This window comes from Brachycentrus maculatus, unplaced genomic scaffold (assembly GCF_059751285.1).
Source record: "Brachycentrus maculatus isolate JH-2025_06_01 unplaced genomic scaffold, ASM5975128v1 h1tg000543l, whole genome shotgun sequence".
NCBI classification, from domain to species: Eukaryota; Metazoa; Arthropoda; class Insecta; order Trichoptera; family Brachycentridae; genus Brachycentrus; species Brachycentrus maculatus.
Window position 1 is genome coordinate 650,351 of NW_028281287.1, and position 72,089 is coordinate 722,439.

At 33.7% G+C, this 72,089-nt stretch overlaps 4 protein-coding genes across 4 annotated transcripts in view; 2 read left to right on the forward strand and 2 right to left on the reverse strand.

Annotated features, from left to right (window-relative positions):
* Nucleotides 1-2,414, reverse strand: part of LOC148301556 (uncharacterized) — a 14,823-nt gene extending 12,409 nt beyond the window's left edge. The window contains exons 1-2 of the mRNA XM_088273084.1: nucleotides 2,135-2,414; nucleotides 689-857 (exon numbers count right to left, since the gene is read on the reverse strand). Of these exons, the coding sequence (XP_088129210.1) occupies nucleotides 689-857; nucleotides 2,135-2,254 (289 nt within the window). The 5' untranslated portion in view covers nucleotides 2,255-2,414. The remainder of the gene's footprint in view (nucleotides 1-688; nucleotides 858-2,134) is intronic.
* A 1,646-nt stretch (nucleotides 2,415-4,060) lies between these two features.
* LOC148301557 (uncharacterized) lies at nucleotides 4,061-20,525 on the forward strand. The gene is made up of 14 exons (XM_088273072.1): nucleotides 4,061-4,452; nucleotides 4,944-5,146; nucleotides 6,507-6,709; nucleotides 7,463-7,796; nucleotides 8,660-8,804; nucleotides 12,208-12,396; nucleotides 14,319-14,446; nucleotides 15,573-15,622; nucleotides 15,693-15,720; nucleotides 16,219-16,403; nucleotides 17,563-17,647; nucleotides 18,254-18,389; nucleotides 19,373-19,585; nucleotides 20,296-20,525. The coding sequence occupies exons 1-14, from the start codon at nucleotides 4,152-4,154 to the stop codon at nucleotides 20,523-20,525; spliced, it is 2,430 nt and encodes an 809-aa protein (XP_088129198.1). The 5' UTR covers nucleotides 4,061-4,151.
* Nucleotides 20,526-21,314: 789 nt separating this feature from the next.
* Csl4 (exosome component 1 Csl4) lies at nucleotides 21,315-26,201 on the reverse strand. The gene is made up of 4 exons (XM_088273075.1): nucleotides 25,918-26,201; nucleotides 24,345-24,587; nucleotides 22,757-22,918; nucleotides 21,315-21,528 (listed from the first exon to the last, which is right to left on the reverse strand). The coding sequence occupies exons 1-4, from the start codon at nucleotides 26,095-26,097 to the stop codon at nucleotides 21,451-21,453; spliced, it is 663 nt and encodes a 220-aa protein (XP_088129201.1). The 5' UTR covers nucleotides 26,098-26,201; the 3' UTR covers nucleotides 21,315-21,450.
* A 1,180-nt stretch (nucleotides 26,202-27,381) lies between these two features.
* Nucleotides 27,382-51,467, forward strand: srl (PGC-1 family member spargel). Its single transcript, XM_088273080.1, has 10 exons — nucleotides 27,382-27,643; nucleotides 36,074-36,188; nucleotides 39,174-39,273; nucleotides 39,357-41,156; nucleotides 41,588-45,036; nucleotides 45,122-45,241; nucleotides 46,104-46,241; nucleotides 47,293-47,438; nucleotides 48,938-49,142; nucleotides 50,387-51,467. Exons 2-9 carry the CDS (start codon nucleotides 36,085-36,087, stop codon nucleotides 49,096-49,098), a joined length of 6,018 nt encoding a protein of 2,005 aa, XP_088129206.1. The 5' UTR covers nucleotides 27,382-27,643; nucleotides 36,074-36,084; the 3' UTR covers nucleotides 49,099-49,142; nucleotides 50,387-51,467.
* The last annotated feature ends 20,622 nt before the right edge of the window (nucleotides 51,468-72,089 follow it).

The following is a 72,089-nucleotide window of genomic DNA, read 5'->3' on the forward strand; positions in this document are numbered from 1 at the left end:
AAAATGTACTATATCCCAGCAAAAGAGGCATATTTTTAACTTAATATTTACCCGCTACAGGGCAGAAAGTGTTGTTTTTGCATTTTGAAGAAAAGGTATTGTTTAATTGTTTTTTTAAATATACTAAATATTTTTCAAATTAAGAAAAAACCTTCAGGTTATGCCTAAAAAGATCTGTTGCACAGTAAAAAGTTCAATAAGTGGCTTGATATTTATTTTCAATACATTATATTAAATTTTTAAATTTTAAAAACGTTCTGCTGAAAAATCAAGTTTTTTTATTTATGACGTTCTTGAAAGGAGTGAGTGATGTGTTTGACCATTAGCCACTTATGGAATTGAGGCTAGAGCACATATGTAAAACACTGTATTACGGTATTTCTTACTTTTTTTTTTAAAGCAAAAAATGTTAAAAAAATTTTCACAAAATGATGAATAAAATACCTTTTTTGGAAGGCGTGGATGCTTTTGCATTGGACTTTTGAAACTCCTGAAGATGTTGAGTATCAAACATATGAGTATGGAAAGTAAAATGAAGATATACAAAACATGTGTTAGACCAATAGCCACTTATGGAATTGAGGCTAGAGCAGATACTTGTGTAAAACACCGTAATACGGTATTTCTTACTTTTTTTTTAACTCAAAAAATGTTACAAAAATTGTTCGCAAATTGATTAATAAAATACCTTTTTTGGAGGGCGTGGAGGTTTCTGCATTGGACTTTTGGAACTCCTGAAGACATTCTCGCAGGGTGTCGTGGGAAGATATACACTGCTGCTTGAACTGGTATGCTGACATCAACCGATCCACGCATGTCAGGCAGATATTCGACGGCAACGGCTCTGTCTCGGTTACCTAAATCAAACGCCACATCAATCCAATCATCGGGTATTTTTTTATTTATCAAAACTATGTATGATAGATGTTCAAGTGGTGAAATAAGAAAAAATGAGTTACTAACTAACTAACCACCACGCCCCTTTTCGAAGATTAGTCGAAATACAATCTCTCAAAAGAATGTGCAACAAAACGATGTATGATAGATGTTCGAATAGTGAAATAAGGAAGGAATGCAAAGCTGAGACAAGCATTATCGATAAAATTAAGAAAGGTGTGTTGAGACCGTTTGGACATGTAGAACGAATGAGTGAGGAAATAACGGTAAAACAAATTTACGAGGCGAATGTAATTGGAAAAAGGAGCAGAGGAAGACCAAAAAAAAATTGTCACGATCAAGTATGCCAAATACTTGAAAGTGGTATCGACTCAAACCAAATAGGTTAGGAGTCGAAACAATCGGCGGGTATGTATGAGGAGATGCATGAACGTGGAAGAGGCGAAGAATGTTTGCAAGGACAGAGTGGTGTGGCGTTCTATTCTCTCTGCTTACCCCTGCTGCGGGGAAACGGCGTGATGGTTAGTTAGTTAGAGTAGATAGTGAGATTTTAAAAAATACATATATATTTATTTATCTCAAATTTCCAATAAATTGTTTTCAATACGCATATCTATTTGTTTAATATTACCCTGGGCTAGTAACTGAAGTGCAGGACTCATCACCTTGCTGTCATATGATAAATGGTCAAATTAACAACGCGTCAATTTGAGGGTTATATATTGTTTATTGAGAAGCATATTATATTGATTTACTACATATAACTACTGTAGATTAAAAGAAAAAATATATACGAGACCTACCTTTATTTTCCGAATTTTTATGGGTAAATTCCGTATTTGGAAGAATCAAATTTCATTTTCTACAATCATTTTCATTTTGAAAAAATAAAGATATCAAAAATAGAAATATTTACGTACGTGTTTTTAACATTTTTCATAATTTAAGAGCACACGCGTTTCATGTAATGAAGTAGTACTATTTGCATACAAATACAAATATTTTAATCAATTCGGCTGCATCTCTGTCTGGGTCACTCCGATAACGCGAGTATCACTGCATATGTCGCGTGATTTTAAAAAAAAAAGCACGAACGAATTAAAAAGTATATTATGCACTTGCACCCAAACATCTGACAGCCAATATGAAAAATGTAGCAACATAAAAAAAATCAAGGCGTGGGGTAGCCATGTACAAACATTTGGCATTTTTCGACCACATTTTATTTTCCACTCACCTGGATCGAGCTGCAGAACATGTACTTGTCGCTGAGCAGTTCGTTGTTTTCGTCACAATCAAATAGCGATACCATGTCGCCGCCCTGAAGGCACACGCGACATATCATTTCCCACTCCATGTTAATTTGACGCTTATCCCACCGCTCAAAGATTCGTTACCATTGACAGGCGGTTATCGAAAATTAGAAATAGGAAATTATAACCAAGCATAAAATACCGACCGCCAGAGTTGCCAACAGAGAAATTGAGCGTCGGTCTCTTTCGCAATATGGCCACACTACAGGAACGAAATGTTCGATGACTTGCAGTCGAAAGCGGCTCGTAATTTTTTTAAATGTCCTTAAATATTAATACTTAATTCATTTAGCTTGGTGGATTTAAATAAATAAACACTTGTGTAAGATCACTTATGACTTAATTTAAGTAGACATTACGAATTTCGAGAATTACCTGTGTTCTAACCTGTTGATTAGAATATAATATATCATATATGTATAAATATGTAGTTCTCAAAACAAATACATGATCTTCATAAACTCGAAAGTGCTATTATGAGGAAAAAAATAAGTATGGATTTTATGTTATAATCTTTAATTTCTATGTACTCTGGTGCCTAATTCATTAATGAACGGAAATTGGTAACAGACGGGGTTAATCGAACGAATTGAATAATAGAAAATGGAAACAAACAATCGAAACATTATCGAGAAGACAAATTATTTTGTACTGATAACATTCATTTGAAATTGGTCAGAGTGGTATATAAATTGTTTAACTTTTCTGAACGAATCGTAAAATTTATTCCATCGGATTTTTATAACCGCTTCGAATCGACTGTTTCAATTATATTTTCTAGACGTTATATGGAATTCTGTTTTTTCAATTCCAAACGCATGTCGCCTACGAAAGTCAAAATAACTCAAAACAAAATTGTAATAAATAATATAAATTCAAATGTCGAATAATCCAGTAACTCGCTTCTTCAGTTATTAAGTTAACCTATTAGCAATAAGTCCTCAACATGCTTTGGGTTTTTAAGTTCCATTTTCGTGTAAAGATAAAAATTCATTGATAAAAACTAGTAAATATTACCAAAAAACAGTAATTAAAAAGAATAATTTTACTGCAATTTTTTTTTATTTCTATTTAAAACTAAAATATTTCTATATGAAAATTCAATAAAGAATATACAAAACGTGTTTTGATTTGCTGGATGTTTTTATGATAATATTCGGATTGCTTAAAAACAAAATATAATTTTTTATAATAGAAGAAAACGAACGTAACAAAAAGACTTGTGATGGATTTATATATTTTTGCTTTATTTGAGAATACATATCGAAAAAAAATTACAATGGCCCGCATTCTACTCGGCATTATAATTTTCATACCAATTTTTAAAAAACTATGTAGAATAATATATTTTTGTGAAAATACGCCCGCCACTGGACCGCAAACGACGGTCATATCCGCGGGCGCTATTATCGTCCTGGCGCTAATTTATGAATTCGCTGGACGAATATTTTTGACAAATAAGTCATTTAATTTTCTATGATTAACCACGCTCCAGTTTCTTGGATATAGGATTATGTTTAATTGCTGTAGATGATGTAGCTGAACGAGCTCAGGGCGAAGGAAATGACTACTATATGGGGAAAAAAAGAAAAGGAATTAAAAATCATCTGTATTCCATCAAAAATTCTCATGAATTTAGGAAGCAGGACTGATTACCTTATGCTCGTGTAATTAACGATAGTTAACATCGCGTTGTTCTGATGCGGTGCCCTATGCGCCATCTGGGCGTAGGAAGAAAAGCAGAAAAATGTTTTGTCATATCAATATTTTAATTCAGCTACCTACCCATTCAAATAACACCATATTGTTAAATTCCAAAATCAAACAAATTTCTTTAAGAACTTTTGAATACAAAAGTAAAAATGTCAGATTGATTAGGTATCCAAAAATTTGTGTGTCAATCAACTCCTAAATTTTAAGTGGTATAGTAAAAAATAAATTATGAGTTCTACTTTAGCTGGCGAGAGACTGTCAGAAACATTCAACACCCGTAAAACCTATCTGAAAGATAATTTGATTCCCACTCACAAAGAAATCCACAAGAACTTGGGAGATAATTTGGCTGATTATTATTTTTCATCCATGCCTAAACGGTCAAGAGTTATTATAGGATTAGAGCCCCCTTTGGAAGGTCCTGGAGATCAGCTATGGGTCTATCCGACGGATGAGTTGAACGAAGAACCGAGATTGAAACCGGTGACGACAAAAGAAATCAAAGCTCTTACGCATGAAGGGATTTTAGGTAGGTACCGTAGAACGGGGCTACTTGAACTTTGATGTGAGCCCAGTACAAAAAAGTGATTTAAATCTGTATTAGGTCTACAATAATGAACTTATCGTGACAATAAGTGTCACCTGTCAGGGAAACAATGAATCATGTCGATACGTTCATTATTGTAGACCAAATATAGAATTAAATCTTTTTTTGGACTGGGCTCAAGAAACGAACGCTCAAGGAACAATCAGGTATGCCAAATACTTGAAAGTGGTTAGGTTAGGAGTCGTAACAATCGGCGGGTATGTATGAGGAGATGCATGAACGTGGAAGAGGCGAAGAATGTTTGCAAAGACAGAGTGGTGTGGCGTTCTATTCTCTCTGCCTGTTAGTTAGTTTGTTTTAGGTTCAAGTAACACATCAAAGTTCAAGTAGCCCCGTTCTACGGTACCATAAGTGTATAATCAAACAATATGAATTTTCAACGTAGTTGAACAACAAATAAATCTGATTTTTAGAAATTGGTGACAAGACACTGAAGAAAGCCGAGTTTGAGAAAGAGGAGGATATAAGGAAAGCTATAGCAGAGAACGATGAAGTATGGAAATGGCTTGCCAAGGAACATTGTAGGAGGTGTGTGAAGAAGGCCGTTAGAAAGGAAAGAGATATACAAGACGGTGATGCCAAGAGAATGATCAATGTCTATAATGATAGTTATAAGGTAACATTTTTAATATTATGACCATTCATACTACCCCAATAAATAATCCCATACTGTAGAATAGACTGACAAAGCATATTTAGATGAAATAATACATTTATGTTAATGTTATTAGGTTATAACTATATGTTAAAACAATCCTTCCATACGCATTTAAGAATTACTCTCACAACACAAGAAAACGCCTCCCAACAAAGCACATAAATCACAATAACCATACTTAATGGAAACGTATATAGAACTAATAGATTCATAACGCAGAAACATATCGTAGTCGTACAGGAGAAAGTGACTAACTAACAAAACATAAATGTTCAGGAGGGCCATTTAAGTCACTTTTGCTTGGCAAGAAAATAAACATCAATGCAGTTAATCATTTTTAAGAAGTCAATATCTTATACTTCCAAGTTTAAATTAGTTTTGGGATTTTTTGAGGGCCATATTAAGCTAGTAAGATATCAAATGGTCAATAGTAACGTTTTTGTAAAAAATACACTTGGTCACTTTCTCCTGTATGACTACGATATCAAACAAAAACTTACACAAATCTCTTTTAGTTAAAAGAGCTTTGATTATTATGCAATAAAGTCGTACAACCTGCTTCCATCATCGTTAATGTCATTGAATAACGAAACAAATTATAAAAGAGCTATTCATAAATGGATAATGGAGGTTGGTAGATCTGAAATAGATTGCATCATTTGGCCATGCTGTATTTGAATTCATGTCATTATAATTTTCTTTTCATATAATTTTATAAATAAGTATTGTAAAATGTGCCTTCGTCATGGCAAACCCAGTGAGGGCATATTACTGTAAATTCTTCTTTTTCTTCTAGGCTTGTTTTTAAAAGGGATTAGCCTCCTGCTATGTCAATTCCCAGCTGCCAATCTATCTCTTTGGGGGGCTGCCCGTGAGTTGTCTTAGGGTTAGGGTTAGCCGTGCAGTGCATTGTGGGGGAGTCTGGATGGTTCCATCCTCCTCACATGTGCAAATCATTGTCTTAATTATGTTATAAATTGTAACTTGCAATTGCGTATATGATGAGAAATTAATAAATAAAAAATATGGACAGATCTGGTAGTTCACAAACGGTCCATGTTTAGTTTGGAGATATTTCACATTGATCTGATGTTGTAGCATTGTATGTCGTGTAATTTTATGTTCGCGAGTTCAGTTAGATCACAAAATAAATTCAAGACTAATTTATTTTTAATTGGTCTGGGTGTTTGTGATGTGTTTTTCACATTTACCTTCCCTATCCTTACTATCCTACCGGTAGACAAGCCTCTAAAAGAAGAGGTTATTCCTTAACAAAAACATAATAAAGCATGTATGTATATGCAAATAAATTTTCCAGGTGGCTGTTAGAAATGCGGAACACCAGTATCATCTGCTCATGGAAGACAGACTCGAAGAGATGAAGGCCAAGCTGGCCAATATGTACCGTCTGCAGAGAGAAGTGGCGCTCATGGATATGGCCAAAAAGCTGGAAGAAGAATTTGAGGGCAAAATCAGAGAAGAAACTACTCGGCTCAGGGGACACTTTGATGAAGTAATGATGTGAGTGGATTGAAAAAAGTTTTTTATATTGATTTTTCTGCAAAGCTTCCCATCTTTGAGATCTTTATCAAGGACTCATACAAATTACACAATAAATGTATTGAGTATAAATCCATTAATAATATTTTTTTATTTTAAAGTTTATTTTATTTTATTTGTATTAATTCTTTTTATTAAATAACATGTACAAAATGCATTTAATTTAATTTTATATCTTAATAATTTTAATTTCTTAATTTTTTTATATCTGTATGGAGGTTATTGAAATATTTAGTTCCCAAATATTTGAAGTTTATATTTATAAGAAAAAGTATGTAAAATACTTAAAAGCGGTCAGATCAGGAGTCGAAATAATTCCCGGGTATGTATGAGGAGATACATGAATGTGGAAGAGATTAAGAATGTTTGCAAAAAGACAGATTAGTGTGGCGTTATATTCTCTCTGCCTACCGCCGTGATGGTTAGTTAGTTTTTAGTTAGTTCTTACATATATATATATATATATATATATATATATATATATATATATATATATATATATATATATATATATATATATATATATATATATATATATATATATATATATATATATATATATATATATATATATATATACATATATATATATATATATATATATATATATATATATATATATATATATATATATATATATATATATATATATATATAAATATATATATAAATATATATATAAATATATATGTGTGTGTTTGTTAATTTTTGCAGGTTGGAACAAGCGCGGTTCATTCATGAACTAAACGAGAGAATGCGCGTTCTCCGGCACCAGCTAGAATGCCGAGGAGTGGTCGACGTTCTGTACACCGCGTGCGCCGAGAGACATCACTACCTCATCAAGCAGGCCGCCATGGAGGAGGACTACGGCCGGCAGATTGCGAAGCTGAAGAGCGACCTGGAGGCGTGCAGGAAGCGGCTGGAAGACACTGCGGACCAACTGCAACACACGGAGTGCGTCGACGGAAAGCTGCAGCAAAACATGAGAAGCCTGTGCAAGGAGTTCAGGAAACTTTTCTCGTATCATACCAACCTTCCTCCAGCTCAGGTGGGATACTGCTTGGAGCCTTCCCTGCAAACGTATTAGTCTACAACATTTTGAGTGTGTCCAAATACACAGAGTCTGGATTATCTCCAATTACAGGAGTTATTTTTACATTATTTTTTGACATCTCATCAAAGATGAAGAAGAATATGGAAGTCTGGGCATTTACGGGGCTGACGACCGTCATAGGCTGGTTTAAGTGATCACTTTACACACGTGTAACATTTATCAAATCTACCCATTATTGACAACCACACTACTCAAATTCTTGGAAGTTCTATATATATGTACCAATTTAGAAACCTTGTTCTTGAATCACTAGAACTTCACTACAGACATCTATTGGTGAGATGTAAATTATTACTTCCATATTCTTCTTCATCTTTGATGAGATGTCAAAAAATAAATGTATTAGTCCTTGTATTATGGGTATAATCCTTGGCTCTACTTGACCGAGTTTATCCAGGGTATGCTTGGCTACAATAGTTTAGAGACTAGAAGGAATATGTATTTGATTATGCATTTTTATCGATTATTGCACGGTATGATCGATAATCCTGAAACTATCCAGAGCATTGGTATGTATGTTCTTGATAGTTATCTAAGACAGCGTCAGCATAGATTTTTTAACATTCCTATATACAGGACCAACCTGCCGATGGTTATGCCTTTGGGAAGAGATATTGAATATAATCATTCCTTAACCTCGATTGTATTTTTAATCAAATTATACCAACCATCTTTATTTGATTGGATACATTGAAACTATGCCCGTAGATGGAGTTTGAACTTTTTTTACTTAGTCAATTTTACTAGCATGCTTCATTTGCAATATTAAATATAAATATAACGCCATTCATTTCCAGCTTGGATTCTTACCAAATTTAGAAGAAATATTCATTGAGAGTGCGCAATGTGTAGTTCAGAAAAATAAAGAACCAAGCTACATGTCAATTGAAAAACATTCAGTGGTCTATGAAGAAGATGAGGAGGAAATGAAATCCGAAAACGGTGAGTGACAATTTCCCCTAGTGAAATATTTTTTCATAAAATTATTTAAAAAAATTGTCAATAAGTAAAGATCATCCTCAAATAAGATCTACTAGAAATTATCTATTCAACCACCAATGAAAGATCGACGTGCCCTACGTAAAGTGCTCTAACTACATTTTTGTCAATTTTGAGATATTTGGTGTATGTTATCAACTGACCGTTATCTACAAATAAAACAAACAAAAAAAACATATGAAATAAATTCCGCCTAGTTTTCAGGCGTATGAGACGCTATCTACATCGAATTTTCAAAATGAACTGAACTCCTAAAACGCTAACTTCTTAATTTTGACAAAGCATAAAGTTTTAAAACGATTTAATACATTTTTTATCGTGTATTCGAATGTATAATACTAGTTTAGAATTTCAGATGGACTGTTAATTAATTTTAAAAAAATTGTAAAATTCTTCTAAGCTCTCTCCTGTAAAGTAACAGATTTGCAGATAGAGTACTTTACGTAGGGGCCTTCGAGATATTAGTGTAATCACAATCACTCTATATAAAGTGAAGACGAAGATAAACATAGCCTGCCTTTTCTACCTTAGCCTCACCTAACTTACCTCTTACCTTAGCCTCATTACTACAGTGCCTTGTAAAGGTTTATGGCCAGACTGGTGAACTCTTTCCCTGGCCTTCTAAGACATCAATCATGGAGCCTTTGGAAGCCATAGCAGGATGAATACATTCCCCAATTCACAACCATTAGACCAAATTATTAAGACTTGGCTTTACCGTTTAAAAAAAAAATCTTTAATCAAAATTAATTACTGTATTGGAAGATGTTATAATTTTTACAAATGGCGTTGCACGTCAATCATATTTTGATATTTATGAACTAGACAGCAGTATACAAACAGATTGATAAAACGCGCACAAATATGGATCAATACTGGCGGCAGCAGCATGACGGACATCATCTTTTTCACTTTACAAAAAAAATTGTTAAGGTTAATTGTAAAGATTTCCGTCACACAAAATATTTTTTTTTATGTATTAAAAAAGTTATTCAAAAACGAAATTGCATGATTGATTTCGCAAAAACCTGAAGCGGTTTGTATACTACAGCTATCCAGTTCACAAATCGCTCACTCCTTTCAAGAACGTCATAAATCAAAAAACTTGATTTTTCAGGTGAACGTTCTTAAAGTTTAAAAATATAATACAATGTTTTAAAAATAAATATCAAGCCACTTATTGAACTTTTTACTGTGCAACAGATCTTTTAAGGTAAAACCTCAAGGTTTTTCCTAAAAAAAACGAACTAACTAACCATCACGCCGCTTCCCCGCAGGGGTAGGCAGAGAGAATCGAACGCCAAACCACTCGGTCTTTGCAAACATTCTTTGCCTCTTCTACATTCATGCATCTCCTCATACATACCCGACGATTATTACGACTCCTGACCCGGCCGCTTTCAAGTATTTGACATACCTGATTGTGCCAAGTTTTCCTCCATTTGAAAATTATTTAGTATATTTAAAAAAATAATTAAACAATACGTTTTCTTCAAAATGCAAAATCAACATTTTCTGCCCTGTAGCGGGTAAATATTATGTTAAAAATATGCCTCTTTTGCTGGGATTAAGTACATTTTCTGGGCATTCCGAATATATGCACAACTGAAAATTGACGATTTTTGGTTTATGACGTTCTTGAAAGGAGTGAGCGAAATGTCAAGTATGATTGACGTACAACGCCATTTGCAAAAATTATAGCAGTTTCCGATAGGGTGATTAATTTTGTGCCACCTTGTATACATTTGTGTTTGTGTATGCGTAAGCAGATGATTAGCCCTGCGCTTCAGGTAATATTATAATGAAAAATCAATAAATATTATTTCGACTCCCTTGGGATTCAAACCCGGGACTTCTAGCACAGTAGCAAACGCGCTGATCATGTTTAAAAATAAAAATAGTTCACTATTATTTCTTTGAATCATTCCTGTTACGTTCCTATTTTTATTTTTTCAATGTATTTTATATGATATTTATGCCAAATGAGGCTTGTAAGCGACGTCATCGCACACCCCGTACTGCGGCCCAGAAAAGGAACTCTGGGCGTCCGGCGGGCGAGGCGATTGCCCGTCGGGCCGCGGCCCGAAGAAGGGCTTTTGGAAATGTAGATGTATCGTATGGCTTCGGCACTGTATTTGTATGTTTAGGATAAGGAAAATATATTAGCTTAGGGACCTCGGTATGTGTACGCAATGTACTGCCCAATAAAGACTATAATGTGTCGCTTTCGGGGGTGGTCTTTACCCATACCGAGGAGTATATAGCTCTAGGCTAGGTTAAGTTACATTAAGGAATAGTTAAAAAATATAATCCATTGTTTTGTGAATCACCGGTACGGTATAGAAATAGAGCCCGTCCGGTGCCCCTTAGAGGGAGACAGCAATATGGCTCTATGTCTCTTTCCCCCGGCCGCTGATTGGCCGTGCATTCCCACTGTCGGGCGGCACGCGATCACGGCCAGGTATATAGAGGGCGCACCCTTTCACAATAAAGTAGTTCAGTTTAGTTTCAAACACCGAAACTTGTATTCATTTCTCCGCTCCCGATCTCCGAAACCTCGCCGCGCCGCCAGCTTGAACCGCTTCGCCTCTTTGCACCGATTCACGGACCTGTTTCGGAAAGCCCTTTTCAGGGCTATAGAGGTTGACTTGTCGGTGCAGCGCTTTGTACCCAGCTTACAACTGGGTACAGCAAGTGAGCAGAAAGTGACGCGTCATCAAGCGGTGTTTACGCCACCGCCAAACCGCCGGGACTTGCCCCTTCTTGCGCCGCAGAGGAGACCAGAAATAATACAGTCTTGTGCGGACGGAAGACGTCTCATACAAGGCTTGTACCTTTCACTTCGACTATAAATAATTTATATTTTTATTTTTCAAAACATATTACATACACAAGTCATATATATATAATATTCCCGATGAGTAATTCCTATTTCTCATTTTGGGACATGGGATTAAGGTTAACAAGACTGGAACACAAATATAATAATAAAGTTACAAAAAAGTTTTTTTTTAAATAACCAAAACTAATACATGGCAAAATATAAAAACAATAAACAGGTATAATAAATAGGCAAAAGAAGCATATTTAAAATAAACAATGAGAAAATATAACAAATGCGAAAATATAGAAAATCATAAGGTAAAAACAAAATAAGAAAATATGACTTGACACTACATATAATATATCTTTCCATAAAATATTTTTTCAGATCATTTATTTTGGATCCCCGAATGGGTTCTATTTTATTTGTCAGGCAGCTGGTTAATTTAGGTATGGGCAATTTATTTTAAGGACCTTAAATTGATCCCAAACAATTGATGACATAACACAAATTCTTTTCTAGGCACTCCAGCAAACAGCATCGGTGACATTCAATTCTTGAACTCTGATGAATGTACGAATGTTAAACCAGGGTCTGCTCCAACCAAACCATTTATCATTTATGGTGACATGAAGGACAAAGTGGAGATATCCAAAGCTGTCTACGGCTGTGCCGATGTATTGGATTCAGAGACATATCTGCCCAAATGGCGTAAGTTAAACACATACCTTGTATCTCGAGCACTTTGTTTCCATTTGTTTGCGTTACATAAGATAAACAACACAACTGAACTCGCCTGTTGCCACGTGATGCTTGTAGAGGTTTATGCAAATCGTTTCTTCTGTTTTAACGCATTATAAAACTTTTTAATATCCGCTATCTTAATATCGGCTACCACTTTTAATGTTTTTAATTACATTAACCCAATTGTGTCTGGTAGTGGTCCCGTGGTTAGTGTCGCGGACTCTTGATTCAGAGTTTCCCGGTTCGAACCCATTCTACCACAATTTGATACCTATTTCTAATAATGAGCCGATTAGACTCACAGAAATATTATGAAATTGAAATATATTTGTAAATAATACGCTTTTTTTTTAAACAAAAAAATATACATATTATATTATAGATATTTTATGTTAGACTTGTTTTAAATTTTATAAAACAAGGATAAGTTATTTTACATTTTCATTTGTTTCTGTTTTTTATTATTTTTTTTTATCTGGATAACCTTTAAATTATCTAAACTTTTTGAATAAAAAATCAAATAAACTGATATTTCTAGTTCTATTTTTTTGGAAAAAAAAATACTAGCATGAAATAGTTGATATCTTATGGTGACTGAAATTGTGTCACTCTTATTAAAATTTCAAATAAGACAGTGTTAGTGCCTTATATATCATTGAGTGTAGATAAAAGATAAAAGAATAATATAAAATGTGAAATGCATAAGGAATGTACTTACAACATTTTGAGTGTGTCCAAATACTTGTCCACAAAATCTGGATTATCTCCAATTACAGTTACATTATCTCCGTTACATAAGATAAACAACACAACTGAACTCGCCTGTTGCCACGTGATGCTTGTAGAGGTTTATGCAAATCGTTTCTTCTGTTTTAACGTATTATAAAACTTTTTAATACAACATTTTGAGTGTGTCCAAATACTTGTCCACAAAATCTGGATTATCTCCAATTACAGGAGTTATTTTCATATTATTTTTTGACATCTCATCAAAGATGAAGAAGAATATGGAAGTCTGGGCATTTACGGGGCTTACGACCGTCATAGGCTGGTTTAAGTGATCACTTTACACACGTGTAACATTCACCAATTCTACCCATTATTGACAACCACACTACTCAAATTCTTGGAAGTTCTATATATATGAACCAATATAGAAACCTTGTTCATGAATCACTAGAACCTCACTAGAGACATCTATTGGTGAGATGTAAAAAAGCTTTTTATTAAGCAGAAACTCTTATATTAGTATGTGAGATCCGAATCCTGGATTATAATCACACACATGAGAAACGCCAGAAAATACCTTTTTCATTTTTATTGTGTAAAGTGATCACTTAAACCAGCCTATGACGGTCGTAAGCCCCGTAAATGCCCAGACTTCCATATTCTTCTTCATCTTTGATGAGATGTAAAAAAATAATAGGAATGTACTTAGTCGTAATAATCGTCGGGTATGTATGAGGAGATGCATGAATGTAGAAGAGGCAAAGAATGTTTGCAATGACAGAGTGGTGTGGCGTTCGATTCTCTCTGCCTACCCCTGCGGTGAAGCGGCGTGATGGTTAGTTAGTTAGTTAGTTTATGTACTTAGAACTCTGTGTTTAATAATAATAACAAAAAAGCATTACATAAACAGAGATCTTTAATAAAAAGGCGTTTGTTACGTTGAATTAGAGCTGTATTGATTTAAATTTATTGAAAAAATGTACTAACTTTTTTTTTTATAAAATCGGAATGAAAAAAAAATTTTAAATTATTTTTTTTAGCATCTCCAGTACTTAATATTTATTTTGTGGTGCACTAAGTTTTGGTTTGACACAAGATATGAGACATATATAGTTTTATGACATTTTTACAATCATCAAGCAATGCTAAATTTGTTTTAGTTCTCAATGGTGTCGGAAGAAAAGCGGCACGGGATTCGGTAAATAAGTCCTCTGAAATGCAGAAAAGAGAATCTTCTGGTTCCAACAAACACCGGTCTTCAGCACCCGAATTTAGAAGACGATCTTCCGTAAGTATAGCGATGAATTAAATAAGGACTTCTTTAAAATAAGTAGTAACTTAACACCGCACTCTGTCCGCCTCCGTAGTGTAATGGTCAGCACGCTCGGCTACCGTTCTGGAGGTCCCGGGTTTGATTCCCAGGAGGGGTCAAATAAATATAAGTGATTTTTTCACTGTAAATTTATTCAATATTACCCTGGACTGGTACCTGAAGCGGAGGGCTGATCACCTTTCCTTCGTGTGTTAATGATCAAGATCCCACTGTGTTTATATAATGCAGTGGCCTATGCACCACTGGGGTGCGGATAAGGGTTTTGAATTGAAAGTTACTTGACACACTTGAGACGGGAAGGGTATTTCTACCCGTTCGGTCAATTGATGCTTAAGGACGGGAAGGGTATTTTTACTATCTGCGCCGGCCTTATTTGATTGGCAGAGAAGAAGGAATCATCCAATGATTTTATATGAATATTACGTACCAATCTCTTTGTTAAGGTCTTAACTATATTTAAATCATTTTTAAATCCTGTCACCAGGGGTCCACAGGCGTAAAAAATACCCGTCCGAAATGTGTTTAATATGGTTCTTGAATTAAATTTTTTAAAGCTGATCATGATAATCAGCAGTGGAGTACACAGAATTTCTAATAAGAGTAGGCAGTAGGGTTGGGTAAGGATTAGGCATAGTACTCACTGTTCGTGTTTCTATATGGAACGCGTGTAATCCAGGATGGGCACTGTTTTTCTGCCTAAATAGAATGCATGCCTCTGCCAATCAGTGCACAAATTTGGTTGTGTATTGCGTATTTCTAGCTCCTAACATATTTAACAATTTGCGGTAACCTAACTGGAAAGAAATAAAACTGAGAAAAAGTAATGCATACCATCTGGTAACTGAATAAGTAACAGTTACACATTGGTCTCTACATACATGCATATGTTACGTCAAAAGGTTGAAACCTGTATTTATTTAGATAGATAAAAACAAGGTGTATTCTAATGCAATGTTCTGTTAAAATTTCAGAGAAGGGAAGAGATATCGGTGAATAATTTGGAGATTTTAGATTCTGAACAAACGGACATTTACATTTTTATCTTTATGGTTTTTTTTATCTGTGTTTATTTTGTTTTTAGTGTTCCTCTGGTACTCAGTTCTCCAGTATGGATATGGAATATCTAGAAGGGTGAGTGATTTCTTTTATTTGGTCAAATAGTTATAAGTTTTATTTTTACTAATTAATTTATTTATTTCAGTGCATTCCGGACCAGCATTCTAAAGAAGGTAAGAAAGATGGTCAGCAAGTAGATTTTCCAAGTTTTATTTAGTCCTCCTTTTCTTCTATTATCAACCACATTTGCCTCATTTGTTTTACTATTCTTTCTTTACTGATTCACATGCCTAAACCATCTTAACACATCCTTCTTCATTTTTGCTCATTTATATGAGTGATTGCATTTTTACTGCACTAAGTCTACTTTCATCCGTTTTTTCAGTTTCAAGCTTTACTTCCATGCATTAGGATTGGGTTAGGTTAGGTCTACATTCATCATTATTTTCCCAACACTACGCTTTACTTCCATGCATTAGGGTTGGGTTAGGTTTGCTTTCATCATTCTTTTGCCCACTTCATGCTTAACTTTCCTACATTAGGGTTGGGATAAGTCTACTTTCATCCTTGTATTTTGCTTGGATTTTGCCAACTCCAAGCTTCACTAGTTTAGTTTTTGCTGGGCTTGAATGAAGAATGTCTTTGTGTAAAAAATTCATTTGTTTTTTTAGACATCTAATATCACATCTACCCCAGCCAACAAAGAAAATCAGAGTATCACTGTTGCATCCGAAGATTTACCAACTCGAGGAAGCCTCACTCAGGAAGAGTCACTCACTATTCAAGAACCAACCAGTCAAGAAAGTTCCATTCAAGATAGAGTTATTCAGGGAATTTCCACTGAAGATAATCTTAGGTATAAAGCATTATACGTTACAAGGGCCCAGAGTAGCTGTGTACTTAGCTTTGAGAATAGGTGTCTGCGAAGAATTTAAGGCGTGCGGTGGTTTGACTTTGTGAGGTATGAAGAGATAAGGCGTAGGACGCAGCAAATCTTCACACGGTCACAACTGTCGTCAAGAAAAGGATTTGACTTGAGAGTAATTGTCCTTGTCTTGAGCAGCTCTAAACAGTGCCTCGACGGATATGATCTTTAAATATATTTCCTCAAACCCTCATCCGCACCCGATGATGCATTGAGGACTGCATCATTTAAACGCAGTTATCTTGATCGTTAACATGTTAAGGAAAGGTGATCAGCCCTCCGCTTCAGGTATCAGTCCAGGGTAATATTGAATAAATTTTAGAGTGAAAAAACACTTAAATTTATTTGACCCCACCCCTCTGGGAATCGAACCTGGGACCTTCAGAACCTTAAATGATAAATTTATAATATTGTAATTATTTCTCCATTCATACTGCAACTCGTTATACAGTAAACCTCCCTACAACGTTGACATAGGTACCTCTTTATCTTAGGGAATTTTATAAGGGGTAATATTTTAAATTATATTTTTATATATTCACGAAAGGAAATAACTGTGATGAGTTATTTAAATTGAAATACAATTTAAAAACATAAACTTCATTATAATATCCCTTCCAATAATGCAGTACATATATGTATGAGGATTTACTGTTTATGTATTTTTTTCATTTTATCTTTGTGCAAGCACTATCTGTCCACCAATTTTGAAACATGTGTATAGGTTACAAACTTTGACCTATATGACTAGTGTGTCGTTGGTTGGTTGGAAGACGTTCCTTCTTAGCAATCAGATTGCCAATGTATATTTATCCTGTTAAGTTTAATAAATATTTTCATTTTTAATTAATGTTTTACTTAGTAAATACCACTATTTCTTAAAATCTACTGTGTTACGTGTTTCGATGCATTCTGCATCATTTTCAAACACATACGGTGTTTGAAAATGATGCGGAATGCATCGAAACACGTGTCACAGTGGATTTTAAGAAATAGTGGTATTTACTGAGTAAAACATTAATTAAAAATGTATACATTTTACCACAAAGTGACTGCCGAATCAATTAATGAAAATATTTTTATATTGCAGTGTGCACCGTGACAGCCTTATACTAATTAAGGAGTCCTTTACCAGGGACTCAACCGTGAAACATTCTGTTTTGGACATCTTCAAGGTAAATAAAGTAGTACAGTAGACACTCTCTCAACCAGCGCCTCTCCTAGGAATGCCTCACGCCCAAAACACACGCAGGATTCTTTTGGAGTAGATAAAATGTTCATAAAAAAATAGTGTGACTACTTTTAAAAGTCCATTCAACACAAGAAGCAGCAGAAAATAACACATTTTTTTAATCCATAGTAATTTAAAAAAAGGAGTAATGTGTGGCTTTTTCCAATACATATTTTTTACAGTTTGTGAAATGTTCAATTTTTATGTGAGTTTCTAAAACAGAATAAAATTTCTGTTTTCTTAATATTTTTAATATTGTGTTTGTTTTCCTTCCTTGCGAATGTGTTTATTTAAATGTGATTTCACTGCCTTCTGTCCCTCTATAGGAAGGATCGGCATTTTGTGTCCTAGCTTGATTTATGGCGCCAATGTCCTTCACCATTTTTATCAAGTATGATACCACCTCTAGTGAGAGTTCCTTATGAACTAAAGCGGATCCGATGTCGGATAGGTCCTCACCCAGGCTCCTGCAACGCGCCTCCAACTGCTATCTTTACCCAAGCCTATGTTGTTCCAAGGTTGCCAAGTAATATTATGTTGATTTTTCTAGGAATGTCCCGTGTCTACTTGCAAGTTCAAGAGTATACTGGGATATGATATGCCTCCTCACCTACTCCACTTAGCCTTGGCAAGCTACGATGAAGCTCAGTCTTTCAGCTATCAAAACTACGAAAAGTGCACAAAAGGTAAACAGAAATAAATATATATATATATATATATATTTATTGTATAATATAATATATATATATATATATATATATATATATATATATATATATATATATATATATATATATATATATATATATATATATATATATATATATATATATATATATATATATATATATATATATATATATATATATATATATATATATATATTGTATGTAACCAATATTTTCTATTTTGTTTTACATTTTTCAATTCCGATCCTTACAACGTTTTTTGGTGTCTTGAGCTCTACCAAAAGCAAGCAAATATAAGCGTCAGGCGCGGTCGGTCCATACATGCTGTGGATGCTCCGCATCCGTTGCATTTTAGAGTAAAGAGATTTGGACTTCTATCCGTAAACAGCAATTACTAATATTTTTCGTTTATGCGAATAACACATTTAAGATATGTTGTATCTGTAATTATTGAGTTATAGAGCTTAATGGATTCATGGAGATAATTTTATATTTATGTAAGTACGAGTATAAACATTTGGTGTCCAGTATCCCTTCTATAAAAAGTCACCGACCGCCACTGATAAGCGTCTCCCGCTCTCTACGGACTGTATGTTTGTATGAGACTTTTAAGTGTTTCCGCAAACAATGTGTTAATTAATTCACCAATTGCTTTGAAACTTTGATGCAAGGTTGCATTTGGATATGTGCGTGTTTTTACATGTATACACCTGTGACCTTTCCTTTTTTTTACTACAATGGCAGCGCCATTTGTTGAACGTAACAGCAACACACTCAATTCTAAACATTGCTCACGGCAGACAGCTTGCTTCTTGATATCCGCTATCACTTTCAATGTTTTCGATTGCATTGTTGTTTAATAGGTTGTGATATTCGACTCTAGAAATGGGTCCTTTCTTTTCCATCTAGCCACTAATACTGAATAAATTATAAGATACTGTATTTTCGCATAAATTATGCTAACATGGATTATTTTACAGAGGAATTATCGGAGCTGGCGCAAATATTCAAAAATTCCAAAGAGATATCAGATAAGCTGGACGAAGAAGAGAATTTACATCCGGAAGAGGGTGAATTTTCTAGCCATAGCCAGAATATTCCGGAATTGAAAACGGGCAGTCAGACTGAAGACGGGAAGTGTAACTGTAATGCAAATCTCAAATGTATTCCTAGTAAAGGAATATTGAGTACTGGTGAGTGTATTAGTAGAATATTATTTGAATTGGGTAATACTATTTGTTTAAGACACGTTGTCTGCACAAAAGTGAGTGAATTTTTTTTTTTCAATTCAATCTGATTCAGTTTGTTTATTCAATAAATAATACATAAATAACAGACATATCGCTCACTCCTTTCAAGAACGTCATAAATCAAAAATCGTCAATTTTCAGTTGTGCTTGTTTTCGGAATGTCCAGAAAATGTACTATATCCCAGCAAAAGTGGCATATTTTTAACTTAATATTTACCCGCTACAGGGCAGAAAGTGTTATTTTTTGCATTTTGAAGAAAAGGTATTATTTAATTTTTTTTTTAAAAATACTAAATATTTTTCAAATGGAGAAAAAACATTCAGGCTTTACCTAAAAAGATATGCACAGTAAAAAGTCAAAAAGTGGCTTGATATTTATTTTTAATACATTTTATTATATTTTTAAACTTTAAAAACGATCTCCTGAAAAATTAAGTTTTTTGATTTATGACGTTGAAAGGGTGAGCGACAAAGTATACATAATTAATTATAAAAATTAAAAAGTTGAATATTAATAGTTTTGAAATGAACAGTACAAATAATCTTTGCTAAAAGGACTCATATATGTTAATTCATTTATCTATATCTGCTCCCTGCGTGGAGCATATGGGGTCTACAAACTATGTACTTGACAGTATATTTTCTTATTTCAGATAAAGTTGATTCGAAGGAAATGACTGTGGACAATATTGAAAAATCTAATTTATCCGTGTTATCAAAACAAAAGAGAGAAAAATTCAAAATTATCGGAGAAGACGAAAATAAAAGCTACCTGAATTTGAAGCCTAAATGTATGACAAACCACACCATGGATTCTATCAAACAAATTTTCCAAGAAAATCCAGCGTTTGCAGACAGCTTCTTAGATCAAGCAGTTTTCTAGTGAGATTTGAGCTTGTTTTAGTTAAAATATATAAGAATTTAAAAAAAAATTATCAAAAATATGTAGTAAGATTTTTATTTCTTTTACCAGCCTTACCTGGCCACGCATTGGTGTGGCTAAGTTTGATAAATGGAAAAAAATTAAAATAAAAAGCACATTTGTAATATGTATAATTTTACTTGTGAAGCAATGAAAATATTAAATGACAGCAGCTGTCAAGAAACAAGCTATCCGCCATGTGTAATGTTTAGTATTGAGTGTGTTGATTTTACGCTCAATAAACGACACTGCCATTGCGGTCAAACTGGTAAAAATAAATTGTCAGCACAGTTATTTAAAAACACATGCATATTCAAATGCAACGTTGTGTCAAAATTTAAAAGCAATCTGTGAATAACGTACGGGGATTGGTTTTAAATGAACCAATATTTACATTTTCATTTAAATGAATTGATAAAAGGAGTACATATTTGAATGCAACGTTATGTCTTTAGAAAATGATCCACAGTAAAATATAGGCTGATAACGAAACAATACGCTATCCGCCTCCGTAGTGTAATGGTTAGCACGCTTGGCTGCCGTGCTGAAGGTCCTGGATTCGATTCCCAGGGGGAGTCAAATAAATATAAGTGATTTTTTCACTCTAATACTTATTCAATATTACGCTGGACTGGTACCTGAAGCGGAGGGCTGATTTCCTTCATGTGTTAACGATCAAGATGCAGTGCCCTATGCACCACCGGGTGCAGATAAGGGTTTGAAGAAGAAGAAGATAATGAAAAACAAAAATAATTTATCGTTTACGTATTGCCACGTAACCTTCTTTGATTTTTTATTTCTTAAAATATAAAAATAAACAATAAACTCCATAAAAATAATATTCCTTATCGATAAAGAGGAATTATATAAAATTTAAAATAACTCGTTATTCACTGTTCTTCCGTTTCGGATCTTCTGTATTTTGAAGCAATTCAAACACATTTTCGGGGGCAACTTTTGCAACCTAAAACAAATGTAAAAACTATTAGTTTTTATTTATAGATTTGGCATTTGGTTTAGTAGTTTATATGTAGAACTCCATTTTAATTTATACATTAAATTTTAAAGTCAAACACTGATATTTAGAGTCTGCTAAATTGTCCGCCTCCGTAGTGTAATGGTCAGCACGCTCGGCTATCGTTCTGGAGGTCCCGGGTTCGATTCCCAGGGGGGGTCAAATAAATATAAGTGATTCTCTCACTCTAATATTCATTTAATATTATCCTGGACTGGTACCTGAAGCGGAGGGCTGATCACCTTTCCTTCGTGTGTTAACGATCAAGATAACACTGCGTTTATACAATGCAGTACCCTATGCACCATCGGGGTGTGGATAAGGTTTGAAATTGTATTTTAATAATAAAAACACATAAAAATGAAATTTGTGCCAGTTGTTTCGCCTTGTAATGGCATTTTCAAACTACTGTTAATGCCATAACAACGCGAAACAATTGTCAGAATTTTTTTCAAATGTGTTTTTAATAATAAAATACAACTTAGAAGACTGTAAAGTATCAGTGTCTGATTTTAATATTTGATATATAAATTAAAATGGAGTTCTACTAATTAAACGCCAAATCGTTTTTTTTCCAGTATACCCACAATATCGTCCCCAAGGCGGAGACTGACCGGAGCATTTCGTCGTAACGTAACATGTTACGATGCGAGGATTCAGGTAGTCATTACACCAAGCTGAGTTGCTTGCCGCTCGTTTCGAATACTCCATCCGAAGTCGGATGCAATTTTACGTTAGTACAGGGTTGCCAATCTGTGGGAAATTCCCCAAACTGCGGGGAATTTGTGGGGATTGGCACTATATATTTTTTTTTCTTCATTTGGAGTAAGCAGTAATTTATTAAAATCACATTCACAGTCGTCCGACATTTTAACTACAGTACGAATGCAATGTTGGAAAGATTCATACAGATTTTGGGTTATTGATTCAGATTTTCAGATTTTTTGGTGACATATGGCAACACTGAGCACAAGGCCACTAGCGAGCACTGATCGCGGTCAGTCAGCAATGCCGTAACGTCATAACGTAACATGCTCGCCGCGAGCGATGTTACGATGTTTTGTTACGACGAAATGCTCCGGTCAGTCTCCGCCTTTAGTGGAATGAATTAAACAATTTATTCGAACATCTATCATAAATTGTTTAGCTACTGGTTAGAAGAAGTATAAATGTTTACCTTTCTGGGTTCTTTGACAAGGGTAACAGGGCACTGCATCTCATTCCAAGTCAGGGGTACCATGTTCACTCCCGGCGGGGCGTCTGCGGCCCGGGCGATCACAACACCCAGGTCGGGCTCTGCAGTCGTCAGCTGGTAGCACTGCAGCTCCGTCATGGGCAACTGAACACCATTGGTCAAGGGAAATTTCGTATTGAGAGGTCAAAAAAAAGCCTTATTTGATGAGCAACACTGATGAGTAGCCTGTTGTGAACAACGCTAGGTGATAATAATTTGGATAATGTATATAGCGTCATTTTTGTAAAATACTACTTCAAGGGCACTGGCACTTGTAAAGACTTGGATAATAATAGGATGACAATAATATAATTAGATAAAAAATAAAATAAATAAAACGTCGTCATTTAGTCTCGGGACATTGAGTGGGCTGAGTCTGAAGAGGGGAAAAGATAACCCAACAAATTTTTACTCCTTTCTCTCAATCCTCTTGGGTACAAGCACAAATCTGTAATGATTCTATGTACATACTTATACAACCACTTAAGTGTTTATCCGCCTCCATGATAAGCGTGTTTAGCTACCGTGCCAGAGATCCCGGGTTCGAATCCCAGGGGGGGTGGAAAATAAATATCACTGATTTTAAACTCTAATATACATTTAATATTACCCTAGACTGGCACCTAAAACGGAGGGCTGATCACCTTTCCTTCGTGTGTTAACCGATCAAGTTAACACTGCGTTTGTATGATGCAGTGCCCTATGCACCACTGGGGTGTGGACAAGGGTTTGAATGAAAATGAATTTTATTAACACACCTACAATCCTCTATGGCTCGGAATGCTAAACGATGTATAATACCTACTCAAGGCAACATTATGGTAGAGACTGACCAGAGCATTTCGTCGTAACATATTTATTCGACCCCCCCCCTGGGATTCAAACCGGGGACCTCCATAACGGCAGCCGAGCGTGCTGACCATTACACTACGGAGGCGGACATAAAAGTTTAAATAAAAGTAAGTTGCATTGATTTCTAAAATTAAAAGGATACAATTCTAGCGAGTATTTTTTATACATACGTGTGGGTACTTGTTTAAAATTACCTGTCATTAAAGTAGATATATTATTAATTTTAATTTTAATGATAACTAAGTGGTGATGCATAAGCCACAAATTGAATAATAATCGAGCGATTTTTGAACATCTAAGTACCTATTCAGAGGCTTTTGAGTACCTATCTATCTATAAGAGGGAAATTTTTGATAAACTCTTTTAGAGATACTACTACTACTAACCCTTATACGCACCCAGTGGTGCATGGGGCACTGCATCGTATAGAAGCAGTGTTATCTTAATCGTTAAATACACAAAGGAAAGGTGATCAGCCTTCCGCTTTGGGTACCGGTCCAGGGTCATATTAAATAAATACTAGACTGAAAAATCACTAATATTTATTTTGATCCTCTTGGGAATCGAACCCGGGACCTCCAGCATGGTAGCCAAGCGCGCTTACCAAATCCTAGAGGTATCCTCTCTTAAAATCTCTTTAAGAGCTTAGAATAAGCTAGTTCTAAAATTAAAAGGATACAATCCTGGCGAGTATGATATCTCCAGGGCGGAAGCACTTGTACATGTCGATGCGGTCGACCTCGGTGGCGCGCACGTTCTCTCGCCGCAGCACGGCGCGCGCCGGGCGCCCGAGCGCGCGCGCGCCCGCGCAGCGCAGGCGGCAGCGCGCCTGCTGCGGCGTCACGCGCCCCACCACCGCCGTGACCGTGTCGCCCACGCGGGCCACGTTGGCGCCGCCACCGCACGGCACCACCTCCACGCTCTGGAACGCAACGCATCGTGGTTAGTGATCTACGCTCGGTTTGAACCTGAGCTATAAAGTAAGAAATGTTGGCCCTGAGGTCCTGATTTTGAATTTAAGTGCTTTCATGGATAAAAGACCGTAAAAATTTCAATAATTAAGTTTAATCGAGACTTTTATTGACTCAATGCAAACCTCACCCAATAGCATAACGATATTTCTAACAACTGCTTCTAGAAATTTGGAGTAACTGTATATTTTTTATCTCTACCCGATTTTCTTGTTGTTTTATGAACAATATTAAGTAAAAATATATCGTTTTACTTTTTGGAAATATCAAACAAACGCTACACATTAAATTAAATATCGAAAGTACGAAATGTTGGCCTTCGGGTAGACCAAAATCATGTGTTAAATATTTTGTGTAGTTTATGTATTAATTTTAAATCAAACACAGATTTTTTGAGTCTACTAAGTTGTATTTTATTAACAAAAACACATAAAAAATTATATTGTGACAGTTGTTTCGCCTTGTTAGGGCATTATCAAACGAATTTGAAAATCATATGGACTACGGTTCTTACGTAACTATACAATTCTAAGTGACAGTTTTAACACGTGCAGCAATAATTTATGGGAGACAACAGTAGCTAATGGGGGATGTAGGTATTACCTACATCCTATCTCATTTGTTTATTTTGAATATGCTTCTTACCTTGTGTTTTCTCATTTATTTCTTTTAAATATGCTTCTTGTGCCTATTTATTATACCTGTTTATTGTTTTTATATTTTGCCGTGTATTAGTAGTGGTTTTGGTTATTTAAAAAAAAAATTGTTACTTTATTATTTGTGTTCCAGTCTTGTTAACCTTAATCCCATGTCCCAAAATGAGGAATAGAAATTACTCATCGGGAATATTATATGTATATATGATTTATGTATGTAATATGTTTTGACATAAATAAATAAATACTATCGTCATAGGCTGGTTTAAGTGATCACTTTACACACAATTCTTATGAAAATTTATCATAAGAAAGGATGTGATGCCACAACTTCGCCGTAACTCCTGGTAGTGCCTGCTCCCATCACTTACTAAAAATATACTAGTTTCAGTACGATTACTTAGCTAACCCATTCATAAGGGAAAAATTACGGAGCTTCATTTGTTCAACCCAATGGCCGATTAATGTTTTAGTACCATAAAAATAATACAAAAGGAATCTGTGATGGATGAATGACAGATCAAAAATAAAGTATAGGTTATCTTTAGATAAACGCTATAACCGGATAATACGAAATCATGAAAGAAGGGACATGTTCGTATATAATAATAAAATAATACTTAACCTTTTTTTCATTGCTTAATTCAACCATTTTAGCTAATCCTACGAGACTCGAGTAAATGTACCCTTGATCTTCGTAAGTTCCATCGCCGGCTATATATTCTTCGCTAGCAACACAAAGACGTAGTCCGGGGAACGCGAGCAACTCGCCTTTGTCGAAAATGGGTTCAGATTTATTTTCCATTTTAATCAAATATGATTACAATAAATATTCTCATTTAAAAAAGTCGTGATTTTAAATTCACATGTGACATTTCGATCAATGAAAAACAAATCAATGGCGCAATTTTTTTATTCTTTCTATGGTTCATTTGAAAAAACTACGTTCGAAATTATCGAAAGATCGGTGAAAATTTATGAAACAAAATATTTGAAAATACTGTAAGTACGATAGAAATTACGTTTCTCTACCATTAATGAGGTCCTGAATTGAAATTTAAGTGCTCTCATGGATAAAAAAACGTAAAAACCCTAATAATTAAGTTTTATCAAGACTTTTATCATTTTTAAAATTAATGTAGACTTAACCCCAACATCACGATATTTCAAACCACTGCTTGTAGAAATTTAAATTTACTCTTTATTTTTTATCTCTTCCCTATTTTTTTGCTGTTTTCTGACCAATATTAATTATCCGCCTCCGTAGTGTAATGGTCAGCACGCTCGGCTACCGTTCTGGAGGTCCCGGGTTCGATTCCCAAGGGGGGTAAAATAAAAATAAGTGATTTTTTCACTGTAATATTTATTCAATATTACCATGGACTGGTACCTGAAGCGGAGGGCTGATCACCTTTCCTTCATGTGTAAACGATTAAGATAACACTGCGTTAATATGACACAGTGCCCTATGCACCATTGGGGTGCGGATAAGGGTTTTATTATTATTATTATTAATTAAGTAAAAATATATCATTTTTCTTTTTGGAAATATCAAACAAACGCTATACATTAAATTAAATGTCCAAAATTAAAGGTAGGATGGTAGATAGAAGATAAATGACAAAACCGGGCTGCGTTAAAAAAGTTTTTATTATGTTTGAAATAATCGATAACAAATATGCTGATAATCATTATTTTACAAGAAGTTTAGTATGAACAATGATGTCAACCAAAAATGGCGCACTTATGCGTAAAAGTGTTCATTTTGTATTTGACAATCAAATAAAATTAGCAAGATAAAATTTTTCTAGTAAAATGTGGAGAATTTTTTTTTTTTGAAAATACAAATTTATGTAAAGATTAAAAACATGCCTTATAAAAAAAATGGATAAAGAGAGTTAACTTTCTTTCATTATTCCATTCAAAATATTTTAAAAATATATTGCGCTTACCATTTAATCATACCGGAATATTGTTATCATTATTTTTTTAATCTATTTTGAAAAAAATACGGATTTTTTCGCTTTGCGTAATGACGGTTTTTATGATTAGTGTTTTAGTACCTATCTAGATAGTAAGTATTCCGACCAGTGTTGCTATATACAAAAAGAAAGTATCCACGTGACCACCACGATCCCCGTAAAAACGAAAAATAAAATAGTGACATTACCTAAGCGAGGTGGTTTTATATGATATTCCGAGTTGTGAAAGTGCGTCGAAATATAAAAGATTTTTGATTTGTTTACATCGAAAAAAGTGTTCTTGTTAACCAAGGGAACATTTCATTCGGATATGAGTGTGTTTTTGTGCTATTACGTGTGTGAATGGTGTGATACATAACCAAACTTTTGGTAAGTCTCGAAGTCCTTTTGATGTCAGAACCAAAATAGACAGGGTAAATGTGCTTTTATTTCACATACGCAAAATAAAGGGTCAGACAATGTTACATTATGCAACCGTGAAACTGCAAAACGGACAATAAATAATCGAGCATTGAGTCGAGCAAGGTTATGTAGGACGAGCTTTCGCGCCGTATGCCGGGAGTAAAATTATAAATAAATACAACAAATTATATTCATTTTCATTTTGTCGAGACTAGACATTGGTGAAGTGTCGATACATTTTATATTATCGAGAAATCTAACTGAAAAAGACAAATATTGAGTCAGTAATGACATTTAACAGATTTAACGGCTAACCATATTTCCACGTTTTTGAAGTACCGTTTTAGGAAAAACATATGTTATTGTTTTTATAACTGGTGCGTAAAAAAGTATTTTTCTCGGTAAATGCCTTGAATTTACGCTAAATTTACTAATTGTATTTCAAACGGATTGGCATTAATCATCATGTTGTTTTACGAATGGCATAAACAGTTCCAAGAAATACACGGTACATACGGATTGTGAATATTTGCATTGTAAATTCTTGTTTGCCGCGTTTTGCTACAGTGTAGGAATTGACAATCGCAATGTGTTTATTTTGAAGAAACATGTTTCTAACCTATAAACCCACATAACCTATAATTTGATTTATTTTGCCGTTGTGAATAGTCAACACGTCTTGTGATTTCAACATCATGCATTTCTACAATCGGTTTGATTTTTTTAAAATCACCTTATTACCGATATTATATATTACCGATGAATAAAAAATACAGACATATTATATTCCTATTTACACGCTTTTCTGACATCTGACATTTAATTCTTTTTGTTTAGACTTTTCTTTGACGTCGCTAAAGTTGACATTTTTTTGTCATCACTGCGATTGTCGGTAACGGCGAAACTCGGTCACTGGTCAAATAAAATAAATGTGTAAAAAATATTATAGTTTAAAAAAATATAAATGCAATTCCACCAATAAATGTCAATAGAAAACATATGGTATATCAAATAAAATATAAAAATATTTTTAACCCTTATCGGCACCTGATGGTGCATAGGGCACTGCATCATATAAATGCAGTGTTATCTTGATCTGTCCAAAATTAAACATTTTTTATTTACGTATATCGCTCACTCCTTTCAAGAACGTCATAAATCAAAAATTGTCAATTTTCAGTTGTGCATATTTTCGGAATGCCCAGAAAATGTACTATATCCAAGCAAAAGCGGCATATTTTTAACTTAATATTTACCCGCCATAGGGCAGAAAGTGTAGTTTTTGCATTTTGAAGAAAAGGTATTGTTTAATTATTTTTTTTAATACAATAAATATTTTTCAAATGGAGAAAAAACCTTCAAGTTTTACCTAAAAAGATCTGTTGCATAGTAAAAAGTTCAGTAAGTGGCTTGATATCTAAATTAATACATTATATTACATTTTCAAACTTAAAAAACGTTCTCCTGAAAAATCAAGTTTTTTGATTTATGACGTTCTTGAAAGGAGTGAGCGATATATGAAAATATGTGACGCGTTTTGTCTTATTAAGACATCGAACACTCATGTGTTTGATAATCTTGATCGTTAACTCAAAGGAAAGGTGATCAGCCCTCCGCTTCAGGTACCGGTCCAGGGTATTATTGAATAAAGAGTGAAAAATCACTTATTTTTATTTGACCCCTCCCCCTGGGAATCGAACCCGGGACCTCCGATACGGTAACCGAGCGTGCTGACCATTACACTACGGAGGTGGACAAAACTGCCTACTATATAATGTACATAATTATCAAATCCTGTCGCCAGTGGTTCACAGGCGTTAAACATCCATCTGAAATGTGTTAGCAAACAATTTGTTATAAAAAAATGTGCTTGGGTAGATATTTTACCTTGTGTGAACTAAGCATGGGACAAATTGAATAAAAATATTTGAAAACACTCCTTGTCACATATTTGAGTGATTTGATTGATCTGTTGACTCCACACATTGCAACATCGTTCAGTCACTGTCCGAAACTGCTGAATATGGAAATTTTGCTTGTGAATTTATGAAAGCTTGCTGACTTCACGTAATTATGACACTCCTTAAAATGTTCAGCCTGTGTTTGCATCAACTCGAGTACCAGAGTGAGGAATGGGGGATTTTGTATTATAAAATAGAATACCGCCATATGACTATAATTTTTTGATATCTCATCAAAGATGAAGAAGAGTATGGAAGTCTGGGCATTTACGGGGCTTACGACCGTCATAGGCTGGTTTAAGTGATCACTTTACACACGTGTAACATTCACCAATTCTACCCATTATTGACAACCACACTACTCAAATTCTTGGAAGTTCTATATATATGAACCAATTTAGAAACCTTGTTCATGAATCACTAGAACTTCACTAGAGACATCTATTGGTGAGATGTAAAGAAGCTTTTTATCAAGCAGAAACTCTTATATTAGTATGTGAGATCCGAATCCTGGATTATAATCACACACATGAGAAACGCTAGAAAATACCATTTTCATTTTTATTATTAAGCTTATAATTTGACCAGATAATTTATTTACAACATTTTGAGTGTGTCCAAATACTTGTTCACAAAATCTGGATTATCTCCAATTACAGGAGTTATTTTCATATTATTTTTTATCTTCCATATTCTTCTTCATCTTTGATGAGATATCGTAGCTGCAAGATATAAAGCTGCAAAGCCTCTATATTTCAGAGACTTGTCTACGGACAGGATAGTAAAAATAGGGAATGGGTAGAATTGGTGAATGTTACACGCGTGTAAAGTGATCACTTAAACCAGCCTATGACGGTCGTCAGCCCATATTCATCTTCATCTTTGATGAGATGTCAAAAATAATATGAAAATAACTCCTGTAATTGGAGATAATCCAGATTTTGTGAACAAGTATTTGGACACACTCAAAATGTTATATGACTATAATATTGCTGATTTTAGAGATTAAAAAAAAAACATTGTACAGATCGGAATGGGGTTTGCGGTTACTTTGTTCCTGAAAGACGCCCGTGCGCGGCGGTATTTCGCCGTTTTTTAAATGATTACTTTTATCGTGTATTTAGTTAAGAAACGATTTATTTTCCTATACAAAAACTTTCAATGGGATTCATTGTGCCTTTTTGGTACTCCATAATACGTACTTCAAAAAACTCCAAAAAAAACGTACTTCAAAAAAATGTCCCTTACTGTGTTTTGAGTTTGGACAGCCGAGATGTCATAAGGCCAAGGATTGATGTATTATTTTATCCAAAGTTCCACACCATGAAAAAAATCCCTCCAAGTTGAACTGAGGTTCGAAACTTGGAGCAAAGTAAAAACACATACGCTTATGTCAGCCGCGTATGGGGCATGTTTTGTGAAAACACATACAGTTATGCGAGCCGCGTGGATCCGGTTAATATACTGAGGGTCGGTCGGCAGACTGAGTATAATTAAGGTCGGGGTTGAGAAAAAACCGCCCTATAACAATCTTTGCAATATAAGGGGAACGAATCATTGATTCCACATTCCCTTTTTCAATATTTAAAAAAAAAAATTCCCAAATATTTTATTTACTATTTTTCCCATAACATAAAAAGACGCACTTTACTGCTGACCTCAATGTGTATCTCAATCATATTCTTCAGCCACAATGGCTACACATGCATTCTTCCTCATTATCACCACATAAAGCCCCATTTTCTGCTACTATTAGTTCTATTCTTGCTACTATTAGTTCTATTCTTGTAATGATATTTCGCCTTGTCACCCTTCTACTGAGCTGTATGATAAACTACAACATAACTATCCCTATTTTCTTCAATCACTACGATCTTTATAAAAAGCATCCCGCTTTATTACAGCAACAACAGCTTTTTGTATTTTTATGGAAAACTTTTCCTTGTATTTGATTAATCTCACGAGTTGATAAGATGTTTAGATTATGACTCATTTGATTCTTAAAATTTCATTATTAGTGAATACTATTTATTGATTTGGCATTAAAATGTGGAATAATGTGATTTTAATATAAAAATAAAACATTTTTATAAGACCACATTTTTTTAAGATAGTTTTTTTCAGTTATATTTTCACCTGTTTATGAGAACTTCTGTAGTTCTCAAAACTAGCTGTGTTTACATTAATAAACTAAAAATATTAAAAAAAAACTTGTTTAGGACCACATTAATTAACTTAAAAGTGGTCTTTCATAAGTTATTTTTTTAGATTTTTAAATTAGCTAAAACGCTTGCCATATTCAGTTTATATATCTTCAAAATCATAGTGAATGTTTATATCAAATAATAAATTAATGAAGTGGATACCTAGAAACAATACATGTTTCTAGGTTTTTATCAGCTAAGGCAAATTAAAAGCATTCGCAAGAATCTGCCAATTGATGCTGCCCGTCAATTAATAAATGCGTTTGTAATATCGAGAGTAGATTATTGTAACCGTATATACACGTGTCTACCAAACAATAAAATGACTCGACTGCAATCAGTGTTAAACGCAGCAGCGAGACTAATTTTTGGAATTTCTAAATTCAGTCACATCACCCCACTACTTCACAAACTCCACTGGTTACGCTTTCCCGAAAGGGTTGAGTATAAACTCTGCCTACTCATGTATAAATCAATACACAATATGGCTCCAGAGTATCTTAAGGAGCTGTGTATTCCAGATGAATTGGTTGATAGACGTCTCACGCTTCGATCGGCTACAACATCTGCAATGGGCAAAGTGATCCTACCAGCTCGCAACCAACGCACTAAATTTGGCGAGCGTGCCTTTGCTGTTGCAGGACCGACGGCGTGGAATGCTCTTCCACCAATGGTTAGAAATAGTGAGAGTGAGATGATCTTTAGAAAAAGACTAAAAACACATTTGTTTGCTAAATCATTTCCACCATAATATTTTCCCCAATTCATTCACAGTGAAGCGCCCTTGAGGTATTTTTTTACGAAAATGGCGCTATATAAGTTATCCAAATTTATTATTATTATTAATAGCTAAATGGATTAAATATCAATCTTATTTTTCTTGTCTAATTTTCTAAATAATACACAACTAAACCAGATAGATCTTTATGCCTTATTGCCGCATCAATTTTTGTCAACTGCATATCTTCTTCCGCACATTCTGTTTCCAATTTAAATTGGGTGATTTGACAATATTGCTCATTTTCGTCATAACTCAATCTTTATCATTTTTCAATACATGTATTTGAAGTGTTGTAACTTTGTTAGGCGGTCACGTACAATAACATAAAGCCCAGCATTTATTCCGTCTATTCTTATGTCGCTTTTGAATGAGTATAACGACACTACAAAACAACAAAACCTTTGAATATAACAATGCGACTGAACAAATCTATTTAAAACGACAATAACCTGCGGTTTTAACCTTTTTATGTACGTAAACTCGCTTGCTCTTATTGTCTTCATAGATAGTCCTGAAATATTTCAAGTACTCAAATAACTAAAGGAAGTCACTCCAGTCAAAGGTGTTCTAATGTCACAATGGCTGAAAGCATCATCATCAAATATGTAGCTTCAAAAAGCCTAGCCTATAGACGTGTGGCACTTATTAAAAAAAACTATTTAAACTGATGTTATCCGCTTGGATGTTCTTTTCATTAAATATCTTGCGGCAGACAGTACATACAACAAAAATTCATTGTGTTAGCAACGAATGGATTTGCGCATTGAATGGTAAACAAATTGATGTCATGAAATAATTAAATAATCTAATCTTGTTTTTTTCACTGTTACCCTATTTATTCAATATTACCCTGGACTGGTACCTGAAGCGGAGGGCTGATCACCTTTCCTTCGTGTTAACGATCAAGATAACACTGTGTTTACATAATGCAGTGCCCTATGCACCATTGGGGTGCGGATAAGGGTTTGATGATGATGATGATGAATCTGGGTAACTTTGAACACTTCAAGCCTTTGTTTTGCAATTGTATTAATTTTTACTACTACTACTACTAATACTACCATCACGCCGTTTCCCGCAGGGGTAGGCAGAAAGGATGGAACGCCACACTCTTCTGTCCTGACATACACTCCTCGCCTCCTTCACATCCATACATCTAGTCATACATGCCCTACGATTACGCTGACTTCTGACACCGCCAGATTTTAGGTTCTGATTGATCTGATCGTGCCAAGTCTTTTTCGGTCCTCGTTCTGTTTTCCCTCTCACATTCGCCGCTTATATTTTCTTAGTCATTATCTCGTTATCCATTCGCTCCACATGTCCATACCACCGTAAAGAACTCTCCCTAATCTTTTCAATTATTCCTTGTTCAGCCTTACATCCCTTTCTTATATCTTCATTTTTAATTCTGTCATGCAATGATTAAGTAAATTTAAGATATATAATTTTTTTTAATGAAATTTAAAAAAAAATGTTGTTGGGGCTTGATTGTAAATTGTATGAATTATTTATCAAATACTCATTATAAAACAGCAAATTTGTATCTATCGTACCATTACACTACGGAGGCGAACGAATAACTACAAGATCAAAAACAAAGAAACACATCAAACAAACAAACTTCTTTTGGTCAAAAGAATGTTGATTATTATGAAATAAATTTCTACAACCAGCTTTTATTTTCTATAAAGTCATTAAATAACGAAACTAAGTATAAAAGAGCTATTCGTACATTAATAATGGAGGTGGGTAGATCTGAAATAGATGGCATCATTCGGCCATGTCGTATTTGATTTCATGTCATAAACAATTATGTTTTATAAAATTTTATAAATAAGTATTGTAAAATGCGCTCTCAACACGGGAAAACCCAGTGTAGGTACATTATTTCAAATTGTCTTAGCTTGTCCTTAGTGCTTTTATTTTTTTTGTGAAAAACCAGAAAACCCATTAAGGGTATATTTGTAATTTACTACTTCTACTACCATCACACCGTTTCTCCGCAGGGGTAGGCAAAGAGGATGGAACGCCACACTCTTCCGTCCCTTCACATCCATACATCTAGTCATAATCCGTAACCTTAACGCGTCAGCGACTGAATATTTGAAAAAGAATACTTAAATCTAAAGAAAATATCACATTCGAGATACAAACTTGACTTTAGAATACCAAAATGCAGTACCAAACAGTTCCAACAGAAATTTAAATATTTGGGAACCAAGTATTTCAATAACCTTCCTACAGATATAAAAAAAAAAAAGAAAGACATTAAAATGTTCATAATAATAATAAAATAAAAAAATAACTCTTGTGATTGGAGATAATCCAGATTTTGTGAACAAGTATTTGGACTCACTCAAAATGTTGTGAACCATAATAAAAATAAATTTTATTACCAACAAATATAAACAATAAATAATAAGTGTAAGTCCCTCTCCAAGCACAAGAGCTCAGTCCCTTTATTGGAGAGAATGGCATTATTAATTTTAAGATTGTAAAATTAGAAATGTCTAGAAAATGAATTAAAATTATAAAAAAAACTTTTGTAACCATATTAAATGATAATTTTTTTTTTTAAATTTTGACCTATTATTTTTATGATTTGTATTGATGTGATGTGACAACTGAAAACCATACGATAAATAATCAAACTAATGTAGTCATACATGCCCTCCGATTATGCAGACTTTTGACACCACCAGATTTTAAATTCTGATTGATCTGATCTTATTTATTGTAACTGCAGACAGTTGGTAGAGTTCCATATTGAATTGTTGGGTAATATATCCAATATTACCCAACAATTCAATACTTGGGTGTTTGATAATGTCCTAAGAAGACGAAACGCGTCACATATTAAGATATACATAAATAAATGTAGAATTCAATCCAACAAAAACCTTGTTACCCAACAATTTGATCTGATCTTTTTCTTCTTTTTCGGCCATCCTTGTTCTCTTCTACCTCTCACATTCGCCGCATATGCTTTCTTTTTATAATTTATGATTATGTGTATGATGAAAAATATATCGCTCACTCCTTTCAAGAACGTCATAAATCAAAAATCGTGAATTTTGAGTTGGGCATGTTTTCGGAATGCTCAGAAAATGTATTATATCCCAGCAAAAGAGGCATATTTTAAACTTAATATTTACCCGCTACAGGGCAGAAAATGTTGTTTTTGCATTTTGATGAAAAGGTATTGTTCAATTATTTTTAAAAAATATAACAAATATTTTTCAAATGGAGAAAAAACCTTCAGGTTTTACCTAAAAAGATCTGTTGCATAGTAAAAAGTTCAGTAAGTGGCTTCATATTTATTTTTAATACATTGTATTATATTTTTAAACTTTAAAAACGTTCTCCTGAAAAATCAAGTTTTTTGATTTATGACGTTCTTGAAAGGAGTGAGCGATATATATTTTTTTATTTATATTTATTATTTCAGAATTTAGAATAATGGAGAGCGGAATGTTGAATTCATTACACAAGGAAGAGGAACAGTTTACTATTGGAGGGAGCAGTTCGCGCGACACTTCACCACAATGGAGTGGAGATACAGCGTTAGTATTGTTTTATTTTTATTTTATTTTTATTTTTATTTTATTTTTATTTTTAATTTATTTTTATTTTTATTTTATTTTTATTTTTTATTTTTTTTTATATTAATGTTGTTTACGGGTAATGCTTTAATGTTAAAAAAATATGTAAAATAACAATAAAGAATGTACTAATAAAAATCATCATGTACAATTGGTATGTTTTTGACTAATCTACCTAACAGTTTAACCAGAAAAATAAAATTATACAGTAAATAATAGTATTTGCCTGACAAAAATACCGCATCGCAACAAAAATTATCCCTCATTAAAATCATATACTCATTATTAGTGTGGTAGGTAAACAAAACTTCTAACCCTTATCCGCACTCAATGGTGTATATAGGGCACTGTGTCATATCGACTCAGTGTTATCTTGATCATTAATTGCACGGAGACAAGGTGATCAGTACTGCGTTTCTTGTACCAGTGATATTAAACCGAGTGATATCAAATAAATATGAGAGTCCAAATCGCTTATTATGACCCTCTTTTGGGAATTGAACCCGTTTGGCTGTTTTCAGGTTAACTAAATAAACATTAACACATGTCGCTCACTTCTTTCAAGAACGTCATATATAAAAAATTGTAAATTTTCAGTTGTGCATGTTTTCGGAATGCTCAGAAAATGTACTATATCCCAGCAAAAGCTGCTTTTTTTAAACCTAATATTTACCCGCTACAGGGCAGAAAGTGTTGCTTTTGCATTTTGAAGAAAAGGTATTGTTTAATTATTTTTTGAAATATACTAAATATTTTTCAAATGGAGAAAAAACATTCAGGTTCTACCTAAAAAGATCTGTTGCACAGTAAAAAGTTCAATAATTGGCTTGATATTTATTTTTAATACATTTCATTATATTTTTAAACTTTATAAACGATCTCCTGAAAAATGATGTTTTTTGAAATATGACGTCGTTGAAAAGAGTGAGCGATGTGTGTTTCCTTTTGTATTTATATTTTTATTCAATACTAGATTATGGGGTGACAAATTAGCTCTTATAGCGCTCTTAGCGCTATAGAAGATGGCTTCTTTCCTTCAATAATATTTTCCCCTTTTAAAAGTCCTATAAAAATCATCAGCTTAAATAATGGCTGCTTTGTAAGTGCTTGGCTTGTGGGCTTCATTAAAATGAAGAATTAGTCATACATTCCCATTTACATATCTGGTAATCCCAGCAATTGTGATAATTTTTGTAAATTTACCTACATTTTAATATTTATCACTAAAATCATTAGGGATTAGTCATCAATTTGCTGGGTTGAAGCACTTCTGGTAATTAGGGTAAAAATCCCATTTGAACAATTCCCAGAATTGCCCATTACTGGGGCCAGGTATTGGGCCTTAATTGACCTGCTATTGTATGACTGGTGATTAAGGGCTACAGGAACAACAACAAAGTACAGTTATGAGTTCAGCCATTGCATAGGGGTGGTTTGCATTTTGTGTTATACTAATCAGTAATAGGAGCAGTGGGTTTGGGGAAGGTTCTCTTGTTTACATTTTGGTGTTTTGTGCATAAGTGTGCAGTGCTTGAATTTAATTTATAGAACATGGTGATTACTAATCAGTAACAGGAGCGTGTTTGGGGAAGGTTCTTGTTTACAGTTTGGTGTTTTGTGAATAACTTTGCAGTGCTTAAAATAAATTAATAGAACATGGTGTTTACTAATCAGTAACAGGAGCAATGTGTTTGGGGAAGGTTCTTGTTTACAGTTTAGTGTTTTGTGCATAACTTTGCAGTGCTTAAAATAAATTAATAGAACATGGTGATTACTGATCAGTAACAGGAGCAATGTATTTGGGGATAGTTCTTGTTTACAGTTTGGTGTTTTGTGCATAAGTTTGCGTTGCTTGAATTGAATTTATAGAACATGGTGATGCTATTAGAGTGAAACATAATTGACAATTATCAAACTGCAATATTCAGTGTTCAAACAAAATGAAGTGAGTATTTAACCTTACTTTGAGTTATTTGTTTTTTTGAAAGCCTTCATCTGAAATGAATTCATTTACAATATTTCGAGTGTGTCCAAATAAAATCTGGATTATCTCCAATTAGGAGTTTTTACATTGTTTTTTTGTCATCTCGACATGCATTTTTAAATTTTTTTTTTCATTATATTTCATTACATTATTTCATTATATTATATTTTGCATTTCACAATATATGAGTATTACAAGTACAATTTATCATTATTATCTTAATACATAAAAAAAGATCCCACAAAGACATGGCCAGTGTGTGGGTATACATTATATTTTAGGTTATAACAAAGGGCAGTGGAAAGAATATAATTGATATCAGAAATATAAATAGGTTGAAATTAAACACAAAAATCAGCCGTAATTCCTGTAAATGCCCAGACTACGATATTCTTCTTCATCTATGTTGAGATTTAAAAAAAAATCAAAATAATCGATTGTATCAACTCAACGTTTGTTATAGATTTTTTTTATGGTACAAATAAATGTTTTATTTTTATAAGGTTGTTATTATAGATGAGTTTTAACTATGTATTTAGTTTTAAATGTTATGTGTTTGATACAGGGTTATTTTTTACGTAAAACTAATATTCGTAAAACAAATCTCAAAAATTGGTAAATTTGATAAGCTAGTCCAGTCTAGAGTTCTGATCTAGAGTTAATACTATGAATATTTAAAAATAATTTTGATTTTTTTTTTCATTCATTTTGTGTATATTATGTTAAAATTAATAAAAATAATGTAAAAAAAACATGTAAAAAGAACTCCACCGACAAGACACATAAGGTGGCTTGGTGCAACTCTGCAAAAATGTTAATTATGTTTTATGAATTTTTAAATGAATGTATATATATATATATATATATATGTATTTTTATACTTACAAATAAATGTTTAAAAAAATATATATATAAATTTGGAAAATCTTTTGGCTGATTTGTGGTAATTTTTTTAATTTCAGCGGTCACGGAAGTCATCTTTCTCCTCAGTCGGAGGAAGGTGGAGGAGAGGACTTTGACAGAACTCTCAGTGATTGGAGAAGACACGTGGAATCCTTACCGGTGAGCGAATAAGCACTTGGTTTGACTTCACCGCAGTCGAGGTTACATTAAATGGCTAAAAAATGCGAATAAATTGTTTTCAGATGTCGGATTCGGAAGATTATATCGGCAGTGATGTGCTGAATGACACGCCATCACCCTGTAAAGCCGACAAGTTTTCATTTAGCCCCGATAGTTTAAGCGCACACTTAAAGACAGACCGCCTATCCATAAAACCGGAGAATATCATAAATATCAACGCCATCCACTCGGGAAAGGTCAGAGGCGATAACAGAATGATGGACAATGACAATACGTCCGGAAAGAGGAGCTTCTACGCTACGATAGACAGCGTAGTCTACGAGTTGGATTCCGATCCCAACGAAAAATATATCGCCTATCACGGGAATTCGGAACTGGATCACGGGTATATTTCCAGTACGATACAAGTTATCTCGGTAAACCCTAATGATATGGATGTGTCGGATACTTCTTCCGATGAAAGCAGCAGATGCAGCTCTCCGGATAATGAATATTCTAGCCAATACCGATTCGACGAAGAAGAAGGCGCCACTCGAGCCGTCGGGGCGGAGGAAGATGAATACGTCTTCCTTCCCGATGATAATCTCGACCGAGACCAACCAGAGACGTTCTGTGAAGACATGGTTCACGAATTGAGCGATGTTAAGGACACCCCCGAGGAAACCGTACATATTGACAGCATCAAGGACTGCATCGGCTACAGAGATTCACCGTCGGCTCTGCCCAGCTGTAACGTTACCCCGGAATCAAATCTCTCAAAACGTCAGAAGCTGAAGTCCGTCTCTCTGCCTCAGTCGCCTTCCCACTTGGCGGAAATACCTGGCCTAGACTTCCAAACCAGCGTGACCTTCGAGGACCTCAAGATGATAGACTTCGACAGGATGTTCAACATCAGCCCGAGCAAAGGGTTCAACAAACACTTCGAGATGCCGGACGTTTTCGACGAAAACGTTCAGAGCTTCCCGGATATCGTTTCTTTCGATCCCATTATCGACCTGAAGTCGAAGAGAGATCCGGAAGACCCGTCCAAGACCTCCCAATTCGACGATAGCAAAACGGCGAACGATATAAACGGCATCATCGAAAAGAACAGCATGATCGAAAAGGTCATGAACTCCTCGGACCTGTTATTCAATTCCAAGATGGAAGACTGCGATCTTGTCGAAGACCTGAACAACTTCGACCTCCCGAGCTTCATCATGGGCGATACCCACGCGGACCCGACCGGCTTGCTCAAAGAAAACTTCATATCTAGTCCGATTATCCCAAAGAGAGAGCTCGCCAGGCCGGAAGAGATCGAAAGCATCGATGCGTTCGAGAACGACTTGAGCAGTCTGCCGAATGTCATGTCGACGCCGAAGCAGAAAAAAAAACCACTAGTCACTTCCGAGATGAGGATAGTGAGCCCCGAAGAACCTTTAGTCACCGGTTCTATCGAGAGTGACGATGTAAAACCAATTTTGAAAAAATTTCCTTCTGGAAAGTATCCGCCTGAACCTCTATTGTTGCGAATACCGAAAACCGAGCCTTATAAATCTCTCAAAGAAGATTCCGAGGACTACATTGACGTGGAGACTGTCAGCGACGGAGAGAACTTCCCTGTTTTGGCTGCCAACAATCTAGACTCTCTGCTGGAACAGTTTGAGGCGACTGAAAACATTTCCAAAAAGAGTTCGACCGAGTCGAGAATCCAAGAAGAGTCCAAGGGTTACGAAGGTTCCCAAGTCGGTTGGAAGGGAAAGAAAGAGGAAACAGCATTTTCTATCACTTGGTCGATGCCTGGTAAGGTGCCCAAGAAGTTTGGGCATACCAGGACCCCAGAAAGAAAGCATCACGGCAGCACTTCGGAGAGTTCATCCATTGTGAGTAATGTATTTGTTTATTTCTTCATATTATTTTTGATTCATGCATTTATTTTCATTAACCACTTAATGCTCGGGTTTTTTTTACAAAAATGGAACTAAAAATATCAGGCCATTTTATTTTTTATTTAATGAGATAATTTAAAACATCCAATTGATAAAAACAAAACAGAAGCAATATAAAAAAAGTTAAACTTATCCTAACACTTTATTGTCGGGCAGTTTTTTCATCAACCTGACCCTAATTAGTATGCTAAAACGATCGAAAACACGTGTCAGTGTATTTTAAGAAATAGTGGTATTTACTAAGTAATACTTTAAGTAAAAATGGATAGGTTTTACCACAAAGTGACCGCCGAATCAATTAATGAAAGTAATAAAAACAATTTTTTTTTAAAAAAATTATAAAACTAATTTTGATACTTTTTCAGATTTCTCCGTGTTTGACAAAGTCTGTTCTGAATTCGAGCACCGAATCCGTACAGCTGGACCACGATTACTGCTCTCCCGTCAGGAAACCCAAACACATCAGGAGCGTGTCCGACAGCACCGACTGCGATTCAGAAACCAAGCAACCGAGCGACTCTTCATTCGTCAGCCCCCCGACCACCAGCGTTGCTTCCTTCTACAAGAAGATCAACAGTTGCAACCGGAAACTAGGACTGGGAAAAGGGAAGAATATAGCCATGTGTATGGAGCAAAGGACCGATGAGTTTAGAGAAAGTAATGGTGAAAGTAAAGTAATGGCCAAAAAGTCCCCCAGTGAATCGCTTCTGAAAGTTACCACAATTTCTCCAAACTCCTGCCGTTCCGATCTATCAGACAGCGACTGTTCCGCAGGCGATCATTCATATTCTAAAGTAGACGGTTTGGCCAAAAGTGAAACTAATAGTTTTGTTCCGGTTACAAAAAACAAGTATCCTTCTGTTCCTAGTAAATGCGTTCAAATTCCCGAAAAAATGGAAGTGAAAGGAACCATAGTTGACATCGCTTGCGATAAGAACGTTAAGAAAAGTGTCCTCTTGAAAATAAAAACTGAAAATGATAATTTATCTAAAAAGACGTTGTCCAAAAACATTAAAGTTAATAAAAATAGTTTACTTTTGACTAATTTCAAAAATAATAGTGAAAATGTGGTCGCGAAGGTGTCTCCCGCAAGTGTTCTTCGAGTGGATCGCGAAAAGTCTCTCCTTAGGCCCAAACAAAGTCTTCTGAAGCCAATAGTCAAGAAAGAAATCAAAAAGGTGTCTCTGCTAAAATCTAGCTATGTTGAAAAAGTGATTCCAACAATAGTCAAGGAACAACTAGTTGAAATTGTAAATATTAAGGAAACAGTCCCCGCGTCTTCTATTGCCGATCAACAGTCACAGATCGTTGCTCCCTCCGAGACTGAACGCACTTCTCCCGGGGAAGTTATTTCTTTAATAGATCCGAAAGAAAGCTACGTCGAGGTTATCAAACCCGTCGAAAAGAAGCAACCCATGAAACGAAAACTCAACCTGGAAGAGTATAAGAAGCGGAGAGAAGGAACCACCAGGAGTTGCGAGACATCCAGAACCAGCAGTCCGATACCTGTTCCATCTGACAATTGGGCCTTTTCCACCCCGAACAGCCCAGCTCCGTCGGCCAATCCCGAGCCTTCTGCTACCAAGAATGTGACGGAGCACACTCCGTCATTAACGGAAATGCTTCAAAGCGTTCTAACCAACCCGATTCACGGCATTCCCGAGCCATCTCCCGAAAAGACCGAGATCAAAAAGGAAATCCCGGTAGATGCCGAAACCAAACTTTACGATCCTATTGCTGAAGCTTCCAAGAAGGCGATACAGCTCAAAAAACTGGCGGCAAAGAGGTGTAACGAAGACAAGATAATCCAGAAAAAGATTCCCAAATTGGAGAATCTGGTTATCCTTCCAATCACTACGGAAAATGGAAAACTCCTTCCGATGACTAAGAGCGCGGAAGAAGTTGCTCAAGTAACTAATGAAGCCGCGCCAGAGCCTACACCGGTCAGAAGGAAAAATAGCGAATATGAAGAGATTGTCATGGTCAGCGTTGGGGTCAACACTAATCCGGTTGTTTTTGTAGAACCCGAATCGGAAGTTCCTAAAGCCGACGACGCGTCAATCTGCGATGAAGCGGCTAAAAATGGGATACAGTTTACGATTAAAAGAAAGTCCAACGCTCTCGTGCAGAAAAATGTATTCGATACTGTCACAGGATCTTCGGTTGTACCGGCCAAAGTAACCGAAGAATCGCTCGCAATTAACTCCGCCCACTCCACTAATGGCATCGACAAGACACCCAGAGATTGCAAAAAGAGGAACGATGTAAAAGAAAAAAAGGTAGAGGTGAATAAGCCTAACTTGGTCTCTGACGAAGCTCTCTCCAACTTGAACGCCACTCTACAGAAAGTGGAGCAAAGAAAGGATTTGAAGATCACCAGCAACTCCCTCTTGGCCAGCATTCAGAAAGTCGTGCGCAAGAAGAACTCCGCCAACCGTTCACCCGATTTCAGCAAAGATCCTTCGCATCATGGTTCCTCTAAGCACCCCGAAAGAGAAAAACACGATTATGATCGTCACACTTCAAACGCAAAAAAACCAGATGAAAGAGGGCATCAGAATAATTCTGCATCAAAACCGATTTCAAAACAAGCGTCGTTAGCTAAATTACCCAATTCCGATTCGCCTTTATCAAAATCTCCCTTATTGCACATCTCAAAGTCGCCGTTATCCATTATCACCACAGCCTCAGCGGCGACATCACCTTCGGTATCTCCTTCCTTGTCACGATCACCTCTAGCGTCTTCCAAACTGTCTTCCGTTTCTTCAATCTCTCCCGCTCTATCTGATTCGGCCAAGGAATCTTATCTCGGTGCATCTCATTACCTTGAAAAAACAGTTCTAGATCACGGGGAAGACAAAATCATAATGCACTTGAAGAAGGATCGTTTGAAGCCGGAGATGTGTTCGCTGTCCGTGCAAACGGACGCAAATGTTACCATAAAAGATGTTGTCGAACATATCGCTCCGGAAGTCCACGCCGTAGAGGTCGAACTCGATCCAAAGCTCGGGGCGAAAGGGGTCGCAGTCAAAAATGACGAAACGTGCCCCATGGAAGATGGGGAGATCGATTGTAAAGCCGATGACAGTATAGAGGTTTCCAAAAACGCAAACGCAGTCGATAGAGTTAGCGACGAGAAGACGGGACGAACTTATCGTAAACACATAAAGAGCTCATCGTCCGAAGCTAGTATCGAAGGTGCCAGATCAAGAGGTTCGCAACAGAGCCGCGATAGATGTTTTTTGATCTCATCTAGGCGCAACAGATATTCTTACAGCCCTCCCCGTGGAAGGTATCGCTCGAGAAGCCCGTGGCGTTGGAACGTTAGAAAAGAAATCCGCCGAATCTACCGAAAATCTCGAAACAGCGACTCGCGGTACGACAGAAGATCCCGGAGCGTTTCCAGAAAGAAGCGAAGCCACTACGATTCCGCGGACAGGAATTACCGGGAGCGATCTTCCGATCGTCGTGACAGGAGACAGTCGCGTTCTAGCGGCTACAGTCGAGACAGCGGCAGCGTGAGATCCACTTCAAAGCGGCGGAGAATTTTTTCCCTGTCCAGATCTCCCGACAGGCGTAAACCGAGCGACGGAACCTTCTCTAAAAGATCCATTTCCCAATCGGAAGAAAGCCGAGCTTCCGATACGAGAGATATTTCCAAGAAGATGGAAACATCCGACGCTGCGATTTATAATGGGGCCAGGAGAATAAAATCCTCTCAATGTTCTAGTCGAAGTATTTCTAGTAGTTCTTCCAGCTCCGATAGTTCTCGCTCGAGTAGTTCCTCATCATCGAGCTCCTCATCATCCTCCGGGTGAGCATCTCTTGCGGATTAAACATTCCAATATTGCATCTAAATCTAAAATCTAAAAATCTAACCAATTTGCTTACTATTCCAGGTGTTCATACGATTCCGATTCATCAGTCTTCCATTCCAGCCAAGACAGCAAATCGATGAACAGCAATCGGTTTGGGAATTCGACTGAATCTGTCCAGTCGGCTAGGTCACATCCACCAAGGTACCCGAATCATATTACGTAATATTGTTTTTAAAATGAAAGTGGTTGTTTTTTCTGTGTTTGGCTAAATCGTTCTTGATAAAATGTCAACCAAATGTGTATTTAACCCTCGAAATTATTATTATTTTTTTACTCAAATAAAATCAAATATAGTTACAATTTTTGTCTATATATTCAGAGGTTAAAAACTTGTACAATGTAAAAGTAAAAAACAAGCTGTAAAAAATAACTAAAACTTTAACAAAATATCAAGCCGGCAATAGAAAGCGAGTCAATTCTCTTAAGGCACCTAGCGGTTTCAATAATTATATTAATGTATGGTAATTTTTTGTTAGTGACACAAAATTCTCTGTTATCCATCTGTGTACATATATAGACCTTCATTTGGATTACATTATTCTATGACTGCCCAAAATTGAGCGATTTGCGTGAAGGTTTTATTACATTCCCGATTCTCAAAGATTTAACAATAACAAATAATACTTGTGACCCATTCTTGACTCTGGCCAATGTCTGTACACGACGGATTCTTCAGTTTTTTTGTACGCGTTTCGCATGGCAATGAGGTTAGCCTGGAATGACTGGTTGTGATTGGTAGCCTGGAGGGGAAAAGAGGGGAGAAAGATCCCCCACTTGATGCACAGATCAAGTTAAGACAGCCGCAGGCACCTCGGTGGTTGGAGCGCTACGTGCAGCGCAGTCAAGGGAAAACTGGAGAAGAGTCATTGCTTCCGCAAGGGTCACAACCCTCAGTAATAAGGACTAAGTCGTAGACGTGGACATTTGTGAGAAATAGTGAAATGTGCAGTACAATGGCCGCCTGTATCAATTGTTTCTTTAATTTCATGTATTGTCTAAACAGGAAAGCGGAACCGATAGAAGAGCGCAGAGTCGTGTTTATCGGCAGGTTAGAGCAGGACATCACTAAGGACGATTTGAGAAGAAAATTTGTCAATTACGGTCACGTTGTGGAGGTCACCCTGCATCGAAAGGACGACGGGTAGGATTTTTAAATATCATTATCTCCCTTTTCTTAATTTAACATTCTTATTTATATTTTAGAATTTAAAACATAAAAATTGCTTTTTTATCTGTTGTCTATGAAAATTTCTGACATTTTTTTTATATGCTTCCAATAAGTTAAAAATTTCTTTATAGATTTGGTGTTTATGTTGTACAACTCCATTTTAATTTATTTATTAAATGTTAAAATCAATCACTGATTTTTTTAGAATGTACTAAATTGTATTTTATTATTAAAAACGCATAAAAATAAAATTTGTGACAATCGTTTCATTTGAAAATGCCATTACAAGACGAAACAATTTTCTAACATTTTAGTTTTATTTTTTTAATAATAAAATACAATTTAGTAGACTATATAAATTGAAATGGACTTCTACAAATGGATTGAAAGAATGATTTTGCATTTTATAATTAAAATATAACTTTGTTTTAAAATCACTGTAAATATTTTATAATAACTTAATTATAATGTCTACCGGTTTCGAAGCTAACCACTTCTTTTTCAAGACTGATAAATAAGTTAGATTTTAATTAATAAGACATATTTATTTTTATCTAGTCTGGGTATGTTTTACATTTGCCTTCTCAATCCTTACTATCCTACCCTCAGCCTCTGAAAAATAGAGGCTTTGCGGGTTGATCCTATAATAATCCCATAATAAAATATGGAACAAAGGCAAAATAAAGGAATGGGTAAATGATCAAGTGTTAATTTTATGAAAATTGTAAAATGTTTATATTCTGAATTTTTTTTTCTCTTTTTTTTGTGTCCAAATTAGGTTAAAATCGTTAAAAACAATAAAAAATGTATTAAAAAAGAACTCCACCGACAAGACACACAAAGTGGCTTGGAGGATCACTGCAAAAAAAAAGAAAAGTTCTAAATATGTATAAATTATGATTTAAATAAATGTATACAAATATTTTTTTTTAATATATTATAACAATCCTTACAAAAAAATATTATATATTAAGTGTTGGTGGTATTCTGGGTTGAGTACTGATTGGTTATGAATGCGTTGCAGCACCCGTTACGGTTTCGTGACGTTCTCTAAGGCGGAACAATCGTACCGCGTCGTGGAGAGGGCCAACTGCGACCCCGAACTGAGCCGCTACGACGTGTCCTTCGGCGGGCGGCGCGCCTTCTGCCGCCACCTCTACGCCGACCTCGGTTCGTAAGCCACTCCATCACAACCGAACCCTTCGTGCGGCCAGTTCTCACTCACGGTCGGTGATATCGCCGACTCTAATGAGTCCGCTTGGCGCGCTGTTCGCATTTGTCAGTGAGGACTGCCCGTATTTGAAAACATTATTATTTATTTTATTAGGAATTATCCGCCTCCGTAGTGTAATGGTCAGCACGCTCGGCTACCGTTCTGGAGGTCCCGGGTTGGATTCCCAGGGGGGTCAAATAAATATAAGTGATTTTTTCACTGTAATATGTATTCAATATTACCTTGGACTGGTACCTGAAGCGGAGGGCTGATCACCCTTCCTTCATGTGTAAACGATCAAGATAACACTGCGTTTATATAAAGCAGTGCCCTATGCACCATTGAGGTGCGGATAAGGGTTTTTATTTATTATTATTATTAGGAATAAAATTTGGTGGTTTGACTTTGTGAGGAGTGAAGAGATAAGGCATAGGATGCAGCAAATCTTGGTCATAACTGTCGTCAAGAAAAGGCGATTCAGTTGGCTTGGCCATGTACTCCGCATGCCTCCTGAGAGCCTTAATCAAGCTTGCCTCTTTTACAAGGCATCAGGTTCGCGCCGCCCAGGACGACCACTGCTGACAATTCGTCGGCAGTTCTCGTCAGAACTTCGGGACGTGGATCTGACTTGGGAGAATGCAAGGGAGCTGGCAGCCGACAGAAAAGCCTGGAGACTCTTTTTGGACTCCATATGCTCCACCTAGGGAACGGATATGGTTTAATATTAATAAAGGAATTAAATAAATACTTTATTGCTTTGTGTACGGAAATATTGTCACCTGAATGCAGAACTATCCTAACCGCATATGTATAAGGATTTTTTTATCGTATTTGAAAATATTATTATTTATTTTATTAGGAATAAAATAATTATTTTTTTACTACGTGTACGGAAATATAGTCACCTGAATTTAGAACTCTCCCAACTGGCATATAAGAATGTTTTTTACAGGGGAGGCAAACTTTAAAAAGCGAGCTCTTTCAATCATTTACTAGTATTTTAATTTGAATATTCATAATGTTTGAATAGATGTTTATGTAAGTTTGAGATTTAAAAAAAATCTCTACAATCCTTATCCGTTAATAGTCTTAATCCGTTTTTTGTCAGTATACCCACGATATCGTAGCCGTACAGGAGAAAGTGACCAACTAACAAAACATAAAATGTTCAGGAGGGCTATTTAAGTCACTTTTGCTTGACAACAAAATAAACATCAATGCAGTTAGTCATTTTTAACAAGTCAATATATTATGCTTCCAAGTTTAAAATCCCATGAGATTTATTTCAGAGCAATATTAAGCTAGTAAGATATCAAATAGTCAATGATCACGTTTTTATAAAAAATGCACTTGGTCATTTTCTCCTGTATGACTATGATATATTCAATGAAATAAATACTAGTAAACGCAATATACGTTTGTGTGATAATAAAGAGCTTTTTACTGAATGTTGTAGACGACCTCGAGACCTTGGAGGAAATGGACTACTACGGCGGAGTGGTTAGAAGGCCGCCGCCGCCCCCGCGCGCCGACAGCAGCTTCGACAGCCTCCTGGAGCAGATGCGACTCGTTGTGGAGGCCAAGCGCGCCCGCCAGAGAGAGTGCCCTGAAGTGTGATGAAGTCATACCGACCCCCATTGGTTCATCCGTCTGGTGTATAGGTAAGCATATTTATTAGTCATGTGCTCCCGGTACTTTGGTATAGAACAGGGAATAGTTTTGAAGGAATACGGACGATGTGAGTGATGAGAAGCTCATTCTTTGCAGACCAACTTCGCATCTTACACATTCATGCATCTCCTCATACGTACCCGCCGATTATTCCGACTCCTGACCTGACCACTTTCAAGTATTTGAAATACTTGATAATGCCGAGTTTTCCTCCGTCGTCCTCTGCCCTTATTTCCAACTACATTCGCCTCATAAATTCGTTTTACCGTTTTTTCAGTATTCATTTTTTCCACATGCCCAAACCATCTTAATGCACCTTTTATTATATTCTCAATATCATTAATATTTAAAACATTTACTGTCTGTTAAGTAATTTTTTACTTTAATATTTTTTTACATAAATGTCAGTAATATAATACATATAACCACTCACTGAGATTTTTTGACTACGAGTTTCGAGACGTATCCTTGTCTTTTTCAGAATGATTTTTGTAATTTCACACACCTTAATTTGATCAATAATGCTTATCTCAGCCTTGCATTCCTTCATTATTTCACTATTACATCTTTCATGCATATTTTTGCCGCACTGAGAAATCGAATTTTGACTGCATTCAGTCTACTTTCATCCTTCTTTTCCCAACTCCATGCCCCACTTCCATAGATTAGTGTCGGCAATAAGACTTCGTAATTATACATCGTTTTTTGCACATATTACTCACTCCTTTCAACAACCTCATAAATAAAAAAACTTGATTTTTCAGGAGATCCTTTTTAAAGTTTAAAAATGTAATAAAATGTTAAAAATAAATATCAAGCCACTTAGTGAACTTTTTACCGTGCAACTGATTTTTTTAGGTAAAACCTGAAAGTTTTTTCTCCATTTGAAAAATATTTAGGATATTAAAAAAAATAATTAAACAATACATTTTCTTCAAAATGCAAAAACAACACTTTCTGCCCTGTAGCGGGTAAATATTAAGTTAAAAATATGCTTCTTTGGCATTCCGAAAACATCAACAACTGAAAATTGATGATTGTTGATATATATGACGTCGTTGAAAGGAGTGAGCGATTTGTCTGCAATATTGGATTTTGACTGCGTTCAGTCTCTTTCATCCTTCTTTTCCTACTCCATCCTTCACATTCATATATTAGAATTGGCAATAAGACTCCGTTGTGGACTGCTATTTTTTATTATATAACTAATTATTTTTTTCTTTTTCTTTTGCAGTTATTAGCCGAAAGCAAGAGTGAACATTAAAAACGTAATGTAGTCTCTACCTCTTATCCGTGTGAAGAAACGATGATAATTTTTAACTGTAAAATATTTTCAGTCACTAGAGTTACTCTGCTGACTGATGCCTTATTGTGATATGCTTGTTAATTGTTTTTAAAGATTAGAATGTTTAAAAAAAATATGAAAAAAAATTTTATCTATTTTTTTTCATACCCTTATTATTAACTATATTTACTTTTAAGAGTAATCATGTTAGTTTTAGTCTCTGATTCACGGGGAATCATGAATTACATTTGCTTTAATCTAATTTTAAAATGTAGTTTTAGGCAACGAAACATCGCATAATTGAAGTGTAACCATTTTTTTTCTTTTCATACTATTTATTTGGCAAATTATTGCACGTACCTCGGAGAGGTAAGGTCCTATGTTATGTTTTGAAAATGTGATAAAATGATTTGTTTGATTGTTTTGACAGTTAATCTTTAAGCGTCCGTGTGTCTTGCCCAGCAGATGTTGCCCGCGTCTGAATATTTTACATATTTGCGAAATACGATCATGCTACAAATAATCATATCTCTTATCATATGCGGGTAAAATGAAAGATTTTTTTTAATTTATGAAAGCCTTATTTACAATTTTTCATATCTTATAATAACACATTGTTTACGGCATGCACTAATTATGATAAAAATATTTGTGAGAACCTCAGTCATTATTTTATATAAGCTTGTATTCATATTTTGAATAATATTATCATAAATCAGTGTAATCCAAAATGTACTACAATCACTGGTCCCATATGGGACCGTAGGGCATCGTACGACGCAAATCTGTAGTCCCGCGTGGGACCACTAGGCATTTAAAGGTTAATTTACGCAAAGAAAACATTGTCCGGGAAGTGACATTTTTTTACATTAGATTTTGTATTTTATTGTATTTAAATAATAAAAATTACTATTTGACATTGGACCTTATTTCTTTGATGGACGTGGAATTTTTTTACGTCACTTATTATGTACAGGTTTAAAAAAATATATATACAAGTTTTTATCATGTATATATTGGAAAAATAAAAGTCATAAAATACTTATAATTATATATTTTATTTCGTATGTGCTATGTACATATGAAACATTTTTCAGTAAGACGTATACTATTTATTATTTGAACTTATCTAAATCTCATATAAGTATTTGAATTTATATGGATCACAATTTTCTTTTTAGTGATGTGACTCCAATATGTAATGAATACGCATTTAACAAATTTGTCTAAAATATTTTATCACTATCTATATGCCTCATTACGATTAACGGTAATAAATGCTTGAAAAAATAGTATCTCTATTTCTAAATTTATTCACTACCTATTCTGTTGCCAAAAATATAGAAAACAGTAAATATATATTCTGGGTTGGTTAGTTTGTTATTTTATAAAATGCAAACAGAAAGTTTTTTCACCTTCCTTCCCGGTGATGTGAATTTAATACAGTTCGACTCTTATAACGAGGATATTTATTTATACATATATATAAATATATATATATATATATATATATATAAATATATGTATTTATTTATAATATAAATGAAACCCTTATCCGCACCCCAATGGTGCATAGGGCACTATGTCATATAAACGCAGTGTTATCTTGATCGTTAACACATGAAGGAAAGGTGATCAGCCCTCCGCTTCAGGTACCAGTCCAGGTAAATATTGAATAAATATTACAGTGAAAAAATCACTGTAATATTTATTTTACCCCCCTGGGAATCAAACCCGGGACCTCCAGAACGGTAGCCGAGCGTGCTGACCATTACACTACGGAGGCGGACAGATATAAAATATAATAGATTCGGGCTCAGAATTTTTGTATACCTCCGTAATACCATTATGTTTTTATATCTCTTGAATGAAGACTTTATTTGGTAAAAGGGCAGATTTTTTTTTCAAATATACGATATTAAGTTATGACCGTAGTCCACTAGAGTCCATACTCATAGAACCACCCAGCGAGAATACATTCTAGCTACCGCATAAAATTATGCAGCGAAGAAATTAGTTTTACCTATTTCTTTTCTTAATAGATTATACCAGATACGGGCAATAGAACGCCACATCTGTCTTTCCAAACTTGTCTTTGCAAACGATCTTTGCAGCTTCCACATTAATGCAGCTCCTCATACGTGACCACTTTCAAGTATTTATTTACCAATCTGCCTTATATTAATAATGGTTTAGATAACGTTGTGTTGTTCTGATGCAGTGCCTTAGGTATCATCGGTGTAGATGTAGGAGTCATTGGAATGGAGATCAGTTCTTATTTTTTTCTGTTGAGTATCTCACAGTTTGCAGACCATTTTTTGTGCTTACAAATTGCTTTCGGTAATACTCTAAAAAAAATCAGAATATAAAATAAATATATTCTCAATTTATATTTTTGGCTACAGTGTACGTGCATTGAGTTTTTTTTTAAATTTTAAAACAGATATAAGTATTTTGAATTTTAAATTAAAGTGTTTACCATACAAATATAAAATATCTTTCACAGCTTTGGTTTTTTGTTGGTTTGAAAAAATTGTAGTTTCATGGTTTTTGTCAAGATTTTTTTTTCAACTGTCATCAACCATTTCCTTAATTATTTTCAATTTTTTGTTGTAGTATTAAGTATTAATTTTTCTAGTTTAAGTATACTTATGAAATTCATTAATACCATAGGGTAGTTTTTTTGTGATTATTACATAGTTTTAAGTGTACATTCTCTGTATATATATGTATATATATAAAATAAAATCGTTTAAAAAAAACTTTTGTATAAGATTTAAATATTGTTTTCTCTTAAGAAAACCGGTGCTTACTAAAATATGTAGTAAAGATTTATTTTTAGAATCGAAAATTTACCTGCTTTGGAAGTTGATACCAAACAATACTGTTGAGAATGATTTAATGCACTTTTTTAAATTGATTTTCTATACTTGTGTCGGGTTGTGGTCCAGTGGTTAGTGTCACGGACTCTTAAGTCAGAGTTTCTCGGATCAAACCCACTCTACTACAATTTGACGCCTGTATCTAATAATGAGCCACTTAGGCTAACAGAAATAATATGAAATTGAAATATTTGTGTTAATAATAAAAACACATTTTTTTTTAATATTTGATTTTTATTGAGCTAACTCTATCTATGTAAAAAGGTAGGGTCCTATTTGGCGTTTATTAAGAAACAAAACACCAGTAGTCAACTTATTTATTGTCATAAATAGTTTTAAAATGTTGACATCTCAATATAGATGAAGAAGAATATGGAAGTCTGGGTATTTACAGGGCTTACAACCTTTCATAGGCTGGTTAAGTGATAATTTTACACATGTGTAACATTCAGCAAACCATGATTGACAACTACATTACTTAAATTTTTTAAACTCATAAATATATCATAAATCTCATGACGCTCTATGTTTGAACATGGGAGTCATGTATACATAATTGGTTTAAAAATGCTTTTATTTAGTAGAGACCTTTCTATTTTCCATATTCTTCTTCATCTATGTTGAGATGTCTAAATGTAAAAATAAATCCTAAGTGGAGAAACCCAGATTTGTTAACAAGGATTTGGACACATCCATAAATGTTGTGAACATAAAAATGTAATCACAATGTGCCTTTCAAATTTGGAAAATTGTATTACATAATGATCATTTCCTGATATGGTTACATTAATGCCAACTGTCACAGTAAATCGGTCCAGATTGTAGATATTTTTTTGTAGAAAAATAATACACTTTGTAAAGTATACACTTTAAAAGAGAAAAAAAAAATTCAAATAAATGGAAAGGACATTGGATATATTTGGAAAAAGATGTAACTAAACATAAAAATAAATAAAAATATCTGAATATAATTTATATTCAAAGCACTAACTTTGTGATTTTCCATTTTCAGTTACATTTTAATTATAAAAATATCTGAATTAATTAAAAAAAATGTTTGAATGTAACTTCCTAAAAAATGGACATAGGACCTTATACTTGGGATATACAGAATCTATCAAATATGATTGATAAAAACACATAATTGAAGATGTCGGATACATCAAATCAAAAGCCTCGCATTAAAATCATAAATATTTTAATTTTTGTTGAAACATTTCACAAAATCTCGAGTTTTGAGTTTTTTTTTTGTAATTTAATTTTTACTTTTAAATTCACAATATTGCATATAGTATACAAAAAATTAACTTAAAAATGTTAATTAAAAAATGTAATCATATGATAAAATCGATAGTGAGTTTTAGTAGTTTTTCAACGATGGTTGTGGTCAAATAAAATTGGCATTTAAAAAATAAATAAGTTGTGAACTCTAACAGATCATTGTCTTGAAACTGTGCATTGGAGGAGTCCATGAATGTCACTACAGTTTGTATTGTTAAATTTACATTGGATATCCTTTGAATTATAGAACCGTAACATTACAGTCCATACCCTTTAGGAATAGTTGTTGACAAAATTCGTCCATAATATCTAAGTAATATATGGTAAAACAAACCCAATTAAATGATATTAGTAGCCACGTCTGGAAATACACATATCGCTCACTCCTTTCAAGAACGTCATAAATCAAAAAACGTGATTTTTCAGGAGAACGTTTTTAAAGTTTAAAAATATAATGCAATTTATTTCAAATAAATTTCAAGCCACTTATTGAACTTTTTACTGTGCAACAGATCTTTTTAGGTTAAGCCTGATTAAGCCTGAGGGTTTTTTCTCCATTTGAAAAATAACTAGTTTATTTGAAAAAAAAATTTAACTATACCTTTTCTTCAAAATGCAAATACAACACTTTCTGCCCTGTAGCGGGTACATATTAAGTTAAAAATATGCAGCTTTTGCTGGGATATAGTACATTTTTTGGGCATTCCGAAAACATGCACAACAATGAAAATTGACGAATTTTGATTTATGACGTTCTTGAAAGGAGTGAGCGATATGAGACTGGTTAAATGTTTTAAAAAAAAAAATAATATCTCAATAATATTTTTTTTCAAGTCTTCAAATCATTAATACAGTAAAACCTCATTTTTATATTTTTTTAGGGATAAATGGAAGAATAGAGTAAGTTGATTTTAAAATTTTACATAAAGGAATAACCCGAAAAGCCTCTACATTTAGAGGTTTATCTGCAGGTAGGGTAAGGATAGGGAAGGTAAATGTGAAAAATACATCGCAAACACCCAGACCAATGAAAATTAATCTTTCTTGAATTTATTTTGCACATGGCGGGAATTGAACCTGCGACGCCAGTTTCGCAGCCGAGCGTCAACCCAACTACGCCACGGTGCCTGTCGAATCAAATTATAAAACCACAATTCAACATTTTTCTTGGCATAAGTGTTTTTGTTATTGCGGTTTCTTTTCATTTTTGTATATTTTGAACAAAGTCAGATTTTCTTTTAAAAAATTGGAATATTTTTGTGCTATAACATCAAAAATGTATGCCACACTTATCACATTTTTAAGTATGATTTTTAAAAGCATCAAAACTAATATACAAGAATATAAAAATCAAACAATAAAAGCAGCTAAAAAAATGAGACATGGATAAAAACGTAATTAATATTCAGTCTTTTCTCTCAAGAAATACATGTGACAGACAGCAATATGAATGATTAAACAATGTACATTTAAATAATGTACATTTTTTTACAAATTTTATGCATCATGTCCTAGAAATTCAACCTTGCGGCCTAAAAAATTGTATAATTTAATCTATATTTGCACTCAGCTTACTTAAAATGTAGGTGACAAAGGGTTTGTACGCCTACTTTCTTCATTGTTTTCAAATTCGCATAGACGTAATGTCAAACAAATTTGTAAACATACAATTTGTATCCAATTTCATATTTTTGTATCTGATTTTCAAAATGATATAAAAGAGCTGCGTAATCGTAGGCGACGAAAATTAAGGGAAATTATGTTGGTTTATACACAAATGAAATAGTAGTGTATTTTTTTAGTTTAAAAAACAACTATATTAAAGAAATGAGGTTTTAGTGTGTAATGATATAAATATTTATGCCAAATTTGCCAATTATTATTGTCTTCGGTAACATTTTACGATTGCTCAAGAATAATACAATATTCTTAGACTTTTATTCCGCTAATTAACTTAATATTTACTATCTTTCTCTAGGGAAATTTATTCATATTTTACATATATACATGAAAAAATTTAAAGATAGTACGGTCAACTAATATTGCTATAATAATAATAAAAAATGGTTCGTAGATCAATGTAATAAAAATTGAGTGAAATTACACCATATATATATATATATATATATATATATATATATATATATATATATATATATATATATATATATATATATATATATATATATATATATATATATATATATATATATATATATATATATATATATATATATATATATATATATATATATATATATATATATATATATATATATATATATATATATATATATATATATATATATATATATATATATATATATATATATATATATATATACATATACATATACATATACATATACATATACATATACATATACATATACATATATATATATATATATATATATATATATATATATATATATATATATATATATATATATATATATATATATATATATATATATATATATATATATATATATATATATATATATATATATATATATATATATATATATATATATATATTTAAAAAAAAATCATGTTCTCATGATATTTTGTAATGTTTCCCGCATATGAGAAACTTATTTTCTGTTAGTGAAGTAAAAGACGTATTCTTTTTGTTTAATGCCTTTGTAATAATATTTTTTAGAGATATTTTTTTCACAATATATCATTTATATATATATATATATATATATATATATATATATATATATATATATATATATATATAAATATAGAAATTTCATTGCAAGAAGTCATATTCGATTCAATTGTATTTCATACAAATACACACTATGATAAATGAAAGACATCACAGTATATAAGTATTTTTATTTTATTTTAATTTTTATCCTATCGAATTTCGTTATATTGTACGCTCCTTTGTTTTCAAAGAATGCAATTTAAATATTGCAAATAAGTTACCCAAAATTATGTTTAAGCGTTTGCTAAAATTTTAATTAAAAAAAAAAGCATTATTGCTCTCTCGAAATATATAAAAAAATATAAATGATCATTTTCATAGAGTGATCATATTTTTAATAATAGATATTATTTTGAAGTATAAAACCAAAGTAAAGAAAATTTTCTTCTCAACTTTGCCGGATATGTTGTTTTAATTTTTTTTAATGAAATTCTGTGATGTTTCATATACTATAGCCAAAAAGTAGTTAGATAATATTATTTACTTATTATTTCATACTACAAATCAAACAAAGTAATAATTTTTGCTTTAAAATACAGTATAACCTGGTTATAATGAGCTAGAGACAAGGGATTATAAGTTTAGTTCATCCATATATCGCTCGCTCCTTTCAAGAACGTCATAAATCAAAAAACCTGATTTTTCAGGAGAACGTTTTTTAAGTTTAAAAATAAAACACAATTTATTAAAAATAAATATCAAGCGACTTATTGAACTTTTTACTGTGCAACAGATCTTTTTAGGTAAAACCTGAAGGTTTTTTCGCCATTTGAAAAATACTAAATATATTTTTTAAAAATAAATAAACAATACCTTTTCTTCAAAATGCAAAAACAACACTTTCTGCCCTGTAGCGGATAAATATTAAGTTTTAAATATGCCGCTTTTTCTGGGATATAGTACATTTTCTGGGTATTCTGAAAACATACACAACTGAAAATTTACAATTTTTGATTTATGACGTTCTTGAAAGGAGTGAGCGATATGCACTTTCCTCGCAACATTGGGTCTAATTAGTACAGTAGGTTTACTAAAACAAAATGATCATTTGAGAAAGGGTTGATCACATCTATAGTTGATTTTAAAAAAAAAGGTAGCATAAAATATATTGTGGAAAGTAAATTTCTCTAGTAGCAAAAATTAAAATATTTTTATTTTATTAAATTGTTCATATATTTATTTTTAATGCCATATCGCTCACTCCTTTCAAGAACGTCATAAATAAAAAAACTTGATTTTTCAGGAGATCGTTTTTAAAGTTTAACAATATTATACAATGTATTACAAATAAATATCAAGCCACTTATTAAACTTTTTACTGTGCACCACATCTTTTAAGGTAAAACCTGAATGTTTTTTCTCCATTTGAAAAATATTTAGAATATTTAAAAAAATAATTAAACAATACCCTTTCTTAAAAATGCAAAAACAACACTTTTTGTCCTGTAGCGGGTAAATATTAAGTTTAAAATATGCCTCTTTTGCTGGGATATAGTATATTTTCTGGGCATTCCGAAAACATGCACAACTGAAAATTGTCGATTTTTGATTTATGACGTTCTTGAAAGGAGTGAGCGATATGTTACCCTTACTTTTCACTATTGTTTCATCGCCAACTGCTTGCGAAGTGTATATTTGATATACTCTGACATATTGAGAAGAAGGCATTTTGACCCAGTAAAACAAGTCTATGAAATAAGATAATTACTGCCACAATGAACTTGTTTTTTTTTTAATGTGCCAACTTTAAAATTTGCTTCATTTCAAATGTACTATTATTGTAATAAAGAAATAATAAAAGATTGGCTCAATTACACTTGTTATAACCAGGTTTGACTGTACATAAAACCTTTTTTAAATTTATTTTTCATTAGTTTAACTTAGTTCTACATTTCTCAATGTACAACTAAGTTAGTTTTAGTTTTGAGGAAAACGCGATGAGTTGGGTTCTTCTTAACGAACCCTGCAAGCTAGAAAAACCCTGCCAATGCTTAAACAGCTATATTATCATCCTTTTACATATCCAGGGTTTTACATTCTTGGCTGGGTTATCGTCCGATTCTCAGATATGTAACCCTGGAATGACAATGCGAGCATAAGACTGATCACTTTATAATTTATGGTCAAAAGTTGCTTGAATACAATAATGACATACGCACATAAACACAGTAGAAATAATATTTATCTAAATTGTCGCATTTTAACTATTTTTGTTTCATTAAAATCCACCTTAGTTTCAATGAATTTTACTTTATTTTCATTTGTTTTCAATATTGCATTTACATTTTTAAAAAAATACTCCTCTTCCGTAGTCAGTAGTCATTGTGTTTGGCTACCGTGCTGGAGTTACTGGGTTCTATTCCCAGGGTAATAAAAATAAATACATATAATTTATATTTGAAGCACTAACTTTGTGATTTTCCATTTTATAATTAAAATGTAACTTTGTTTTAAAATCACTATAAATATTTTATTATAACTTAATTATAATGTCTACCGGTTTCGAAGCTAACCGCTTCTTTATCAAGACTGATTAATACTTAATAATAATAGTATTAATAAGTCTTGATAAAGAAATTTACATCTTGATTTAAAACAAAGTTACATTTTGATTATAACATACAACTGATTTTTCACTCTAATATTTATTTAACACATTGTTGTCGGGCGGTTTTTTCATCAACCCCGACCCTAATTAGTTTACTAATTAGAGTCGTATACTAATCACAAATAACCGTGATCCCTATTCCGATCTGTACCGTGTTTTTTGGCATCACTTGCGATCTTCCAAAAGTAAGCAAAAAGAACGCATATAAGCGTCTCCCGCTCTCTACCAACAGTATGTAAAAGGCGCTTTTAAGCGTTTCTCGCAAACAATGTGTTGATATTATCTCGGACTGGTACCTGAAGCGAAGGGCTAATCATCTTTCCTTTATGTATTGAACGGCCAACATTATACTACTTATATATGATGCAGTGCCCTATGCACCATTGGATGCGAATAAGGGTTGGAGTGAAAAACAAAAAATAAAATCTCCAATTAGATAAACTGATGTATATTAGTTTGCATAAAATTTATAGGGGTTTTTTTTTGTGTTTGCAATTTATACTTTAATGACCATCGAAAATGTAAAATCTTTGCTTGAGAGCAGTCATTTTTTAAATTATTCATTTTCTGTTTATTTATTGATATAGAAATAATAAATTTAAATTGAAATTATGAATTAAGTAGTAACTTTAAGAACCTATAAAAAATATCTGTTGATCGATTTAATTTACAGTATGAATTATGCAAATTTACTTTTTGCAAGATCGATTTAATTTTTTTTTTGCGTTTTTCCCATAGACTCATTTATACTTATATCATTTTAAGAAATAGTTTTTTACAAAATATGTTAGTGATTGATAAACTACAATTTTTCATATCTATATATTCAAGACCTTTTTTGTTGATTTTTTAAATACAAATACAGTGGAACCTCTCATAACGAGCATAATTCGTTCCAGAATTTTACTCGCTAAGCGAAACACGCGTTATGCGAAATATTTTTTGTTTTGACTAGCGCGGAAGTTCCGGCTCACAAGTGAATGTCGTGACTTGCCGTTTCTCTGTAACTCGTGCGAAATTTCGTTCGTTAACGTAGCAACTTTTTCACATAATTTTTTGCTTTTTATGTGAATTTCTCGTTATGAGAGGTTCCACTGTACAAATCGGTAGTTATAGTAACTCTTTATGTGAGAATTTTTTTCTTTGCTTGGTTGGTAAATTGTGTTGAGATTCACAGTCTAGAGCGAATGTTGCTCGTTTTGAATGATTTCCGTTGAGATTCAACGTTTTGTTAAGATTAAAATACGTAGTGAGGTGAGTGATGTACCTGGTATGTTAAATTAATTTTGATTATTAGCAAACAATATTATTTATGGTATATTGTAATAGACCCCAGAAATTGTATGTGATGTTCTAAATATACAGATAAATGTTACAACACATTGTTTTTTATTATTTATTTTTCCTCCCCAATGTACTTTAAACAATTTTTTATTTTTTTATTTCTTTAGTGTATATTATGGTAGGGACTGACTGCAGCCATTTTGTCGTAACGTAACATTACGATGCGAGCATTCGTATAGTCAGTACAGCGAACCGAGCGCTTTCGGATTAACAGTTTCGGGTGCTCGCCACGAGCGATGTTACGACGTTACGTTACGACGAAATGCTCCGGTCAGTCACTACCCTTACATTAAATACAAACCATTTTTACACTTCATTTGTGTCAATGATAGAGTATACATGTCTATCCCTGAAGACGACAAGGTTCTTGTTGAAACCGTTTAACCGTCAACAATAAAAGTGGTTGAAAACATTCTTTTTGTTTTATTTTCTTTTTCAAACCCTTATCCGCACCCGATGGTGCATAGGGCACTGCATCATATAAACGCAGTGTCATCTTGATCATTAACACATGAAGGAAAGGAGATTAGCATTCCGCCTCAGGTACCAGTCCAGGGTAATATTTAATAAATATTAGAGTGAAAAAATCACTTACATTTGTTTGACCCCCCCCCTGGGAGTCAAACAAATATAACCCGGGACCTCCAGTACGGTAGCCTAGCTTGCTGACCATTACACTACCTATGCGGACAGTTTTATTTTATAAACATTGATATTTTTTAAAAAGTTTTTAATTTATAATTTTTATGATATATGCCATAAAGTATCTAAAAACAATTCAAGGAAAAATAATATACGTGGCACATGATCCCGTTACATATTTTTTGATATTTACAATGATTATATTTTGGCCAATTCGGATTTTTTCACCCAATTTTTGTCAATTCAATTTTCGGTACTTAACCCACACTTCGTCGTTCCCAATTTGAGCTTGCCTACCCTTCAAATTAGTTTATAACCTACCTATAAAAATAAGTAATCAAGGAATCCCCTTCTAGAAAAGCATAGAGCAGCTATTAGGCACTCCCATAGACAAAGTGACATAAATAGAGTGTTTTTTGTATTCCTGACACTTAATATTCGCTATTGTCGCAGATTAGCCGAACTTGGAGGGTATTAAGTGTATTAGCTTGGCTCCGGTCACGCGATCCGACATTTTATAACGCTTTGTTTAGTTTAAACGACGGCCGCCGGGTGGAGCCTCGTTGCGAGAAATAATCAGGGCTGTCAAGAGCAAGAAAAACTCAGGGTTGTCAGGTGGAATCACAAGAAATAGACAGAGTTGCTAGGTGGAATCATAAGAAAAATACAATGTTGATAGATGGGACAGTAATAAATAGACAGGGTTGCCAAGAAAAACATAGCTTTGCTAGGTGAGATCATAAGAAAACAACAGGGCTTCCAGGTAGGATCACAAGAAAAACACAGGGTTGACAGGTGGAAACGCAAGGTTGACATGTAGAATGTCAAGAAAAACATCTATGTTTTTCTAGCTTTCAGTTTCACTATTTTTTTTCTCTCTTGACACTTGTTTTTCTTTAACCCTATAGAGTTAGGAGGTGAGAATGCAAGAAAAACTTAAGGTTGCCAGGTGGAAGCACTATAAAAATACAGGATCGCCAGGTGGAATCACAAGAAACGACAGGGTTGGTATATGGAATAGCAAGAAAAAACAAAGGGTTCCCAGGTGGGATCATAGAAAAACACAGAGTTGCTACATGGGATGGCAAGAAAAGGAGAGTTTATAGGTGGGATCACCGATTATTCGACTCCCATCCTGATCACTTTCAAGTACATATTTGAAATACTTGATCATACCAAGTTTCCGCGGTCATTCTTTGCTTCTATTACCAACCACATTCGTCTCATAAATTTGTTAAACTATCTTTTCTGTACTCATTTGATTTATATACCCAAACCATCTTAACCCACCTTTTCATTCAAACCCTTATCCGCACCCCAATGGTGCATAAGGCACTGCACTATACAAAAACAGTGTTATCTTGATCGTTAACACACGAAGGAAAGGTGATCAGCCCTCCGCTTCACGTACGCACGAATAAATATTAGAGAGAAAAATTCACTAATATTTATTTGACCCCCCCCTGGGAATCGAACCCGGGACCTCCAGAACGGTAGCCGAGCGTGCTGACCATTACACTACGGAGGCGGTCACCTAACTTTATTTTATCGATAATGCTTATCTCAGCCTTGCATTCTTCCTTAATATCACTATTCGAACATCTATCACACTACGTTTTGCCACATATCCGTCTGAGTCTGATTTTATCGATAGTGCTCATCTCAACTGTGCGTTCTTTCCTTATATCACCATTCAAACATTTTTCGTACAATTTATTTAAGTTATAATTAAAGGGGACTGGCAAGAATACAATATACAATATATAAGAAATAAAATTGGGTTAAAAGTGCTAATATAAATTATAAACATTTGATTTTAACAGAAAACAAAACAATCAAAAAGATGAAAATGAAAAATGTTAGCAAAAATGTACTACATTTTGAGTGTGTCCAAATAGAGGTTCACAAAATTTGGATTATCTCCAATTACAGGAGTTATTTTCATATAATTTTTTAACATCTCATCAAAGATGAAGAAGAATATGGAAGTCTGGGCATTTACGGGGCTGACGATCGTCATAGCTTAATAATAAAAATGAAAATGGTATTTTCTGGCGTTTTTCATGTGTGTGATTATAATCCAGGATTCGGACCTCGCATACTAATATAAGAGTTTCTGCTTAGTAAAAAGCTTCTTTACATCTCACCAATAGATGTCTCTAGTGAAGTCCTAGTGATTCAAGAACAAGGTTTCTAAATTGGTTCATATATATAGAACTTCCAAGAATTTGAGTAGTGTGGTTGTCAATAATGGGTTGAATTGGTGAATGTTACACGTGTGTGATCACGTAAACCAGCCTATGACAGTCGTCAGCCCCGTAAATGCCCAGACTTCCATATTCTTCTTCATCTATGATGAGATGTCAAAAATAAAATAAAAATAACACCTGTAATTGGAGAAAATCCAGATTTTGTGAACAAGTATTTGGACACACTCAAAATGTTGTAAAATAAGGGAAGGCAAATATGAAACGTACAACAAAACTATCTAGAATAATTGAAAATAAATAATTCTTGAATTCATTTTGCAATTAGCGGTTCAGGTAGCGTTTCAAATATTAGTTCAAGGTGAAATTAAGTTATATTAGAATGAAAAATCTGAAAATAAAAAATGAGATGTTAAAAAATTGAATATGTACTATACTAATTATACGTTGCATACAAGCACAAGTACGTTTTGCGGCACTAAGAGAATGCATTTCGACTGCATTCAGTCTACTTTCATGAATTTTTTTGCTCCATGCTTTTCGTCCGCACATTTCGATTATCCTAGAGGTGAAATTTCAAAATAGACACATTACTTTTAACCACCGTATTTCCGGGCTTATTTTGTATCAAATCCAAATATGATTACCATAACAAATGCCCGAAAATAAAATTATACACCGAAATGGTGTATCTAAGTAATATTCTTAATTACTGGCCAATTAAAATTACCGGCCGCACCTACCAGGTCGCTATTCGCTCTAAATGCTCCCAAACACGCAAAACTCGAATAAACACAAGTCTTTTACACAAATTAAATTGAGTCTCCGAAATCGCTAAACACATTTATACCAGCTCTGACTCTGTACGCTTCGGCAATAGCTTTGTAACATGTCGAATTGAGAAATTTGAATAATGCTAGCGTGTCTGGGCTAGTGCAGGGAAGGTGCCTATTATCACGTTTTTCGACTTAAATATAAATACAAATATGTATATACATACATACATACATACATACATACATACAATGTCTAAAAATATCACTTTCAAATTTGATTTCACTTATATTTGACTACACATATCTCTCACTCCTTTCAAGAACGTCATAAATCAAAAATCGACAATTTTCAGTTGTGTATGTTTTCGGAATGCCCAGAAAATGTACTATATCCCAGCAAAAAAGGCATATTTTTAACTTAATATTTACCCGCTACAGGGCAGAAAGTGTTGTTTTTGCATTTTGAAGAAAAGGTATTGTTTAATTATTTTTTTTAAATAAACTAAATATTTTTCAAATGGAGAAAAAACATTCAGGTTTTACATAAAAAGATCTGTTGCACAGTAAAAAGTTCAATAAGTGGCTTAATATTTATTTTTAAAACATGTCATTATATTTTTAAACTTTAAAAACGATCTCCTGAAAAACCAAGTATTTTAATATATGACGTTGTTGAAAGGAGTAAGTAATATATGATAATTGTTATATAAATCTAATCAGTTGATAAACGGATACGTGAAACCATATGAGTAGATAAATCCTGGAAGCGGGGAAAATAAAAGCATTCTTTGACGTCATCCCGTCGCTTTTGAAATTCGACCTGCTCTCTACCGGGAATAAAAATACAAAAAAAAACAAACGAACAACCAAACAGAGAAAATCCCTCATACAATATTATTAAGCCATTCTCTATAGTATGGTATAGCACATAAATCGTGTATTTTTATTGCTCTTCCCTGCTGCCGCCATGTCTACTCGACTTTTCCATTTATTATCCCAATTATATCCCTTTTAGCGATTTCCCGCCAAAAAACCTCCCAAATTTACGATCACGTGTTCGTAGAGCTTCCGTTTCACGCCGATAGATGGTGTCTGAGTCCCGTGTACGCATTTTGTGCCGAATGAAGGGTCCATGGGCGTAATGCGAGGATGCCCAACCGGTTGAAAGGGATAAAAAATTTAGTCGATTTTTTTCTTCGTTATTTTAAAGTCTTTTGCATTTCACAATATATTTTAATTGCATGTACAAAAAAATGAAAATATTAATACAAAAAAAGATCCCACAAAGGCATGGCCTGTGTGTGGTTATACATTATATTTTAGGTTATAATAAAGGGCACTGGCAAGAATACAATACCTATATGTATATTACCATAAATAAAATTAAATTAAAGGTGCTAATATTAACTACAAATATTTGATTTTAACGGAAAACAAAAATTAGAAAAGATGAAAATGAAAAAATTAGCAAATATATACTTAAAAAAGTTATACGTTTTTAAAAGAGGAAGGTACTTAGATCTGTTCTTTTAATAAATAATTTAAGCAAAATTTTAATTCAAAACAAACCTAGGCAATTCATGTCTAACAAAAAATGTTAGGAAAAAAGTACATATCATTTGATTATTTTCATTCTGTTTTTTACATCTCAACGTAGATGATGAAGAATATGGAAGCTTCCATATTAAATTATTGAGTAATATGTATGTCCAAAATTGACCACGGTTATTGGATTGAATTCTATAATAGAATAGAATATAACTTATATATATGTATATATATATATATATATATATATATATATATATATATATATATATATATATATATATATATATATATATATATATATATATATATATATATATATCGCGTCACATATTATCATATATACAAATATACTTAAATAAAAGTAGAATTCAATCCTATAACCGTGATTTATTTTAGATATATTACCCAACGATTCAATTTGGAATTCTACCAACTGTCTGCAGTTACAATAAATAAGCTTCCATATTTTTCTTTATCTACGTTGGGATCTCAAAATTTCAAAAACATGTAATTTACTTATGTGTTTTTAAAGCATACTCATAGATTTTTTGTTGTTGAATATACTCGTATTATACGGCACAAGCGAGATCCGATTTTTTGTACCACCCTATTGAAATGTACGTAAGAACGTGCTTAGGTGGATAATGAAATAGCAACATTGTGGCACTCTTCATTTAGAATCACTCATCCAAATGCACTTATCCTACTAGCACCCTGAACCATTGTATACGAGCTACTTATCGGTAATAATGCTGAACCCTCCTCGAATTTACTTATTTATTTTTATTTTTTATTATTATGTTTTCAAGACCACTATTATTGCATTATATTAAACCAAAAATTTTCCACCTTTATTCCTTTATTTTAAATTATTTTGCATCATACAAACATGACATAAATTCTAATAAAAAAATATTAATAAAATATAAATACAAAAAAAGATCCCACAAAGGCATGGCCTGTGTGCGGGTAAACAATATAATTTAGGTCATAGTAAAGGTTATAGGTATTATAAGTAGAACTAGAATAATAGTGTTAATATAAAATACAAAAAATACAAAATACTTGACTATAAGAAAACAAAAAAACAACAAAAAAACAAAAAAATCTTAAAAACATGAAAAAGATAAAAAAAGTAGAAAAGTTAGCGAGATGTACTATATGAGTGATACGTCTACAAGAAAAGGGAGCTCAAATCTCTGCCTACCCTTGTGGGGAAACGGCGTGATGGTAGTAGCAGTAGTAGTACATAGTATTAGTATTAATTTTCCGTATAAATACAAATGTTAACGTTTGTTTGTTCAAAATATCAAATCTCCTAATGTTTTTCACCAATTGCTTTGAAATTTAGACGCATCGTTGCATTAAAATACGGGCGTATTTTTGTGTTATTAAATTAATAAAAATATTAATGTACGTTTGTTCAAAATATTAAATCTTCTCAAATTATTGACCGATTATTTGACGCAGCGTTTTATGAAATATATTTTATTTTTATTTTTCCTGACAGAAATGGCAGTGCCATCTGTTGAGCCCAACAGCATAAAAGTAATTCTAATCCTTGCTCACGGTTGATAGCATGCTCTTTACCCCATGTAAAAAATGGTAAAATGATGAAATTAAAAATATTTGGTCAAAGCGATGAAGTGCCCTATGCACCATTGGGTGCAGATATAGATGATATATAAGATGTAGAATCATCTTTTTATAAATCATCGGGATCTGACATACAGACAGAAAGATGAAGAGGAATATGTCTTTTCATTATTAATGATCAAATTAACACCGCATCGATGCGACGCGGTGCCCTATGCACCATCTAGAATACGAAAGGATGTTTGATATCATTCCATAATTTTTTCGACCATCAAAGTATAGCCAAAAAGCCGTGAAAGCGTAACCATTGCGTTTTTTTTTTGAATTACCTACCTAACGTCAAGTGACTCTGAAATCTAACTACGGCTTATGCAACACTCAGTCTCATGTCCCTACTCAGGCTTCAACTTTATAAGTTTTATAGCCTATGCCTACTCGTGAGTGGATTTACTCTTTATGTTTAAGGTTACTATAATTTCATGTAATTCATGAGTGAAAATTCTAGGCAAAAACACTCGCTATCATGGCGTACAAGACTCGCCACTGTGCCGGCGGGCATTGTAGTGAAGTGGTAACGCGCGCGCCCGTGAGAGCGGCGCACAATGGGTTCGATTCCCGCCGCCGTAGCATTGTGCGCGGCCGCTCAGAGGGGGTTCGAAACGCAAACATCGCTCAGGGGATGATTGTTATGATGTTGCTTTTGTTGCAATAATGAGATAGAGTACCTGGACGGAAGCGGTGGTCAACATTGGACGTGCTCCCAATAAAAATATTTATTTAAAATTCATGTACAGAAAAAGAAATAAGTACATTGGCAAATGGTTAATTATTGCTAAAGAGCAATATCTTCCAACTAACCAAAAATAGACTGGTGATATCGATCAAAACGTTTGATACCATGTATCGTAGTCGTACAGGAGAAAGTGACCAACTAACAAAACGTAAAATGTCCAGGAGGGCCATTTAAGTCACTTTTGCTTGGCAAGAAAATAAACACCAATGCAGTTAGTTATTTTTAACAAGTCAATATATTATACTTTCAAGTTTAAAATCCTTTAGTATTAATTAATGGCAATATTAAGCTAGTAAGATATCAAATAATCAATAATCACGTTTTTGTAAAAAATGCACTTGGTTACAATCTCCCGTATGACTACGATATAGTTGTTTTCAAACAGAGGATAGATAGTACTTGAACATATATACAGTGAAGTCCCAATTTTATGTTTTAAAGGACTGAAAAAATCTGAAAATGGAGGTAAAATAAAAATGCGGCTTATTGAAAAAATACATTTTCATTTTGTTTATTTTTCTGAAAATCATGTAAATGTTTTTTTTTCTATACAAAAACATAAACGGAGAGTAAATGTTTATGGGGGTTTTGAAAAAAAACATGTTTTTAAAAAAATCGCGAAGATGAGTTTTTTTTCCATACAAAAACATAAATGAAGGAAAAATGTAAATGGGGGTATTGAAAAAAATTTTTTTTTGGTGAAAATCGCGTACATGGTTTTTTTGTTTGTATACGATAACTTAAATGGAGGGAACGTATAAATTGGGGGTTTTAAGAAAAAAAAAACTTTTTATTATTTTTTTTTGTAAAAATGGTACTGAATTAATGAGAATAAAACTCGAAAAACTTAAAAACTGCAGGTAAACGATGATCGTGAATACTGTCATAAAAAGAAGCGTTACAGATCGAGTCAAAAATCGAATCATAGGATATTTTCGACGTAAATTGGGGGACGTAATTATTTTAATATACATATAAATCTTTTACTCAATTGATCAAGCATAACATGTCAAGCTGTCAAGTCAAGCATAACAGTCTTAGTTTTAATTCACAATTTTTATAATTAAAATGTAACTTTGTTTTAAAATCACTATAAATAGTGTATAATAACTTATTTATTAATCAAATTGATAAAGAAGCGGATGGCTTTGAAACCGGTAGACATTATAATTAAATTATAATAAAATATTTACAGTGATTTTAAAACGAAGTTACATTTTAATTGTAAAATGAAAAATCACAAAGTTAGTGCTTCAAATAGAAATTATAACAATTTTTATTTGAATTATTTGAGCTTTTGAGCTTTTGAAAAATTTGTGCTGCAATATGATCAATAATATAAACACCATTTTTTTGTTAAGGATATAACTCCTTTAAAATTTTTAGCTAGAAAAATGTTGCGAAAAATGTTTACTTATGTTTTTAAACATAGTTTCTTCTTGTTTTATATTATTTTATTTTTAATAATACATTGTACTTTTTCATAAATTAAATATGAATCGAGAAATTTAATAATTTTGTCTAGCTTAGATATGGCACTTTTGGCCATTTCTTTACATGCTTATAAATGTTTTATGTATTCGGCGGTCGATATTGTCGACCCCTGTCAACCATTTACCTTTGTATCTCCGTCCTAAATAGACCTAATGGCGACGCAAACCCGATACCGGCTCATAATTCTGGATAGTCCACTTTACCCTCTTATGTGCTGACTGCCGTGCGCTGTACACCAATACCCGATTCGCCCTCAATTCAGGGTGGATCATTAAAACAGGACACGCGCCCTTAATTACGATTACGCACGACGCGCTGCATATCCGACGCCACCCGTTACACGGATATGTATCACGATATATCGACAAAGACTTTTCACACGTAATCTGTTAATCGATGGCATTGGAAGCAAACTCCGAACTAGTTTCAGTAAGTATCAATGCACTGAACTCCCTTTAACGTGATTTCCAAATAACACGGTGAAAAAATAAAAGAAAAATAAAATAATATATTAAAAATTACTGATATTCATTTGGAACTCTCTGGGCGTTTGTCCACTATACGGAATTTTACCGTCTGGCACGTCAGTTAGCGTTTTAAAACGATGATTGGCTTGTGCTTTTGTCCATCTTTCTTCGGGTCGGTGCGTGAACACGTTGCGCGTAAATTCGATCACGCTAAGCTGTCGTAGTCGCTTTTATTTTTCAAAACCGGACTGCCGGACGGTAAATTCCGGGTAGTGGACAAGCGCCCTCTAGGAATCGACCCAGGATCTCCAGAATGGTAGTCAACCAAAATATTGTTTATGATCAAACTGCAAAGCCTCTATATTTCAGAGACTTGTCTACGGACAGGATAGTAAAAATAGGGAATGGGTAGAATTGGTGAATGTCACACGTGTGTAAAGTGATCACTTAAATCAGCCTATGACAGTCGTCAGCCCCGTAAATGCCCAGACTTCCATATTCTTCTTTATCTTTGATGAGATGTCAAAAATAAAATGAAAATAACACCTGTAATTAGAGATAATCCAGATTTTGTGAACAAGTATTTGGACACACTCAAAATGTTGTAAAAATAGGGAAGGTAAATGTGAAACGTACAACAAAACTATCAAGAATAATTGAAAATAAATAATTCTTGAATTAATTTTGCAATTAGCGGTTCAGGTAGCGTTTCAAATATTAGTCCAAGGTGAAATTGAGTTATATTAGAATGAAAAATCTGAAAATAAGGCATTCAATAAAATGCTTAGCATTGAGCACATATTATAATATTTACATTTGACTCCCTTTCACACGAATCAAAAATCTGTTGTTAAGGCCGTTTTTAATAATTTGGCTACTAGTAAGGACATATAGTTGCAAAGTTATGAAATAAACAATAAATAAATAAATAAAAAAAAGTTAATTAATTTTTTAATTAATTTTTGATAATATTTATAATTAAATTTATATATTTTATATTTTATTAAATTTTTAGTACTACCGCGATTGGTGTTTTAACTAGAGATGAAACATCTATTTTATTTTATTCGAAAGAAGATGGAAGTCTATCCATCCCAGGGCTAACGACCTGGCATTTGGCTGGCTTAGTGATGACGTTATACACGTAGGTACATATAAAGAAAAAATAGAAATATGGTCGCTAAGAAAAGAGCAATAATGTTAAAAAGTTACGAAATAAAAATACAAAAACATAAGAAGTAAAAACTTAAAAACGAAATTAAAAGCACAAGCTTTTATATACCTATTTG

Coding starts and splice junctions, on each gene's coding strand:
- Csl4 (XM_088273075.1), bottom strand. CDS start 26,097: ATGGAAAATAAATCTGAACCCATTTTCGACAAAGGCGAGTTGCTCGCG. Junction 24,588..25,917: donor AATTAAGCAATGAAAAAAAG/GTTAAGTATTAT, acceptor GTTGCGTTCCAG/AGCGTGGAGGTGGTGCCGTG. Junction 22,919..24,344: donor ATATCATACTCGCCAGGATT/GTATCCTTTTAA, acceptor AATGGTGTTCAG/TTGCCCATGACGGAGCTGCA.
- srl (XM_088273080.1), top strand. CDS start 36,085: ATGGAGAGCGGAATGTTGAATTCATTACACAAGGAAGAGGAACAGTTT. Junction 45,242..46,103: donor GCTAGGTCACATCCACCAAG/GTACCCGAATCA, acceptor TTGTCTAAACAG/GAAAGCGGAACCGATAGAAG. Junction 47,439..48,937: donor CCACCTCTACGCCGACCTCG/GTTCGTAAGCCA, acceptor TGAATGTTGTAG/ACGACCTCGAGACCTTGGAG.
- LOC148301557 (XM_088273072.1), top strand. CDS start 4,152: ATGAGTTCTACTTTAGCTGGCGAGAGACTGTCAGAAACATTCAACACC. Junction 5,147..6,506: donor TCTATAATGATAGTTATAAG/GTAACATTTTTA, acceptor TAAATTTTCCAG/GTGGCTGTTAGAAATGCGGA. Junction 15,721..16,218: donor GGACCAGCATTCTAAAGAAG/GTAAGAAAGATG, acceptor TTGTTTTTTTAG/ACATCTAATATCACATCTAC.